The 72089-nt window shown below is 41.8% G+C and overlaps 1 protein-coding gene across 4 annotated transcripts; it reads left to right on the top strand.

Moving 5' to 3' along the window:
- Nucleotides 1-22857: 22857 nt before the first annotated feature.
- On the top strand, nucleotides 22858-39514 carry IGSF1 (immunoglobulin superfamily member 1). 4 transcript variants are annotated; one of them, XM_045471706.1, is made up of 21 exons: nucleotides 22858-23059; nucleotides 23498-23559; nucleotides 25939-26075; nucleotides 26225-26251; nucleotides 26683-26964; nucleotides 27321-27608; nucleotides 29524-29808; nucleotides 30035-30328; nucleotides 30791-31069; nucleotides 31402-31528; nucleotides 33395-33465; nucleotides 33560-33592; nucleotides 33979-34269; nucleotides 34559-34837; nucleotides 35405-35692; nucleotides 36802-37089; nucleotides 37271-37558; nucleotides 37754-38041; nucleotides 38154-38432; nucleotides 38831-38954; nucleotides 39097-39514. In XM_045471706.1, the coding sequence occupies exons 3-21, from the start codon at nucleotides 26006-26008 to the stop codon at nucleotides 39230-39232; spliced, it is 4017 nt and encodes a 1338-aa protein (XP_045327662.1). In that variant the 5' UTR covers nucleotides 22858-23059; nucleotides 23498-23559; nucleotides 25939-26005; the 3' UTR covers nucleotides 39233-39514. The 4 variants fall into 4 exon arrangements, with proteins under 4 accessions (XP_045327662.1, XP_045327663.1, XP_045327661.1 ...); XM_045471707.1 differs by lacking the exon at nucleotides 22858-23059 and adding an exon at nucleotides 23167-23351; XM_045471705.1 differs by lacking the exon at nucleotides 22858-23059 and adding an exon at nucleotides 23167-23369.
- Nucleotides 39515-72089: the final 32575 nt, after the last annotated feature.

The raw sequence follows: 72089 nt of genomic DNA, 5'->3' as shown, positions 1-72089 counted from the left end.
CCATACAACACCTGCCTCTTTTAACTAACAGCCACAATCTCTACTATGCTACACTGTGATGTACCTATGGGACTTTAGAATACCAACCAGATTAATTTACCATGGTGTTATTATTCTGATCTGTACTATTGTCTTCCCAATTATGAACTCAATCATTTTCATATTGACAAACAAGGGTGTGGAAAAAGTTTGTGAGAAAGGTCTTTTGAGTATAATTTAGGATTCTAAACTGGCTTCAATATGACCAATAAGAGGTCACATATTACTGAGAAATAGTTAAGATGAAACAACTACAAGTAAAACAATTTTAACTTTCTGTGCTGTTTCTAGACAATGTCCATTTTTTGTTCAAATAACCAGACTTCCATTAAGCTCTGATAATGTGCCAAGCACTATGCTAGGCTGAGGCTCTATGTTAGTCTGCTTAGGATGCTGAAACAAATTACTACATACTGACTGGCTTAAACAGCAGAAATTTATTTTCTTACAGTTCTGGAGGCTGGAAGTTCAAGATCAAGGTGCCAGCATGGTTGGTTTCTGATGAGAGCTCTCTTTCTGGATTCTAGATGGCTGCCTTTTCTGTGTCCTCACATAGAGAACAGAGAAAGAATAAGCTCTCTGATGTCTCTCTTATAAAGACAATAATCCTATTGTATTAGGGCCCCACCCTTACGACCTCATTTAACCTTAATTACCTCCATAAATGCCCTATCTCTAAAAAGAGTCATATTGGGAGTTTAGTCTTCAACACTTGAATTTTGTTGAGACACAAACATTCAGTCGATAGGAGGCTGCAAAGTGAATCTTTTTTTTAACATTGTGTATAAACTATACTTTAATTTTTAAAAATCTGTAGGAATTTACAATATAATCAATATGGCATTTCATAGTCATTAGTTAAAGAAAGGAAAAGCTAGTCATTAGATAATTTTTGGAGACCAGGCAATCCATTTGGAAAAAATAAATTAGATCTCCAACTGTACCATTCACAAAAATAAATCCCATATCCATTAAAGATGCAAATATGAAAAACCCCATCTAAAACCATAAGCAGAAAATATAAGAGAATATATTTTTACATAGTCATAGACAAGATTTTCCTAAACAATACACAAAATTAATTATAAGGAAAAGAATACATTTGACTAAATAAAAATGAAAATTTTCATATATCAAAAATTATCATAGGCAAAGTCAAAAGGCCAGAGGAAGATTGGGAGAACATTTCCAGAATGAATAAAGAACTCCTAAAACTCAACGACAAAAAAACCAAACAACTCAATTTAAAAATGGGCAAAAGACTTGAATAAACATTCCACTCCTGCCCCCTGTCCAATAAGTAGATACCACTTAAGATACGAGTCTACTTCATGGGGAAAAAATACGAAGAGCTTGTATTGTCATCTTAATCACCTTACTAGCAGTGTGTGGCTTCAAGAATTTTAGAGATTTTCAGCCTTAGTCTGCAAATTGTTATTTCAGATTTACCAAGATAAAAATCCACCTGTGTCTGCTGAATATGTATGTGCTCAATGTGGCTTTTCTCCCAGTTTTTCTCTTGCCTTTTGAATTTGCCCGTAATGAATTTTTTTCTTTTTTTTATTGTGGTGAAAAAAACCCCCACATAACATAAAATTTACCATCTTAACCCCTTCTATGTCTGTGGTTCAGTGGTATTAAATATATTCAGTTTATTGAGCAACTATCACCACCATCAATCCCCACAGCTCTTTTCATCTTGTAAAACTGAAACTATATGCCTATTTAACAATAACTCTCATTTTCTCCTCCCCACAGCTTTCTGTCTTTATGATTTTGACTACTCTGGGTACCTCATATAGATGGAAATCACACAGTATTTGACTTACTTTTTGTGATTGGCTTATTTTGCTTGGCGTAATGTCTTCAAGGTTCATCCATATTGTAACATGTGTCAGAATTTTATTCATTTTGGAGGCTGAATAATATTCCATTGTCTGTATATGCCACATTTTGCTTATCCATTCATCCATTGGTAAGCTTTTGCATTGCTTCTATATTTTAGCTATTGTGAATAATGCTACTTTGTTTTGTTTTGAAAGAGAGAGGGTCAGAGAGCACTCACGTGCAGGGGAGGGGCAGAGGGAGGCAGAAAGAGAAAATCCCAAGCAGGCTCCACACCCAGCATGGAGCCCAACATGGGGCTTGATCTCACTACCATGAGATCATGACCTGAGCTGAAATCATGAGTGGGACACTTAACTGACTGAGCCACCCAGGCGCTTTGAATAATACTACTTTGAATATGGGTGTGCAAGTATCTCTTTGAGATCCCACTTTCAATATACCCAGAAGTGAAGTTACTGGATCATATATAGTTCTATTTCTAATTTTTTGAGGAACCACCATACTGTTCTCTTTCTTTTTTTAAATTTAATTTAATTTATTTATTTTGAGAGAGACAGAGACAGTGCAAGTGGGGGAGTGGCAGAAAGAGAGGAAGAGAGAGAGAATCCCAAGCAGGCTTACACTGTGAGCACAGAGCCCAATGCGGGGCTCAAAACCACGAACCACGAGATCATGACCTGAGATGAAACCGGGAGTCGGAGGCTTAACCAACTGAGCCACCCAGGTACCCCACCATACTGTTTTCCATAGAGCTGTGCCATTTTACATTTCCACCAGCAGTGCACAAGATAAGATTCTAATTTCTCCACATACTCATCAACCTTATTGTTTTTCTGGTTTTTTTAGATAGTAACCATCCTAATGGATGTGACGTGGTATCTCACTATGGTTTTGGTTTGCATTTCTCTGATGATTGGTGATGTTGAATATTTTTTAATGTGTTTATTTGCCATTCACTTGTCTTTTTTTGTAGAAATGTTAGGCCACTCTGACCCAGGCTGGCTGCTCATTGAATTCACAAGGCTTCCCCCGTCCTGCAAGGTGAATCTGACACAAGGATCACCACTATATACAATCTGTATGTACCTAACAGAAATAAACAAATGAGCTTCAATGAAGGGAGATGTAATATACTAATTTTAACTTTAAAATTTGATAAAATAAATGGGAAAAGAGGGAACTTGAATTGCACATTGAAGTTTTCACTTGGTACTCACAGATCATAGCTTAGCAGCAGTGCATGTAAAAAAAATGTAGAGTAAGAACTCAACATTCACTCAGTACATTTCCACATTAGCCACAGATTAAAAAACTGCTATCAGTTTAGATTGTATTTATAAGAGTAAAATATCTAAAATGAGGGAGGTGATAATCTTGCTGTTATCTGTCCTTGCAAGATAACACCTGGAATATTTTATTCAGTTCTGGATGCCAGAATTCATGGAGATTGTAAATAAACCAGCATTCACCTAAATGAGTGACCAGGATGGGTAAGGAATGCAGAACTGTATCATATAAAGAGTGGTTGAAGAAACTGGTAAGAGCGGCCCAAGAATAGAAAACTAAAAGGGCTATGATCTCCACTTTTAAACATATAAGTGAATGATAGAAAAATTAAGCATGTTACTTTTTGGAAACACAATTGATTATAAGGTGGAACACTCAAATAGAACTATCTGAAGATGGAATGGATTGATTTGGGTCATAGTGAACTCCCTGTCATTAATGGATGTTAAGTGCCAACTAGAAGGCCACCAGCAGGGATGTTATGGAAGGAATTCTAGCATCAACTGGAGATTGGACTAAAACACCTTTCAGGGCTCTTCCAGCTTGAAGATTCATAAAGAGTACAACTGTTAAGATCACAGAGAATTATTTCTTTACAAAATAATCTTTCAAAGGCTTTCATTTAAATATTAAACAATTCTGATGGATATTATATGAAATTCAACTTTCTAATTGGATAAACTGAGACACAAATTAAACCACAAATACACTGCTTTCCCCCTATATTTGTTTGTTATTTGTACTGGAACTATTTTTTTTTATAACTAACCATCTTCAATAATGGATATGACACAAGCTTGCTTATATCACATTTTATTGCCCCATGATAGCACTTAATTGATTGGCAAGTATTTTTGAGAATTCATTCTTTTTTTTCTTTTTTTTTTTAAATATAATTTATTGTCAAATCGGTTTCCATACAACACCCAGTGCTCATCCCATCAAGGGCCCTCCTCCATGCCCATCACCCACTTTCCCCTCTCCCTCACCCCCCCATCAACCCTCAGTTTGTGGTCAGTCCTTAACAGTCTCTTATGGTTTGCCTCCCTCCCTCTCTGTAACTTTTTTCCCCTTCCCTTCCCCCACGGTCTTCTGTTAAGTTCCTCAAGATCCACATAAAGTGAAAACATATAGTAGCTATCTTTCTCTGCCTGACTTATTTCACTTAGCATAATACTCTCCAGTTCCATCCACGCTGCTGCAAATGGCCAGATTTCATTCTTTCTTATTGCCAAGTAGTATTCCATTGTATATATATAGCACATCTTCTTTATCCATTCGTCAGTTGATGCACATTTAGCCTCTTTCCATAATTTGACTATTGTTGAAAGTGTTGCTATATCATTCTTTTTTTTTTTATTGCAAATCAACTTTACTGATGAGGCTCACTTACACTCTTCTCAGTAACTGTTTATTACTCTTATTTGCAGTTTACTATACCACAATAATAGAAATAATATTTTTAAAGGTATACAACATTAGGTCATATACTTGTTATTAAATGCTAGTCTGAGAACCAATGCAAAAAATCACCTGGTGACTTGTTGACAATAAGGATATGTTGACCCCATACCCCAGATGCTTTGATTCAGCTAGGCAAAAGTAGAGGCATGAAGTTTGTTTTGAAAATCACCTCAGGACATTTCTTTTCTTTTCTTTCTTTTATATTTTTATAATTTTTTTTAACGGTTATTCATTTTTGAGAGACAGAGCACAAGCAGGGGAGGGGCACAGAGAGAGAAAGGGAGACACAGGATCTGAAGCAGGCTTGGCTCCGGGCTCTGACCTCTTAGAGCCCAACATGAACTCACAATCCACGAGATCATGACCTGAGCTAAAGTCGGCTGCCCAACTGACTGAGCCACCCAGGCACCCCTCATCTTAGGGGATTTAAATGTATAGCTAGCTTTGTAAGCATAAAGAACCTTAGTGATGGTTTAAGTTTCTTTGAGTAATGGCATATTGTGATTTAAAATCTATTTTCATCTGTTTGTGTCTGTTCTTTTATTAAGAATTTACTGAAATGGGGGTGGCTGGTTGTCTCAATCAGTAGAGCAGGTGACTTGATCTCAGGATCATGAATTTGAGCCCCATGTTGGGTATGGAGATTACTTTAAAAAAATTAAAATTAAAAAAAGGAATTTATTGAAACTTCAATGATTTGTCCTATTCAGAGTTTCCATCTAATCTATCAATTATAATTGAAATAATACTAACATTCCAACAATTCTAAGGAATTTGCTAAGTCTACAACACGATGCTTTATCTATTCATAAAGTAATTATCTATATGTAAAACATTTGAGAATTCATTCTATGTCTAGCACTGGATAGGGCCCGGAAAGTAATAGAAATCTTACACAGGGTCCCTGCCTCCTAGGATTTCCACTGTCCTCGGGGATTCTATAGGCATACAAAGCCGAAGGAAACAAAAGTCCAGGCTCTAGGATTTCACAGCAGGTTGATGTGGGTGAGAGTGCTCAAGGGTACAAAACATGAGCAATAATGTCCAAGAACTTTTATTTGTCACTCCCTGGGTACTTGTTTCTCTTTCTTGTGTCCCTATCTCAGGGAATGGAATCACCTTGCAGCAAGTTTTCCAAGCAAAAATTTGAGAGTCACCTTTAATGCCACCCTACCCCTCTATGTAAATCATCAAATCTATTGTTAGATAATGTCAATTTTACCTTTATCTCCTACATTTTTTTTCTGTTATACCTGTCACCACCACAATCAAGGCTTCTTGGAAAAGTGCAACTTCTACTAACTGGTTTCCCTGCCTCTCCTTACCTAACTCATTCTTCACACTTTAGATGGAATGATCTTCCCCAGCTCCAATCTGAACATGTTACTGTTCTACTCAAACCTCTTCACTGGTACCTCATTGCTCTAAAGATAAATTTCATACCCCTTGATAGGGTGCTGAAAGCCTGGCCCTAGTCTCTTTCTCCAGATCATTTCTTGCTTCTTTTATCCTCCATGTTCCCGCTATACTGAAATCATTTAAAATCTTAAATTTCCTTCCCATGCTCCTGCTTGCCTCCAGACCTTTCAGCATCCTATTTTTTCATGGAGCATTCTTTCCCTTGTGCCTGGAGAACACCAAAGTACTTTTCCCCTCCTTTTAGATGTTATTTCCTTTGAGAAATCATTCCTGACCACTCTCTTCTCAAATCTAGATTTGGTTCCTTTCCTCTGTGGTACTAACATCCTGTATTTTCCACAATCATATGGCCCATTCCATGCTACAGTGTAATGGCTTTCTCCCTTATCTCTATATTCCATTAGCCTGTGAGCTATGTGAAGGGAGAGACTTGAGCAGTCTCGTTAATGTATATCTAATTATTAACACCTGGTACATAATAAGCACTCAGTAAATAGTTGAATAAATGAAGGTGAGGCATACCAGAACATGGAGGGAGACCAGTATCAGCAAAGGCAAATAAATTGACATAAACATGGTACATGTATGCTGGGGAATAAGCATGGAAGACATGTATGAGGTGAACACAACTGCCTGATAATTGTCAACTGTGCATGTGTCTGTGTGTGTGTGTGTGTGTGTGTGTGTGTGTACAGGCGGTCAAAATTGGAGAGGCAGAGTGGGGTCAGATTATGGGAGACTTTGAGCACCCAAGTGAAGAATTTCAACTTGATGACTAGTATAAGAAATTCTGTGAACAAACATTTTTAAACCTCTCCTTCAGACCCCCAAACATCTACTTTCTATGCACTTCCCCCTCCTGAAGTATAAGGGAAAAAAATCAAGGACAGCACCACTTATTAGTAGGTTGACCTTGGACAAACTCCTTTTTTTTTTTTTTTTTTTTTATGAAATTTATTGTCAAGTTGGTTTCCATACAACAACCAGTGCTCATCCCAACAGGTGCCTTCCTCAATGCCCATCACCCACTTTCCCCTCCCTCCCACCCCCATCAGACAAACTCTTTCTTGAAACTTTTTGTTTTTATCGGTCCTTATTGAGGTATAATTTAGAACTCACCAATTGTAAGGATACAGTTCTACAAGTTGTGACAAATGCATAGAGACATATAACCACAACCATGATCAAGATAAAGAACATTTCTTTCATCCCCAAAAATTCCCTCATTCCCCTTTGCAGAAATCCTGTATTCCCAACGCGGGACACTGGCAACCACTGATCTGGTTTCCACACCTAGAGTTTGCCTTTCCTAGGATGCCATATAAATGGAATCATGCAACACAGCCTTTTAAGCCTGGCTTCTTTCACGTAGCATCATACATCTTTCAGATTCATTGATGTTTGTTATTGACCTGTATCAATAGTCTGTTATTCACTGGTTGATGGGCATTTGAAATGTTCATGGTTTGGGGCTATGATGAATAAAGTTGCAATGGACATTTAAGGAACAGTGTGCTGTGCTTGTCTTGCCCCCCTCAACTCATCGAGGGTTCCTGGCAAGAGATGAATGGGCCCTGAAAGAGATTTTGGACAAAGAACTCATGAGGACTTAACACTCCTCTTTCCCTTCACCCAGTCTACTCCATCAGCAGCACTATTATAAGGGTATTGTTACTGGTGACCACAAGTTAAAAAAAAAAAAAAAAACAGTACAGTGATTTCTCATTTCTCATTCAAAGAATATTTGCATCTCCTATCTCTCCCTTCTATTTTCTGTATTTTCCCATTTAAATTTATTTTTCCTGTATTTCTGTACCTCTTTTCTCCTCCTTTTTCCCCTTTTCTTCCTTTCCTTCTCTCCCTATGTTTTCAATCTGTCCCTTCCTTTCCTTATGACCTCCTCCTTTGTTTTTCCTTTTGTTTCCTTGTACCTTTCCTGTCATTTTCTAGTATAGATATTTATATTTGAAAAAGGTTTAAATCAAGGATGTAGCCAATTTACGTCAACTGTTACACACCATGAGCATTTTGTGCACTGCCAACTCATTTTATTTACTTCTTTTAACTGGGAGGATACTAAGCACTCAGTCCCATTTCTATTACATTAGATCACATCAGTCAATTACACTTAATTTCCTATAGTGATTCTGAGAATTTCAGCCGGATAGAGCTTTTATGTTTTGCTTTAAAACGGACAGTTGTTGATTCCTATGCTGCATACTACTGCCAACCCTTCCTGCCCCCCATTAAAACTCCTATGTTTTGACAAATTGGAGTCATTAGTATTTCAGCCCTCTGAAATAGGTTTAATCATGCAGGCGGTGATGTTCTATGTTCAAACTTTGTATTAACAAACTCCCCCTTTTCTTTTTTTGTTAAATAGAAACCTGATATTTAAGCATCCTAGATTAGTGTTACAGGTGCACTTTCAGCCCACCCATGAGGATCTATGCTCAGATTCTCGTGTCTAATGCCAGTGAGCATTAGGGAGACTAAAGAAGTTCATTTTTATAGCTTTATTAGAATTGCTCCTTTTGTACCTCAGCCTTTTTTCACAAGGCTTTAACTTAAGAGTCTGTGCTAGTTAACTCATCCTCTGTTTCCTTTCCCAGGATCACGAAGCCCTTCCTTAAGTGAAACATGGTGGCTTCTTACTGTGGTCCTGTCTTGCTAGTTATGAGTGGGGAAGCACAAAAATAGGAGGAAGTGAAGGCAAGTATGGTGTTGAGTGTATATAGGGAAATAGTACCAGTGTCAGAGAATCAAGCTGGAACATCACTATCTTGGGAAATGGCTTTAGGGAAGAAGGACAGGAGAAAGAAAGGGGGAGGAGAAAAGGGGGAAAGAAAAGGGGGAAAAGGCTAAGGGAGGCCAGGCCTCCAAGCAGTCCCTCACCTGCATGGTTTCCACACTATTCAGCATCCAAATCTCTCCCTTCTAAATAAAATGCATTTTAGCTTGTGACTGCTGCCCAAATGCTCCCCCCCATCCTGCTCTTTTCATTGAACACTTCAAGTACAGGTCTGCCAAGCACAGAGCTGGGCCATACTATCACTCCTCAGTTCCCCACTCTATCTTTATAGAGATAATGCAGCTGAAAACCCCTAAATCTTTTTACATGTGCTGCTCCTTAGCCATGTCTCATCCTTTGCTTGTGCGTCTGTTTTTGGACCCAAATGCAGGCTTTCGCATTTATGTTCCATAGTGTATGAACATTTACAAAATAATTTGGATGCCTGTGTTATTAAGCTTATTTTAGACATTTTTTGAGAACAACTCTCCTCAATTTTGCAGTCAAGTAAATACCCTATTTTGTGTTGAAAATTAATTTTCAGAATGAAGGCACAGATAAGCTTTCAAGGGCATTTTGATTTTCAAAATTCATCTTTAAGGTGGAAATGTTCTCAAATTTAACCTCTTATAAATAACAGATTTAAATTCTTCATTTTGCTGTCGATTTCAGCCTAAGGGGGAAAAAATGGCATATGTCTGGACAGACCCCATCCTCCTAAAATGGTGCAATACTGCAAAACAACCATATTCCCTCGTTGCTGGGCAATGGACAGACTCAGGAATCAAACTCCCTTTATTTTTGTATTTACTTATCTTTAGCTTAATGTGGATATGGGCCACAAACAAATAAGGTATTTGTTATATAAGTGAGACGGTTAATATATTTCAGGAAATTTTTAGATCTTACTTAGTGTTTATGTGAACTTTCTGTGTTTTCAACCTTGGAAGAGATACAAGTTATTTAGAGCCAAAATTAAAATTACATTAAAATAACTCAGTCTAACCTTATTACTTTGTGATAAACAGGAGTCTTAGAAAAACCTCTTTGTTGATGTTTTCCATTTGGATGATTTCCAGCAGATGTCATTAAGTTATAAGGTGATGGATTTATAAAATTACAGAATGGTCTTCTCATTTTAAGGGAAAATGCAGGTTGTTTTAGCTTTTGTTTCTCTCCCTAAACTGAGGGAACACAAATTCAAAGAAAACTTTCTCAATCTAGAATGCATAATTAGTATATTTTCAGCTCTGCTCAGTTTCTGTGCAGTCCTTTATAATGGCTAAGAATACCATTCAGGAACATCTTTGAAACGTATCATAAGTTGTTATGGCCATTATCAGTTATAACAGCGATATTATTTATATATGGCATATCAGAATTCACTTCAAAGACACCATTGCCTCTGAACAGATTGTTTTTTTTCTGCAGTTAGGTGCTGTATACTAAGCTAGCTTGGAAAATAAGCATTAGCCTCATGCATCTAGGCTCTTGCATTGTCATGATGGTAAATGAACAAAATGAATTTTTGTGCTCTTTGGGAGGAAGGAACAAGGGTGCTACACATAGATAAAGAATTATAATAAAAATAATAATAGTCATCAGATCTGACTTAATGGAAATTGGACAGCGGAACTAAAAGCAATTTTACCACCTTTCAAAACTATCTCTTTTATTTGTTCGTTTGTTTCCATGGCAATTCATATTTGTGTAAAAGGCTCACCCTTTGGATTAATTGCCCCACTAGTCCAAACTTTCTCTCCACCTCGTTCTCCAAAAGCCTCCTACCACTTGTCCACTTAACCAAATATTCAAGTAAGTTCAACCGAACAGCTAGTTAGTTCAGTAAAAATGGTCAAAATGCATTAAGACTTGACTATCTCAAGGTGATTTTGAAGACATTGAATAGATGCTACCCTTTGAGATGACATTCGTAGGTAACATGGCCAACTGTGCAAGCTAGGAATGGGTTTCTTCCACTGAAATTGACAACTATAGGAACGATCGGTTGGTAGTGCCAGAGGAAGGAAAATCAACAGAAATAAGTGCTATAAGAAGAATAGAAAATTTTATGATCTGATGATTAGTTTCTTTATCATATCTAAAATTGTAATACATATACGAATTATAGATTATATTTATGAGCTACAAATTATACACACACTATGTATGTATATGTGTACATATATATATATACACACACATTTCCTCTCAGCTTTTTTGCCTTACCTATTCAAACTAGTGTGTTTATTGTAATTTCAACATAAATTTAGAGTTAGAAAAAAGGTTGCAAGAATACTATAAAAATTCTCAGATAATACCTTTCTCCCTGATTCTCTAAATTTTGACATTTTAGTATATTTGTTTTGTCTATCTATATATTATCTTTATATTATATAAGTATATATATTTCTATTACTGTCTGTATAGTATAATTCTCTTTAGATGGATAGATAGATAGATAGATAGATTATATAATATATATTACTTATTTCCTGTACCATTTAAAAGTAAGTTGAAAATATAGTATTTACATCACCCTTAACATAGTGTGTATTTCCAAACAAGAAGGAATTCTGGTTATTTTTAAAATCTGCCCTAAAATGTTCCACAACTTTTAAAAGTTCTCTTTTTAATCATAAATTATTTGTTGTCTCAGTAGAAAATACAGAGATGCAGAAAAAAGAACAATGTTACCAATAATTCTCCACCACATACAAAATGAGCAGGATGAACATGCTGTTTTCTTTGAAAGATTTTCTATGTAAACTTTATGGGATATCACCGTATGCTTGCAAAACACATAACATGTCTCAAAAGCTTTATCAAGACAATTTTTAAAAATCCAGTACATGGCAGCTCATTTTTTCAGGGGCAAAATATTTGCATTTCTTAGCTTTGGCTTGAAAAGACAGTGGCAGCTCTGCCTCTCTCACTTTTTGCCCCCCCAAACGGTTTCTAGATTCAGTGGTTTCTTTTTATTAATGTTTATTTATTGATAGATTGAGAGAGAAAGCACACACATGCATGAGAATCTCAAGCGGACTCCACGCTCAGCACTCAGCACGGAGCCAGATGCGGGACTTGATCTACAACCCTGGGATCATGATCTGAGCCAAAATCCAGAGTCAGACACTTAACTGACTGAGCCACTCAGGCACCCCTAGATTTAGTGGTTTCTATCCTCACAATAATTCCCTTCCTTCCTCTTTCCGTTTTCATCCACTTATTTATTCAAAACTCCTAACTCTTTTCTAGGTAACAGACACTGAACTATGACAACACAGGTTTTAGAATCCGATGGCCTGGATTCGAATTTAGTTCCACTGCTCACTAACTTGTGTGACCTTGGACAATCTGTTAAATCTCTCTGGACCTCAGTTCTCGTGTGCGTAAGAAAGGAATACTAACAGTGACATGTCGCTGTGAAAGCAGAGCCTGGCTCACGGTCGGCATTCAACAAACGTTGCTGTTGCTGTTGCCATCCTTACTGTTACTGCCATGGTTGTTGCTGTTAGAAGCACCCCCACAGGAGTGTTGTGAAAGGAAATGTGGCAATTAATGGACAATGCTTAACATGGTGCCTGGAAAATAAGAAACGCATGATGAATAGTAGTTAGTATTAGCATTATTTCTGTATTCAGCACAGGAGATACACAGATGAGTAAGTCACCCTCTCTACTTTTGGAGAACTAACCATCTAGTATTTACAGCTGTCCAATGAACCTGGCCATATTTTAGAGTTCAGTTCAAATGTGACCTTATCCACAAGGCCTTCACTGATCCCCTCAGCTAAAAAGAATATTAAGAATATTGTCCTTTACTGAACTTTCGTGACCATTTTTTCTGCATTTTCCTTATCAAACTTTAGCACGTTGTACTTGTCATTTTGTTTACACGTCTTTGCTCCACTTCTAGACTTTTAGTTACTCAAAGGGCAGTGAATGTGTTGTATTTATCTTTTAGCTGCCAACATATGCACAGAGAGCATTTTGCATTCTTCAGTTCTCCTTCCTTCTGTCTTTCACCCATATTATTTCACCAAAGAGCTGAGGGTTCCTTGTTTATAGCAGGCATTTAATGAAGGTTGGTTAAATGAATAAGTGTTGAAGTTAGCCATATAAAGTTCAAGAAAGCATATGTTACTAAGTCTGTGTCATGTATTTTCAAAAAGTATAACATTTAAACTACTTCTTGAGGATGTAAGAACAAACATCCACTTCATTTTGAGCCTGTGCTGAGTTCCACTTGGTAACTTTTTGGCGCCATCTTCCAGCTATTTCAAGTGGGATTCTTTCATGGTGTACATATTTTTAAAATATTGTCATGCTGTGCCCAGGATAGCCACAGAACTTCCACAGCAAGTGCTCCTTGTTGAAGTACAGAGTTATTAATAATGACAAGTCATTTGGATACTTTAATTAGTGTCCAGCACTATTTCCATTAGTTAATATATATTTTTAACATCACAGTGCCTAACAGCAATTATAGTGTGGGTTTCGTTGGCACTGCAATTTCCCCACTGGATTATGCCATCCTAAGTTTCTGGAGGTCTTGTTAAAAATACTAAGAGAGAATCTTCTGTAGGTAAAGGTCACATAGTTAATCAAAAAGATCTTTAATGCCAAGTGGCCAAACCTTTTCCTCTACTCCTTTTTAGATAGGTAGAAGACTTTCCATAATTTTTCTCTGCATTCTTACCCTTCTTCCTCTGCTTGCTCGCTTGATTCTGAATATGGGGGTTCAAGGAAAGGAGATTTGATAGGACCATCCACCAATCTCTTCAGAGTCACCTATGCCCCAACCAATCTCAGACACTACTAAATGACATCCAATAATTCAGGTGCCATAAGTCAGTTCTGTATCTTGAGTACTGACAAAGTTATGAAGACAGCTTCTCATATTCGAGCATTAGAAAATGTATTTACCCAGATACTTAGTAAAATTATTCATTGACTGATACACAAGGCTTTTTCTGTGTTGCTCACTCATGTATCCTCAGAATTAGAAAGCAAAGTAGGTATGCAATAAATATTTTTTTAATAAATGCACAAAGAAATCCCATTTGCCTGAGATCTCATAACACGTAAGCACCCTGAGCACTAAAGATGATGTTTTAGTTGTTTTGAATGTAGAGGTACCAAACAGCTGCTCTAATTTTTATTAGGCAAATCCCATCAAGTGCTTATACTAATTTCCTATAGCAATTTTGAGTATTTCTGAGAATTCAGATGAGAATCAGGTGAAATCACCTTTGGCATTTGAATGTATTGCACCTAATTTTTATTTTCTTTTCCCTTCACACCATCTCTTCCTCCAAACTTTCCTTCTCCAAGCCCCATAAAAAGTTGTCTGATTGGACACATTGGGGTCTAACACAGACTCTGATTGGAAAATTACCAGACCTCTGAGAAGGGCTGATCTTTTCATACGTGGGTATTTAATATGTGTAACTCTAATTGTAATTGACCCCCATCTTCAGTTTTTGTTTTCGTTTGAAACAGAAACCTGAACAACTAGGAGCTTGAATTAGAGGGACAGGTGGACTGTCAGCTTGAGAAGTGGCCTCTGAACCCTGTCCCTGAGGATCTGTGCCCAGGATAGCATAACTAATGGCAGGCAGAGAAGGTCATTTTCTTCTTGGTTAGAAACCCTCACTTTAGACTTGGATCATGACCTGGCCTTTCAGTTTGGCACAAATAGGAAATTTTACTAAAAAGTGCAAGGGGGCACACATGGCCCTGAATAACCTTGCTTCTGTCCATGTCTCTAGCCTCATTTCCAGCCACTCTCCACGCATCTTGTGCTGCCATACTTTGCACTTCTTTGTCCTGTATTCCCCCCCAATAAAATGAATCACATAGTAGAACGTTGGGGAGACAGGCAGATGTTTGGAGTAGAAAGCCTCATATGTGCACTAACCAGGCCTAATGATGGGGATGCTTGAGTCTGGAGAACTTAGGCGAGGAACCTCCTAAGTACAGCCGATCTGAATGAACCATTTCCCCCTCTATGCTCCCATAATGCTTTGCCACTGCATCTTTCAAAGCTGCTCTGCATTATATTCTATTTAGCTGGGAATGGGGATATATTCGTCCCTATATCATAATCTTGAAGACATTGTTCATGTTTACTTTCTCATTGCTTTTTTATAATGCTTTGGGTAATAATCTGGCTGAATACATCTTTTTTCAATTGTCCAAAAAGAATGATCATGCCATGAGACCTGAGAGGGTATCAATTTGAGTCCTATTCAGATCTCCTCCTCCTCCTCATTGTCCTGTCTCCACTCCCTCTGCCATCACCAACCTAACCCCCAGATATCATTGTAAACAGATATTAAAAAAAAAAAAAACATGGTGAGGCTGAGGCTGAGAGTTCTATATTCAGATTTAAGTCACAGTTATTGAATACTCATTTGACGGAGGAGATAGACACTCAAATAACTTTCGACAGCTTGCCAAATGTCACACGACTGCCCAGCTAGTAAGTGGCTCTGCCAGGATTGAAATTCAAGCCCCCTGACACAAAGTCAAAGTCTCTTGCCACAAACACTGGAACATTTAAATGAACGCCTCTCACCCTCTACTTTATAATTCGAATGCACCCAGTTGCTTAATCTGAGACACACTCTGTCCACCATCAGTCAGTATGAAGCTAAATTATTCTGAATATAGGAGTTTCAGTTTATGTACATCTTTCTTGCCATGTTCATGTATTTGTGCCTTTATTTGTATTATGTTTGTCCGTGTGTTTGCATACTTATGTATTCAGGTATTGAGTGTACTTATACGCATGTGAATTTATTTCTTATTTATGCATTTATATTTTTCTTTATTTTACGTGTAGGGCTGCGCAGCTCTTACTCCCAAGGCTATTAGGAGGGAGCACTTCAGTTAATTATACCTTACTTTCTTACAGTGTTTCTGAGGATTTCAGCTTGAAATCGCTGTTGAATTTCAGCTGAAAGACCCCCAGATCTTAAGCTTCCAGGGGCGAGGACAGAGAGAGCAGTTGTGTGCAAAACACAATTGCTGAGCTCTGGAAACACCTCAAAGCCAACAGAAGCCTCAATTTTTTAAATTTTTTTTTTTTTGCAACGTTTATTTATTTTTGGGACAGAGAGAGACAGAGCATGAACGGGGGAGGGGCAGAGAGAGAGGGAGACACAGAATCGGAAACAGGCTCCAGGCTCTGAGCCATCAGCCCAGAGCCCGACGCGGGGCTCGAACTCACGGACCGCAAGATCGTGACCTGGCTGAAGTCGGACGCTTAACCGACTGCGCCACCCAGGCGCCCCAGAAGCCTCAATTTTGAGCGCAGGAAAAAAGGAAGCAGAAACTATGTAAGCTTCAAAGAGCATGAGAAAAATAATGAAAACAAACTTGGGAGAATGCAAGAAGTACTGTGATGCTGCAGAGGAAGCAGGGACCTCAGAGAGCTCAAGACGTACAGCTGGCCTGGAGGAGCAGCAGGCAGAACCCAGAGAAAAGGCCAACCTGAGGGGCCTGATGTTTTCTGCCCCGAAAGTGATACAGGACCACGTGGGCATTTGAAAAAGCGCACAGGGAAAGCTCATCAGAGACTACAGGACAGGTCATGGTGTTGAAAGAAACCCCAAGACAGGAAAATTACCAAGTAAATATCATGGAAGAGAGAATAAGTCCAAATGAGGACCAAATTGAGCTTCAGTCTCAAAAGTTTAAAAGTTTAAGCAAACAGCTCTGCACAGTACAAGAAAAGGTAATGGATCTTGAAAACACATCAGAGAGTTATAATACTCGTGTATCTGGCATCCCTGAAGCAACAGAAAATGAGAGTGACCTTAAAACCATTGTTAAGAAAATTATTGAAAAAAAACTGTCCAGAGCTAAGCATAGAGCTCAGCTTACACATAAAAACAATTTACAGGTCCCCACTCAAATATAACTCTCAAAGTAACAGTCCAAGGCGCAAAATTGTATAGCTCTTAAACTTTAAAAAAAAAAAAAAAAGAAAAGAAAACATCTCGCAAGCTGCTCAGGAAAAAAAAAGAGAGAGAGAGAGAGAGAGAGAACTGATTTTCAACAAGGTAAAGACAGGGCCTCTGCCTCCCTAGGTCTTCCTCACAATGGAAGAGACAGAAAGTGGAGCAAGATCTACTACCAGCTCAAGTTCTGGGGTCTAAAGTTCTGAGAAACCATCCAGCCAAGTCATCTTTCCTATTTGAAGGTGAGAGAAGAAGCTTGAACAATCAACATGACTTCAAGACATTTGGCCCTAGATCTCTGAAACTACTGGCTTTACTGGAAATAGCTACAGCCCAGGGACAGGACACTCTTGGAGATAAGCGGTTAGTTACATTGATTTACAAAGCCAAGTTTCTTAATAGAATGTAGATCTTAGTTTTATGATTAATTGCCTTTTTGACGGGTAATTAGTAAAAAATGAAGTAACAGATGTTATGTTGACTGAGTTGAGTGTATCGATCGATTGATCATCTATCTGTCTGTCTGTCTATCCTGCATGAGAAAAGGAGAAAAGTCAATTGGAAAAAGGAAAGGGATGAGAGCGGGATAAGTGAGACAGAGGATGTGAATACAGTAAGATAATAATTAAGGGCAGATGGGATGGGGAGACGTTGGAATATGATAGCTAAAATAGGAAAAAATAATTTTATTGTGAATATGAAACCAATAAGCTTTATTAAATTAACGGACTTATTTACAGAAAGAAAATCTCCCCACACCCTCTGTTAAAGGTACTCAGATCTTTTAGAAAATTTGACAGTATCCTAGAGCATAAAAACAAGTAGAACTGAAAGAGATGTATGTACATTGAAATGATTGCCTATAAACTGGTATTTTTAGAAACAGATTGTAAACAGTGGATGATATTGCTGTGATGTGTTCTTAAACTGCTGATTTGTGTTGCTCTTGCTGTTTACACATCTCCATTTCACTTTAATTATATCATGGGTTAATCAAACAATGAATGGGAATAAAAGAACCCAATTGTTGACTTCTATACTTTCCTTTGGACGAGTCATTAAAAGTTCCCAAGTGGCATTCCCTCCTGTCTTCCTTCTCCTCCCGACCCATGAAAATGCTACAATTTGAACACAGTGGAAGCAAGTTATGCTCTGAAGCAGAAAAAAAGCTTTCCTGGTGCTGGCACTTTAAAGCATCCCATCTATGTCTGACCTAAACTGTTCATGGGAGCCACTCTGCCTGCCCACACCAGACAGTGGGCTAAGCCTGCCTCTTCCCTTCTGGGGCCATCATCTACATCCAACACAGGAAAAAGGGACACTGAAATACTTCGCAGTCTACCCTCAGAGCCCACCTTCATTTTATACATCGAGCCCTGAACCCCTGCTCCCGTGTACTCAGATGCACACAACATATAAGACACACAGGTCTTCTTGCTGTTCCTCATATAAATAAAAGGAATATTGTGGTGCTAGGAGGATTAGTATGGAGAACAGTGGGGTAGTAGTTAACCTTTTGGTAAATGTTTCGTGGGCCTAACAGAACCTTGTGGCCCTGCTAGATTGGAGCACAACAAAACCTCATTTTCTTTACGCACCCATTAACCTTAAGTTAAATTCAACTAGGTAATCAGACTGTCGGTTTGCTCTGTGACAGGCATCCAGAGGCTGATCATGCAGGCACCTATGCCCTGTGGCTCACAATGTGTGTTCTAATTAAATGTTTCAGTTCTGGTTCATCACTTACATTTGATTTATTCTACACATCTTCCTTCAAAGTCTTGAAAATACCCTCAGTTACAGCTTCTGGAAGTGACTTAGTGCCCCAAACCGTGCCCTTAATAATTGAAATGCTTGACAAAGGATAAGTTGAAACCCAAGCTTCCACCTCCACCTCCAAAAAGAGGTACTTCTTACCTCCAGAGCTCAAACCCCAACCAGGTCTTGCTGGTGGAACTAACCTGTCTGGTTGGGTCTCCTCACTGTCCCAGAAAACCAGTTGTCCACTTGCCCCACCTCTCCTTAATTTCTTACTTATCTCTTCCACATACCCTCCCCAATTGCAGAAGGGGATGGTGACTGAGGGTTACTGGGGCGTGGGAAGGGGTGCTAAAACATATTAGGGGCCTTCTTAATGCACCAAATACTCTAGAGATCTGGCACAATCCGAGGGCGGTTGGCCACAGCAGTGATGTGGGGGCAGGGCAAGGGGACCACAGTGCTCACTGCTCTCTTGAGAGTGTAAGGAAATTGTCAGGATTCTTGGTAGTTCCTGTCTGCCAGTGAGAATCACTGTCCTGAAACATAAAACTGAAAGAAAGTGGTTTGCTAGTAAATGTTTAACAGACAGCTCTCTGGAGGAAAAACAAAACAAAACAAAAAACCTGATTTGTAGCATTCGCTTATTCAGTGGTGTAAATTCGCTGGCCATGGCTAATTTTAAGCTGCCAACCTGATATTACTGAACACTGGGTTGACATAAGATGCGCCTGTTCAGCTCTCCTGAACCAATGCCAACCAGCTCAAGCACATCATTGGGAAGAGGTCAGCTTTGCCCTGTGCTTCTCCTGCCTGGACTACTATAAGACATGTTCAGCTTTAAAAAGATTTCCTCATCCTACACTGGACTCAGTTAGGGAGAAGTCTCCCCAGACCACCCTGTGTGCAGCATATGTCCCCTGATGCCTCACCTTGAGCTCCACCTTCTTGAAGCTTTTCTAGCACTCCTTTGGTTCCCAGTACAGCTTTTATAAGAGAGTTGCTCTTTTCTTCTAAGCTGAGAGTCTTTGGAGCTTAGAAATCCTTTCTTACAAATCACATTAGTTCTACCACTACCACACAACTTACTTCAATGTATAATAGTATGTACTCAATAAAATATTGTTTTTACCAGTTGTCTCCTAATCCAGAAGAGGTGATTCTGAAGCTTTTGCAGGAGAAACTCTATTCCAGCCCCCTGCTCAAGCTGTGGGTATGACTCGGGAATATTTTCTGGTATCACCCCACCCCAGAACTGTGAAGCTGGGAGCTCCCATACCAGCCCTCTCCTGTCCATTTGGCAAGTTTAAGGGGATGGAGAGGCGGGGGGGGGGGGGCCTGGCAATTAGGAAGAAGACTAGTCAGGGAGCCTGGTGGCTCAGTTGGGTAAGCGTCAGACTTCAGTTTCAGTCATGATCTCGCGGTTTGTGAGTTCGAGCCCTGTGTCAGAGTCTGTGCTGACAGTTTGGAGCCTGGGGCCTCCTTGGGATTCTGTGACTTCCTCTCTACCTCTCTCTCTACCCTTCCCCTACTCATTCTCTCTCTTTCTCTCTCTCTCTCTCTCTCTCTCAAAAATAAACATTGAAGGGGCGCCTGGGTGGCGCAGTCGGTTAAGCGTCCGACTTCAGCCAGGTCACGATCTCGTGGTCTGTGAGTTCGAGCCCCGCGTCGGGCTCTGGGCTGATGGCTCAGAGCCTGGAGCCTGTTTCCGATTCTGTGTCTCCCTCTCTCTCTGCCCCTCCCCCGTTCATGCTCTGTCTCTCTATGTCCCAAAAATAAATAAACGTTGAAAAAACAATTAAAAAAAATAAATAAATAAACATTGAGATATTAAAAACATAAAATAAGGTAAAAAAAGAAGGAATAAGACTGATCATTCTTAAACATTCCCTGAAGGAGGAGTTGTTTAATACCAGCCGATTCTAGAGTAATCAACCAGGAAAGAATCCCAGATTTCCTGGTGTGTGTGGGTGGGTGGGTGGGTGTGCGCTTGCACGCGCACGCACGCGCATGAAAGATTCAGGATCACAAGCCACAGGCCCACTGGATTCATGATGGGGGAAGGCCAGCAAAGCCAAGGTCCAGAACTCCATCCTAGCTAAGTCTCAGCCCTAGACTACGTTGGCCTCTATCACCAGCTTTATATTTATTATTGGCCTACTCAAGTTTTCTTTAGAAAGGTTGGCCAGTGTTTCTCCTTTTGCAGGCAGGCTGCAAGTTTCAAGACCCACAGAGGTAGCCTAGAGATGAAACTTCTCGTGTCTCAATTGCCAGCTGTAGTTTGAATGAGTTGGCTTGTAGGAGGCCTGAATCTCATAGTGTCCCAGAGCAAGTGTGAGAGTGAGTTGTATTCTTATCTATGCAACCCCAGGACCTTCTGCAGTCTTCCAGTCAGTTAGTGGGGAACCTGGGCTCTAGATTCAGGCTGCTGGTCCAAAGCACAAGCTTCAGCCAAGGACTTGTAAAGAGCAGGGGGACACTATCATTGCCTTTTTCTACATTCTTAACAATGCATTTGATTGTTGCTTTTTTATTTTACTAAGTAAAATCTGTTTTTTAATTTTAATTAATGATTTTTTTAGTTTTATCATTCCAAGCATCCAATGCAGAGGCAGCATTGGGTAGTGGTTAAGAACATGGGATTACATTTCACAATACATACAAACATTGAATCATTATGTTGTACCCCTGAAACTGATATAATGTTGTATATCAATTATACTTTATTGAAAAGAAAGATTGAAAGAGCTAAGAAGTTGTTCAGTTACTTTGCATAAAAAGTTTTAGAAAACCTTTCTATATAAAACCCAATTGTAGATATATTAAAATCAAGGCAAATAAAAAAAAAAAAGAAGGAACATGGGACTGTATATACAGACTGTCTGGATATAAATCCTGGCTCTGCCATTTGCTGGCTGTGTCGCCTTCCGGCAATTTGCTCAATTGGCTCTCTGTTTAAGGTTCTTCATCTGTAAAATGGGGCCAACGATGATAGTTATCCCATAGTGTTGTTATGGGGAGAAAATGAGTTGATATTTGTAAAGCACTTAGTCCCTGGTACTATCATAGTAATTTCTCTACAAATGTTTTGAAAATTGGCATGGATATTTCCATCCTGACAGATAGTAACTATCACTACCGTATTCCAAACAATCGTCACATTGAGCCAATTTGATCTTTTACATGTTTCAGGAACCTTTGCTCTCCCCTCCTTCACTGGTTCCACCGCCCTCATCTGGGCCCACAGTAACAGCAAATCGCTTGCACTTTCATGTCTTACTTGCTGGTCTTTCCTAGTGCAATTCTCTGACTCTAATGGTGCCCCTTCCTCTGGCATGTTTTCCATTACTATTTGTCCTTAGACCACAAACTCCTTAGAAGCAGAAACTCAAACATAATAATAGCAAATAAAGGAGCAGAAACTTCCATTCTTTCTAAATCATCAGCATGGAAGACAACGCCTGGCACAAAGAAAATACTTGACAACCATTCATTGAATTAATGGAGGCTTGCTGTGACCCAGGCACCATGTAGTGGTTTACCTGGGGATTTTCATTCAATCCTAGCCAAAACTCTGTGTGATGGTAAGTACAATTATTATCCCCATTTTACAAGTAAGAAAACTGAGTCTTGAAAAGGTTAAATAACCTGCCCCCCAAAACATATGTTTATATTCATATGACTATGCTTTTCCTTGAGGGATAACCTGTAGTTTATAATGGTGTGTGGGAACAGAGGATGCCAGGAAGCTACAACTGCTATTACCTGATGCATAAAGAGATGATATTCACTTTGCCTGTTAAAAAGAGCTGTTATTTGGTTTTTACATGGTTTGTTCTTAAATTGCAGTATTTTTTCTCTAGATAATTTGTAATCTTTTATGTTTAATTGGGCTATTTCTTCCCGACAATGCATTGATCTGTGAGTTTCTTGGACGCTGCATTTTAATCCCATCATACACTAGATGTCAGGAGCTTTGGTTAGCATCTTACCCATACATTTCTCATTTCAAAAAGTCTTTTATGACCAACGATATCTGTGGAAGGTTGTCTACATCATTGAAAGCATGTTACTCTAGGGCATTTGGAGAAAGCTTTACAGATTAATAGTAGTAGTGGCGGCAGCAGCTACCATTGATTGAGCACCTACCATGTTCTAGCATCCTGTGCTGGAAGTTTGACTTGCGCTATCCAAAGCCCTGCGCCACCTTAGCTTCTACTGTTTTCTTTTACAGATGGGAAAACTGGGACTCAGACAGTGTAACTCACTTCAGGTCACTCAGCTACTGAACCTGGACTGAAATCCAAACTGCTGTGTCTCCAAAGCCTGGGCTTTTATCCCAAACTGGACTTTGGAGGCTGTCCCACTCACTTAACTCTCTCTGAGCTTAGTTTCCTCATCTGTAAAACGGAGTGAAGTAACACATCTTGTAGGGTTGCTATGAAGATTCGAACCAATAGCTGCCCAGAGCCCCGAGGCGCACAGTAAGCATTTAAACCGTGGTGGCGACGTGCATGCATAAGTGGGGCATTAAATGGGCAGAAGAAGATCCGAGATCCCTTTAAAGGCATTGGGAGCTGGAGAGGAGAGATCTACAGCTTTGGCAGTCCTGAGAGCTGGCCCTCTCCCCTCCAGAATACCGTGACCCAATGAAACTCAGAGCGGCAGGAGAGGGGGCAGGGGCCTGAATTTGGCTCGGGCAACCTCTGCAGCGAGTCTGGAGAGAGGCGGAGAGCTGGGAGGGGCGGAGAAATCCCGGCCATCAGAGGACTGCAGGTGTCAGGCAGAGTTGGTGTAAGTGGGCTCCCAGAGCCAGGCTGAAGGAGGGGAGGAGGTTGGAGCAGCCGGGCCGGCGAGCAGGCGGGGGAAGAGAGGGAGGCGGGGCTCGGAGCCCGAGGGGCTGTCCTTCTCACGCCGGGCAGTTTGCTGCATCTGGTGGAGCTCACTGGAGAATCTCCAACAACGGAGCGGGGCTTCAACTACCGTAAGTACCTGCAAATGAGCGCATAGCCCAGTGGCTGAAGATTAAATACTGGCCATCAGATCCTAAACAAAAGCCCCCGAAATAGTCTCCCTGCTGTAACTAATTGCCGCAAATCAAACTGCTCCCCAGTCTCTACCCGCTATCCCCTTCATCCCTCCCTTTCTCCGTCCCTCCACGGATCCCAGCCTTGCCTCCCTGAGAATCTCTGGGCACTGTAAATATCTTCCCTTTTCCTTCTCAGTCTTCCCTCCAAACCCTTAGCGAAGCATGTACCCGGCACCCCGCCGAGCCCAACCCCTTTGATTCCTGGAGCCCTCAAAGCTATGCAGGGGGCGAGCCATTAGACATTTCGGGTATGTCACCCTCAAAAGCACTGCGGCGCTGCCTAAGGGTGGGGAAAGTGCTTGGGGTGGAATAGAAGGAGAGGGTAAAAGGGCTAGTCCTTGGAAGTTGGGGGTGGGGGTGGGGGTGTGAAAGCCCCAAAATGGGCGTGGCCAATTAACCTAAAGCTGGCGGCTGTTTCCCAAATTCCCTGGGCACAAGAGTCCTCATTTGGGCTGGATCCTTAGTGATTGGGGAGGGGTCAGCCATGCTGAGAAGCCCAGGTTCCTTCATTCTGCTCAAGTCCCCAGGAGGCAAAACCCTGGTTTAGGGGTCCAAGTGGCCACTGTGGAATCTCAGATGGCATTTCTGGGCAGAATCCCAGGTTGAACCTTTCCCTTGGCAGTAGAACCTGGCTTCCCCAATAAATCTTGGCCCAGAGCCCTGGGGGAACAAAGCAACAGGGTGGCACTCAAGCCTGGGCCTGGGCCTGGCCCTGAGAAGAGCAGGGAAAAGGGGCTCTAGGAACTGAGATGGGATGAGCATCGTTAGGGTGCCACACGAGGTTAATACCCCCTTGGGGAAGAAGAAAAATAGCTACCTTTTAATGAAATGCTTACTGTGTGCCTTGTACATATATTATCTCTGATCCAACACAACAAAAATGCTAGGTAGGTGTTTCTCCCCAACTTCACAGATAAAAGAAAAAAAAAAGTCCAGAGAGGGTAATTTGAGCATCCTTCTTCAATGTAAAGTGAAAAAGGCAAAAGGAAACTGTCTCCTTGGATCTCTGACTTTCCACCTGTTTCCTACAGCCCAGATGTTTGAAAATGAATCTTCTTGTTTTCCTGCTCCTCCAACCTGCCCGGTGTTAGCCCTGGAGCAGATTAGAGGCTGCATTACTAGGGTCTGTTGGGGTGAAGCAAAAACACCCCTTTTCTGTTCTGGGAGCTGCCTTTACCTCGCTCTACTGAGCTGGGATTACAAGACCAGTGCTCTAACCCCTGATCTATGGAGACTGAGCTAGGATTAAACAGCCAGTACCTCAGAGTCTGAATAGAGAGAGTTGGTGGAGGAGAGTTAGCTTGAGTTTGTGTGTGGTGGGGATACACCTTCCCTTGGCAAATGGATACTTTGGGTGTGGTGGGGGAGAAGAGGCAAGAAAGTATAAAGGGTCTATCTTATGCACATGTGGTCAGTAGTGGGGTTTTTGGAAAATGAAAAGGCCTCGCTGAATTTAAATATTTTTACCATATTCTCTGAAATTCAAACAATTCTCTATATCCTTAGGAGCAATGAACAAAATTGCTTATAAATTATGAGCAGCCAATACATCATTTACGCCTTATATTAATTAGCTCAAGCACCTTGATTCTCCAACACCTACTTAAGATGGGGAGTTTTAAGCTTTGGGGGCAAGAGATAAGAATGAGCGTAATACTGCATCTGAGGCAATCTACAGAAGGGAGGGCCTGGATGGTGTGAAATGGGAACGGTGAGTAAATGTAAGAAAGGGGGAATTTAAATACTGGTTTTAGAGTATTGGCATCGGAGCTAAACATGAATTTTGGCCTTAGTATTTAATCTTTTGACTTTGGGCAAATTAAATATATCTTCTCTAAGCTTCAGTTTCCTTGCCAGAAAAATGGAGATGGCAGGAAAGCCTCCTTTCCTAGGTTGTTGGAGAATTCAGACTATCTATCTATCTATCAATCTATCTATCTATCTATCTATCTACCTAATCTAATCTAAAAAAATTACTCCCTACCCCTCCCATCTCTATCGTCCCATGGGCTCCCTCTGGGCTGGATTAACTTGCCCTCTGGGCCTCTGAGATTCCAGGGATGTACAGACATTTCAACCAATCTGACATCTTAGATGCCAGCAGAGACCTTGGGTGGGAAGAGAAGGGGGTGGGGCAAAGGGGCAGGTGACCTTGTAGTACCTTTCATGCCTCTGAGGGAGTGGAAGGTAGGGCTGTCAAGTGCAGTTTAGTGATTCAAACTCAACTTTGAGGGGCAGGACAAGTCCTCTGAGTAAAAATACTTCTGCTTTTAGATCTTACCACCTGCTGAGGGGCAGAGCCGTGCCAAACTTGGAGTGCACATTGAGCACCAGAGGCCCCATGACCCTGGACCGGCCAGGGCAGCGACCCACCATGTTGCGGACATTTACTGTCTTGCTCTTTTGCATTCGTGAGTACAAGGAAGGGGTGAGGGGCAAGTGATCCTGTCACAGGTACCCCTATGAGTAGACACCTTGGGGAGGGAGGAGAGACTTTTGGGGAATGAGAGTTGGTGGGGTCAGTGTGTGGGCCCTCCTTTACCATTCTCTCTCTTTTCAGGGCTGAGTCTGGGTATGACATCGATAGGTAAGTCAGTCCTACCACCTCAGGTGGCACCACCTCAGGAACCTCCCACTTCCTGGAGGTTCCGAGACATCAGCTGCCACCATGGCCCCTGGACATAACTGCCTTGAGACCACAAAGATAATTCCCAGATTGAGCTGGTTGGGAATCAGAGCCCCTCACTTCGTGACTTGGTTTCCCACAGAATAATAAAAAGCTTTACCTCAGATGGAAAGGAAGCCAGACTTGTGCTGTGTTCCCCAACTCACTTGAATCCCTTGAACAAATATCCTGGGGTCCCTATCCCATCTCCCACAGGAGCAGACACTCTTGTCCCCGGGGGAAGACAAAAAAAGGAATCGGGGTCACAGCTGATTTTAAGGGACGTTGTGGGGCATGCTGTGGGAGGGAGAGTGTTGGACCACTCACATCTTTGTGATCTTTGGAAATGACAGTGATGCAGTCACAACCAGAGCTGTGGATAGAGACCAACTACCCTCAGGCCCCTTGGGAGAACATAACACTTTGGTGCAAAAGCCCCTCTCGGATTTCAAGCAAGTTCCTGCTGCTGAAGGACAAGACACAGATGACCTGGATCCGCCCTTCCTCCAAGACCTTCCAAGTTTCATTCCCTTTGGGTGCCCTTACTAAGTACAATGCAGGTCTTTACAGGTGCTGCTACTGGAAGGAGACAGGCTGGTCAGAGCCCAGTAAAGTTTTAGAGTTGGAGGCACCAGGTAAGCAGACAGCGACAGATAGTCAAGAATAAACTCCAGCTCCTGGAATTCAAACTTGTCTTCGCAGAGCATGATTTGCTTAATTAATTCATTCACTTACCTCAAATGCATGAATGCATACACGCAGGCATTCCACAGTAAGTGCCTACTCTTTATAGGCAATGCAGAATGAGGTTGCAGTCTCTGGAACATTTCTAGAGAGCAAGCTCTCAACATAGGGGAGACCCTAGATGGGAGAGGGAAGGGTGGCAAATAAAGATGGTAAAGGGAAGTCTTTAAGTAGCACTCTCCTCTGCTGCTCACTGAGCAGCACTATCCTTGCTCTACCTGAATTCTAGTTCATTCTCTCCTTCTAGGTCAGCTGCCCAAGCCCATCTTCTGGATCCAGACTGAGACCTCCCCTCTTCCTGGATGTAATGTTAACATACTCTGCCATGGCTGGCTGCAGGATTTGGTATTCATGCTGTTCAAGGAGGGATATGCAGAGCCCGTGGATTACCAAATCCCAACTGGGACAGTGGCCATATTCTCCATTGCCAACATGACACCTGAGAGCGAAGGGGTTTACATCTGCCGCACTCATATCCAGATGCTCCCCACTCTGTGGTCAGAGCCCAGCAACCCCCTGAAGCTGATTGTGGCAGGTGGGTGTGGCTATGGCTGCTGGGGTCTGATGATTGTTGTCCCAGGGATCATGGCTGGATGAACCAGGCTTTCTGAATTTACTTTTCTTAGCCAGGTCCTAGGCCCTGCAAGGCCTCTGAGCTACAGTCATGTGACATTTTACTGAGATGCAAATTAGAATCCCACATTCTACAAGGCAGATGTGTGGGAGCCAATCACTTTGCTAGCGAGTGAGCCCAACCAAGTGTGCGGCAGCTTCAACTCATCACAGCTTTGTTGTTCTCTATTTATTGAACATGATGCATTCATTCATTTGACTAATATTTATTGAGCACTTAATATGTGCCAGGCACTGCCACTGCAGTCTTATAAGCTGGTTTTTAAATTTTAAATGCATTTTTATTGTATTTGTGATTATTATTTTTAAGTGTGGAAAACAGAATGGATTGTGCAAGTGCTGGTGATAAAAATAAACAAAAATGATAAAAGGTGATAGTTCGTATTTTAGAAATGGCTTCATAAATGACTTTAGTCCTGTATATGTAAATCTGATAAGACAGTCAACCTCTAAACACAGCAGAAGTCTCCCGAAAATGTTCAAATGCCAGACGCACACCCGAGCCCCAATTTGCCCACCCCATGGCCTAGATGCTTTCAGACAGAATTGGCCACATTTGCATCAGTTATTCCATCAATCCCCATCAATAGGCTTGGGGAAAGCCGTGGCGCAACAGAAGGTACCCCGGACTTAGAAGCAGTAATCTTGGTTTCTAGTTCAACCTCTGACACCACCTCCCTGTGTGATCTTGAGCAAGTCACTTCACCTCTCTGTGCTTCGGTTTCCCCCACTCTAAAATGGGATGACGGTATCTATACAACCTACTGTATGATGCCCCTCTGTGCCTCGGTTTCCTGATTTGAAAAATTGGTATAAGAATAATGCCTACCTCACAGGGTTGTTGTGAGGATTTGCCTAAATATAATATATGTACAGTGCCTGGCATATAAGTTCTCAATAAATGGTAGATGTTAATTTCATTAGTATAGCTTCTTATTGAGGATCAAATAACAAAGACTGTCTGTTTGAACTGTGTGTATGGATGTTTGTTGCACGAATGTCCTTCCAGAGTAGATTCCACTAACATACACTTTGGCAGTTACCTACTCGCTGGTATCCCTCACTAGGCCATCAACTCTTTGCTGACAGGGACTGTGTCTACTTGTAAACCCTTATACCTACATGATGCCTGAATGCTACATCCTAAATGCTCAATGAGCACGTGACAGAGCTGATCTTTCTAATAATGGATGGGTGGGTCTACCTGGGATGGCAGCGTGTAAGAAGGAATGGTATGGGAGTAAGGCCCGCCCCTTATTTTGTAGTATCACCCCCTTAGGGGAACAGTACATGGAAAAGAGGGTGTGGCCCCATTAATAGATTTCTTTGGGTTGAAGACTTATTGGCCAATCCCTCCTTATTGGTTTCTTCCTATCTTGTGCTGGAGGTAGGGTCTTATTTGGCTTAATGTGTTCGAAAGCCATTTTTATTCCTGCAGTAGTATTCATGCTCTACAAAGATAGCATCAAAAGTACACTTTAAGAAGTTTGGTTTCTTGGGTGGTTGGAAGAAGTACATTTGGCATTCCAGGAACCTAAAGATACAGGCAATTACAGATGTAGCTATTCCACGGAGACACAGCCCTATACATAGATAGAGCTCGGTGGATCTGATTAAGTCTGGTGAGCGGGGAGGTGCCTAAGTGGACATGCCCTTGATTATCTCCTAGAAGAGGCTGAGATTCAAGGAAGGGAGAGAGAGTAGAGGCTAAACTTCAGCTACCACTCCCTGTCTTTAGAAAAAACTAGGAAAATAAAACTAGAAGATAATAGGGAAGATTCAACCTATTGCTAATTCAGGGTCTCTCCCTTTTCTAGGACTCTATCCCAAACCAACTCTGACAGCATATCCTGGGCCCATGATGGCACCTGGAGAAAGCCTGAGCCTCAGGTGTCAGGGGCCAATCTATGGAATGACATTTGCCCTAATAAGGCTTGAAGACTTGGAGAAATCCTTTTACCGCAAGAGGCCAATAAAAAATGAGGCATATTTCTTCTTTCGGGCTTTGAAAATCCATGATGCCGGACATTACCTCTGTTTTTACTATGATGGGTCATACAGGGGTTCACTCCTTAGTGATATCCTGAAAATCTGGGTAACCGGTAAGAGAGGGAAATGCCATTCATCTATGTTAGGGGCTAAGGATATACAACTCCCTCTGGGCCTCCTGGAGAACCTGGTCATGCAGCCAGGGCTAACAGTGGGGAAGAGAACAGAATTTGTACAACTGGGCTTAGGATTTGCCAAGGGTGGACTGGAGGAAGAGAACCCTTAGTGGTGGGAAGCGAGGCAGACTACTAGCCCTTTCTATTTTGGGTCTTGTCCTAGACACTTTCCCCAAGACCTGGCTACTTGCTCAGCCCAGTCCTGTGGTCCAAGTGGGTCAGAACGTGAGCCTGTGGTGTCGAGGGCCAGTGGATGGAGTGGGGCTTGCACTCTATAAGAAAGGAGAAGACAAACCACTTCAGCTCTTGGATACTGCCAGCACTGATGACGATGAGTCACTCTTCCTCAACAATGTGACCTACAGTGATGCTGGCATCTATAGCTGCCTCTATCTCCTCTCCTGGAAGACCTCCATCAGGATGACATCACACAACACCATGGAGCTCGTGGTTGTAGGCAAGTGCTAACAAATGTGTGTTTTTTATCACCATTATTGTATTCTAAGAAGGAGCTAGCAGCCCTATACCCTCTTGGATTTATGAGCCAAGGAAAAATACACTAGGAAGGTGGTGTGGAATTTTCTCCAAAAACTTTAGGTATTTTCTCTCCCAGGATTGCTACCCAAGTCCTACCTCTCAGCATGGCCTAGCCCCATTGTGTCCCCTGGAAAAGTTATTTTCCTTCTGGCCAGGGGAAACTCACAGGTGTCAGGTCTTCCTGAGAGAAGGTAGAAACCAAGAGTCTTTAGAGCACTGAGGAGTGGGCCAAAAGGTTCTGATGCACAAAGTTTGAGACCTCTGATCTAGTGGAAGTGGAAAAGCAGAAAAGATCAAATAGGAAGCTGGGAAACATTTGTTGGGGGAAGGGGTATTGAGTTCAAGGTCACTTATTCTAACTCTGGTTTCTGGATTGGTGCAGATAAGCCCCCCAAACCCTCCCTGTCAGCTTGGCCCAGCACTGTGTTCACGCTAGGAAAGGCAATTACCCTCCAGTGCCGAGTACCTCATCCAGTACTCGAATTTTCTCTGGAATGGGAGGAAAGAGCAACATTCCAAAAATTCTCGGTGGTTGGAGACTTCATCATCAGTAATGCTGAAGGGAAAGGCACAGGGGCCTACAGTTGTAGTTATCGCATAGAGGCACACCCCAACATCTGGTCACATCGCAGTGAGCCCCTGAGGCTGATGGGGCCAGCAGGTGAGAGGACAGCTCTTCATGTGTATGCACCTCCGTGGCTTTGGTCATGATAGCCCTGGGATCCCAGAGCAGTGCCCAGAAAGCTATGGAAAGGGGAGTCAGGGGCTTATAAGTTAAGGTCCTTGTGTTTGTGCACTCCTCCCCTGGGGTGGCCTCATAATCATTCAAAGGCAGTGAGCAGGATACCTTCAAAGCTCCCATTCTTTATGAAAAAGAAGGCCACTTCTATTCACCTTCCCTTCACCGTCAGGAACCAGCCCCTGCCACCCCTCCCCTGAATGTTTTCGCCTCCCCCTTTCTCTATCAAGGCCCCTTCTTCTGGTCTTCTCTAGCCACAGGCTTTCTCACCTGGAATTACGTTCTGAATGAAGCTATCAGGCTGTCCCTATTCATGCAGCTTGTTGCCTTGCTGTTGGTAGTGCTGTGGATAAGGTGGAAGTGTCGGAGACTCAGAATCAGGTAACTGTCTTGTCCCAGCCTCCTGTTCTTCAATGTCGCTCAGTCCAGGCTCCCCAGAAACTCAGACACAGGGCATGCTCTATTTGATACAAGTCACAAGGTCACACCCTTTGTATGCTCCACCTTCTGGGTGTCAAAGACAAGACTTTCTCATCCCAGCTGTTTCTCTTTCACCTTGCAGAGAGGTCAGCACCCAACCCAGAGGGTGGAGAAACATATACTTCTCAGAGATGAGAAGTAATCAGAACCTCATCCATTGATTTCCCCCCCAACAGGAGACTACCCAAATCTCAGCCCCTCAGAGATGATTGATGTCTTCCACATTAACTTAGTCTGAACTTCTTCTCTTGTAAGAAGCCAAGCTGTCCTGTGTCTCCAGGTGTTACCCAATTCCCATCCCAACTTTTCATCATTACTCCTAGCTTTCAAGGGCTAGAGAGCCTTGCGTTCCATCCTCGTTGCCCTGGAAACCAGTATTTCCACTGCTCTGGCCTCCAACCATCTGTGCAGGGCATCCTGAGAGTATAATCTTAACCTAGATGGGCATCTGATGAGGCAGTGGATTGGGCCTGGGCATCAAACTGCTTCCTCTGAAACAAACAGGTTGTCCTGCCATTTCCTATGATCCTTTGGAGCCCTCTGGGCCATCCCCCTCTCTCTCTGATCCCCATGGCCTGTGCTTAAGCTATTCTGCTTAAAAACAAGGAGACAAATGACAGCTCCCAGCTTCGCGGGGGCTTCAGCCCCTGAATACCTTATCTAGTCCCCCCCACAACCTCCTAGTTCCTGGCTATAGCCCCCTCACCATTATCACAGGCCTTTGTGTATCCAGTACACAAAGGCTGATGACTATGATTTGTGTCTGTGTTTTCAACTAGGATCTGAAGGACAGAGTGCTTGGGTAATTAGAAGGGAGCCCCCTAAATCTTCTGCAAAAACCACCACCCTTTGAGTTTTCAAAAGGTCTCAGTGGGGGTCCAGTCTTAGTTGTCCTTAGAATCTATCCTGAGTCTTGCATCTGGGGGTAACCTCAAAGCCAGGAGTTAGAAAAAATGTGGCTTCAAGTGCCCTACTTCAACTCAGGACCACCGCATCAAAGAATGGGTTCAGAAAACAGATTTGAGAAAAAGCAGCTTGAAAAGCATGTTTTCGTGATCGGGGTGGGGGGGGGCGGTCAGTGTTTTCTAAGTACAAATTGCCAAGTGGATTTTGGCTTAATATCATCTAATTCTACAGGACCCATAACCCAAAGCTGCTGCACATTGCTAGTCATAATCTGGGTGGGGGTAGAGAGATCCCACTCTCTGACAAGCTTAGCTCAGCACTGACAATCTTCCGGTAATTCACCACGGCTGCCTAGGCAACCCTTCCATAACAAAGGCAGGTGAGGCAGGTCGGTCTGAGGACCAATACTGCCATAATAAAAACTGCTTCCAAACTTAAACTTGATGACTGAGAAACACCCAAGATTTTTCCCTCCACCCCCACACCCACCACCCAGAGCTGCCGATCACTCTGAGCTCCAGGGGTTCTGAGGGCTGGGGTTACAAAACCATTTTCACATCTGACAACTCAGTTCCAGCAACAGCCTAATCAGGGGCCAAGGGGAGCTGACACCTGATACAGGCTGGGGAGGGGGGAGGGGGCGGGGGGGCACGTGGGTCATGAAAGACCAAGAGGTTTGTAGGTGGTGAGGTCCTCAAAAAGAAAAGTCATCGATGTCAGAAAAGATTATATCCCATTATCCTGCCCAAATCCAATCCCTATTGGGTGGTGAGAAAGCCAATGACATAAATTGCCGCCCCCTTCTCTCCGCCCTCCCCCTAACCCCAGCAGTTCCTCTCGTCTCTTTTCTGGTCTCACTAGAGAAGCCTGGTTGCTGGGGACTGCTCAAGGGGTCACCATGCTCTTCATAGTCACTGTCCTCTTCTGCTGTGGTGAGTACAAGGGGGTGGGGAAGGGGCCTGGGCAGAAGGCCGGGGGAATCCCGTGCAGGAGGGGGCAGAGCCCTGGCAGCAATTTCTTTTGCAGGACTGTGCAATGGGGTATTGACAGAAGAGACTGGTGAGTTTTTCCTGCTCCAGACTGGGACATTCCTTCCTGGAGATCCGAAATAACTACAGAGTGTCAGTGTCAGTGGCCAGGGAGTGACTGGTTGGGAGGGAAAGACAGCCAGGAAGGGGCACTTGCTAAAGCTGCTGGCAAAATTCGGCCTCCAACTCTGCTTTTCTGCCTGCAAAATGCCCCCCTCCCAAGCTTCTGCGCTTTTCTGAGGCTCAGCTGAGACATAAGCTTCCTCTTTCCCCTAGCATCTGCAGAAGGAAGGAAAGAGTTTGGGTTTGGGTTGAAAGGGGAGGTGGGCAATGTGATCTGGGTAGGGGGTTCAAGGGCAAAGAAGGGGGGAGGGAAGGGAGGAGGGAAGATGGCTTCATTTACTCTGCTGTTTCTAGAAATAATCATGCCAACCCCTAAGCCTGAGCTGTGGGCAGAGACCAACTTCCCTCTTGCCCCGTGGAAGAACTTAACCCTCTGGTGCAGAAGCCCTTCTGGCTCAACTAAGGAGTTTGTGTTGCTGAAGGATGGGACCGGGTGGATTGCAACTCGCCCAGCCTCAGAGCAGGTCCGGGCTGCCTTCCCCCTTGGCGCCCTGACCCAGAGCCACACCGGGAGTTACCATTGCCATTCCTGGGAGGAGATGGCTGTGTCAGAGCCCAGTGAGGCTCTGGAGCTGGTGGGCACAGGTAAGAAAAGGCAGAGGCTCCTCCCAGGGTGATCCTCAGTGCCCTGCGGCTCCAACACTGTTCCTGAGGGTGGGGGAATAATGCACACTGACCTGGAGCCCAAGGGGCTTGTGCTGCAAGTAGGAGAGGACGGGCCCTGAAATGGGGGAGGGGATTGGGAACAGACTTATAGGAAGAGTCAAAGGCCAGTGCGGGATGGATTTCTTTTTTGCTGACAAAGTGACTCCAAGTGTCCCATCTGGCCACCTCCAAACTTTGGCCTCCTTTTCCACCCCATTTTGTTTCTCAGACATGCTCCCCAAACCTGTCATTTCTGCTTCCCCCCCAATCCGGGGCCAGAAACTGCAAATCCGGTGCAAAGGATGGCTGGCAGGCATGGAGTTTGTTCTGTACAAGGAGGGAGTGCAGGAACCTGTCCAGCAACTTGGTGCGGTTGGGAGAGAAGCCTTCTTTACAATCCAAAGAATGGAGGCTAAAGACCAAGGCAATTATAGCTGCCGTACTCACACTGAAAAGCGCCCCTTCAAGTGGTCTGAGCCCAGTGAGCCCCTGGAGCTTGTCATAAAAGGTAGAGCTGAAAAGGGTGTGTGAGAGAGGAGTGGGGGGAGGCAAAGCTCTGGGTCAGACACTCCTCTCCCCACAGAAACTTTGCTGCTGGTCCTAGGAGCCTGTGTCCAATCTTAGAGCCAGGCAGGCGTGGCGCTGGGAGTGCTGGGGCCTCTGGCTGCGCGATATTAATAGCCGTAATCGTTATTAATAGCTGGGGTTTGTGGAGGGTGATTTAAGTTTTCTAATTATTTTCAGATCAATTATCTTATTTAGATATAGAGCAAATATTCAAGGGAGGTGGAACAGGTACCATTCACCCTTCTTGCCCAAATGGGCAAACTGAGCCTCAGGGGACCAGCAGAGCTCTAGTGAAAGTTCACTCTTTTAGCTATCTATCCAAGGAGGTGAGGGGTGGGGGTCAGGAGTCCCCTGTGAGAAGTCCGTCTGCAAAGTGGACTTGCTTTGATTTTTAAATGCACCTACTGGTGAATGAAATGCTATAGAAATCAATGTTTGCTATATTAGCTATCTTTCTTTTTGGTTTCTTAATTTGGTTTTGTGTTGTGTGTTGTCTTTTGCCTTCTAGAAATGTACCCCAAGCCCTTCTTCAAGACATGGGCCAGCCCTGTGGTCACTCCTGGTGCCCGAGTGACTTTCAACTGCTCCACTCCCCACCAGCACATGAGCTTTATTCTTTACAAAGATGGAAGTGAAATAGCATCCAGTGACAGGTCTTGGGCAAGTCCAGGGGCCAGTGCAGCTCACTTTCTGATCATTTCAGTGGGCGCTGGTGATGGAGGGAATTACAGCTGCCGCTATTATGACTTTGCTATCTGGTCTGAGCCCAGCGACCCTGTGGAGCTCGTGGTGACAGGTCAGGAGGGGGGGCATGCATATGGAGACAGTATTGACCCTGGGACAGTGGGTGGAAGGGCTGTCAGCAGGAGAGGAAAAGTGCTCTTTCTTAAAGTCACCAAGATGAAGCATGCGACTCTTGATCTTAGGGTCATGAGTTCAAGCCCCACGTTGGGCGTGGAGCCTATTCAAGTACATAAATAAATAAAATAAAAGTCACCAAGAACGTGCTTAAGAAAGTGCCTGGCACATGGTAAGCAGTCCATGGAAGGCAGCTGACTATATTATTATTGATACAGAGAGAAGAGTCAAAGGAGAGGGGAGAAGGGAGAGGCAAGTAATTCACTTCTAGGGAAAGAAGGAAGGCAGTTGCGGGTGTCCAATCCCCAAGGCCAAGCTCATGTTGCTTTATTTCTGAAATCTTTTTGTGGCTTGGCCTAGAGCTTTAGGCTCAATGTTCACTTTTTCTTTAGATGGTCTGTCAGAGATTGGTGGGCTGGATGGCCCTCAGAGAAAAGGCAAAGACCTTGAAATGACAGCTGCATATTATGCAGCCATTACAAATGATAGTTTTCAAAGGCTGATTAACGTCATAGGAAACTGTTTACTATATAAAGTTAAGTGAAAAATGTTAACTTACACAACTGTGCATACAGTAGGATCCCAATATGCAAATCGTTACAGCTACAATGATATGGGTACACATAGGAAAAAATGAAAACGAAATACAGAGAAATGTATAAAGAATGGTTATATTCGAGTGGTAGAATTGTATTTCCTTAGGTTTTCTCTGTATTTTCTTTTTTGTTAAATTTATTTATTTTGAGAGAGAGTGCAGGCACATGAGCAGAGTAGGGGCAGAGAGAGAGGGAGAGAGAGAATCCCAAACAGGCTCCTCATGGTCAGCACAGAGCCCAATGTGGGACTCAAACCCATGAACTGTGAGATCATGACCTGAGCTGAAATCAAGAGTCAATCGCTTAATGGACTAAGCCACCCAGGCACCCCTTCAGTATTTTCTAATTTGCTACGATGAACACATACTGTTTCTTACAGTAACACTAGAAAAGCAATTTGCAGAATGTGGGGGGATAGGCTTCTCTCATGTTGTGGTCTCTTGAATTTCAGAATACTACCCGCAACCCACTCTCCTGGCGCACCCAGGTCCTGTGGTGCTTCCTGGAAAGAATGTGACCCTGCGCTGCCAAGGGGCTTTCCCAGGCATGAGGTTTGCCCTCTTGCAGGAAGGAAACCAGGTTCCCTTACAGTTCCAGAGCACCTCAGGGAACTCAGCTGACTTCCTCCTCCATACCGTTGGAGCAGAGGACTCTGGGAACTACAGTTGTGTCTACTACGAGACAACCATGTCAAATAGGGGATCGCATCTCAGCAAGCCCATTATGATCTGGGTGACTGGTAAGAACAGACAAGATAGGAGACTGGGACAGAGACAACTGGAGTAGGGATTAGGGATGGTAGAAGGCTAGGCCAGACCCTAGAGGGGAACCGTTGCATCCAGAAGGAGAAAGGTAAAGGGTAAATGCAGCTAGTGATAAGTTTCCATACTCACTACTTTCCATCTTCCATCTCCTCCTAGACACGTTTCCCAAGCCATGGTTGTTTGCTGAGCCCAGTTCTGTGGTTCCTGTGGGGAAGAATGTTACTCTCTGGTGTCAGGGGCCAGTCCGTGGAGTAGGGTACATTCTGCACAAAGAAAGAGAAGCCACTTCAGTGCAGCTCTGGGGATCTACCAGTAATGATGGGGCATTCCCCATCACCAATATATCTGGTGCTAGCATAGGGCGTTACAGCTGCTGCTACCACCCTGACTGGACCAGCCCTATCAAGATACAGCCTAGCAACACTCTGGAACTCATAGTCACAGGTAAGGGGAAGGTGCTCTGGAATGGGCATGGGAGCATAGAGAGGAGAGAATGGACTACAAGACACTTCATGGAAATAGTTTTTGAAGAGCTCAAGGAGAGGCAAGCAATAGTCTTCCCTCTTTATTGAATAGACTCCAGGGGTGGCACACTGGAAAGTGGCTTCCTCTCTCTGACCAGTAGTTAATTTTTTCTAGGTTTGCTCCCCAAACCCAGCCTCTTAGCCCAGCCAGGTCCCATTGTAGCCCCTGGAGAAAATATGACTTTTCAATGCCAAGGGGAACTTCCAGACTCAACATTTGTCCTGCTGAAGGAGGGCACTCAAGAGCCTTTGGAGCAACAGAAGCCAAGCGGGTACAGGGCTGACTTCTGGATGCCAGCAGTGAGAGGTGAAGATTCTGGGATCTATAGCTGTGTTTATTATTTGGATTCTGCTCCCTTTGCGGCTTCCAATCACAGTGACTTCCTGGAGATCTGGGTGACTGGTAAGGTCCTAGAGACCTCAGTAATAGTCTAGATTTTATAGTCTAAAGTAGTTAGCCCTAAGCAGGTTCAGAGTCACTTCTAACACTGGTTGGTTGTCCTGTTTGGTTGCAGATAAGCCCCCTAAGCCCTCGCTGTCAGCCTGGCCCAGCACTATGTTCAAGCTAGGGAAGGACATCACCCTTCAGTGCCGAGGACCCCTGCCAGGTGTTGAATTTGTCCTGGAGCATGACGGAGAAGAGGCTCCTCAGCAGTTCTCAGAGGATGGAGACTTCGTCATCAACAACGTAGAAGGAAAAGGCATTGGCAACTATAGCTGCAGCTACCGCCTCCAGGCCTATCCTGATATCTGGTCGGAGCCAAGTGATGTCCTGGAGTTGGTGGGGGCAGCAGGTGAGAGGATAATCCCTCCATCATCTTAGCATGACCCACCTGGGATCCCAGAGACACCAATGGAGACCTGATGGAGACCACCCAAATGTGGAGGTGGGAGGGTTTATAGTCTGAGACCTCAAGTGTGGCCATCTTTCTCCCAGGGATGGTAGGGAGGTGGGACCTCAGATTCACTCACAGATAGTGAGCAGGATACTTTCAAGGCATCTTCTACCCCCCAAAAGGAGAGCTGCTTCTGCCTCAGCATAAGCACTGACTCTGACCAACCCCTTCACATTCTCAACACGTGGCTTCCAAGTGAATCCTGGAGGAGGCCAGATGACTGGGCAAAAAGAGGTCAGGAGAACAGACATGTGATAACCTCCATGACTTTGGTTTCTGTTCTTTTATCATCACAGGGCCTGCTGCTCAGGAGTGCACTGTGGGGAACATTGTCCGGAGTAGTCTGATTGTGGTGGTAGTTGTAGCCTTGGGGGTGGTGCTAGCCATAGAGTGGAAGAAGTGGCCTCGACTCCGAACCAGGTAAATGTCTCATGTCAACCTCCTTCTATAAACCCAGGGCTGCTGGAGAAATGCTCCTTGAATATCTAAGCCCCATAACACAACCTGTTTTCAGGTTAACAGTTTTGGGTCCTCCCTTAGTCATGTCTTTTTCTCTACACAGGGACTCAGAGACAGATGGAAGAGACCAGACCATAGCCCTTGAAGAGTGTAACCAAGAGGGAGAACCAGGCGCCAACACCAGCTCTCCCTCATCAGTCTCTCAGGAAACCTCAGTGGAACTGCCAGTCCCAATATAATAATCTCCTCATTTACAAGAGCTTTCTTCTCCTCTCTTTTATCCTCAGAGACCTGCAGATTCAACTGATTATACTGGGAGTCAACCCCATCTACTGTTCTTGGCCACTAATCACCTGAGCTGGGTCAAGGGGATTCTGGGAGTTGAGAGCTCTTACAGGGTGAGATGTTTCCTGAAGAGAGATTCCCTACCCCTGTAACTCCTCACTGTACTGATTTACTGGTGCATGAAATTCTATTAAAACATATCTTCTGAATAAATATTCACTGTTTAACTGAAAAAACTATGGCAGTGGTTTTTCCATGGATCGGTTGTCTACTTACAGCATAGAAATGGTGTATTGGAACTGACCTCTATGGAAGAGTAAGAGAGCATGGGGTTGCTAGCACAAAAGAAGGAGCTTAAGGATGGGGTGGGGAAGGAGGGAAGGCTCCAAAAGAATACTTCCCAATTTGGTTTGAGACGTCACTGAGTAGAATGTCCTTTTGTCTTTCCATCTCATTATTGGATGGATGAATGGATGAATGGCGATGTTCCTTCCAAGTTCAGCCCAAGGAGGGCAAACATTGAATATCCTTTTTACCCTGTTACTTGTAGGTCCGTAGTATGCCTGCCTTCAAACATCAGAATTAGCCCTCTGCAGAACTTTGAAATTGACAAAGTTGCTTTGTGGCCCTTACCTAACAATCATGGAGTGTACACTAATTCACTCTTAAGTCTAAATGATTGATAAAAGCTGAATAGTTTGATGATCCCTAAAGAGAGCTTTGTTTTCCCAAAGAAATCGGTATCTGGTGTTGGGATCTCAGAGAGTGAGTAAGCAGGTGCGGTGGTTGATTTGAAGAAGGGAGCCTTCCAGTGTCTCCTCCCAGGACTCCAAGTGACTGCTGGCTTGCATTTTGAGCCCTTGATGTTCCTCCCTGGATCAGCATGACATTTGCTCCATGGGTGGGAATTCAGTACACATTAGGGGGATTGGATTGGGAAAGGGGGCTTACCTAGTTTCTTGAACCTGTTCAAGACCTCAGAAGAATTGCCCTACAGGTCCTAGAGGAGGTCATGATTCCTTTAAACCTGACCGTAGAGTTCCTTACCTCCCAACACTGTTTAATTCTAAGCCAACACTGTTCAGCAGAATGATGCACAAAGGTGCTGTACATGGTGAGTTATTTATCCCAGGTTACAACAAAATTTAGAAAGCAACTCCTATATTCTTACATTAGGGAGCTTATTTACCCAGCAACTTAATGAAAAAAAAAAAATGCATCCCATTTCCCTTAATCCTTATAGAATGAAACACTGAATACTATAGACTAATTTGTATTAAGCTCTTTGGAATGTAGAAGTACAAAATCTCACTCTGATTTCCATTTGACGAGATTCTATTGGTCGCTTATACTAATTTCTTATAGTGTTTCTAAAAATTGCATTTCAAAAGTGCTTTTACATTTGAATCTAGCAAAACCTAAATGTTGCTTTCTGCTGAGCACTACTCTCTGCCTTTAAACTCATAATCCCTAACCCTCAATCAAGCTGTACATTTTGAACACTAACGGGAGGCTTCTTCTTGGTCCTTGGTTTTAGGATAGAAGTCTTTGCTCAGGTCTGGTTTCGTTTTCCAATCATCAGGTGTTCCAAAGTGTATTATCAAGGCTAGTGGCAGGGCTGTGCAAGTTAGCAAGTGAACACTTGATTACTTTAGCTGTTAAACAAGGGAAAGACAAATGGGAAGAAAAGAGCAGAGAGCCAAGGACTGAAATCTAGAGAAGGCTCTGAGTTAGGAAAGCAGGAAGAAGATGAGGCAAAATGCAGAGAAAGACTCTTGTGAAATCCAGATATTGAACCTGGGGTCTCCTGTGTCAAAAAGATTTAAACGCAGGCACTCAGGGAATCAGATAAAATTTTGATAAGCCTTTCAATGAGAAACAAATAGTGAGAAATATTGTGACACTGGACTGTTAGTTGGTTTTCTAAAAACACTCACATATACCATTCTTCCACTTAGAGAACCAAGTTCTACATGTTTTAGAAGGGAAAAAATAGTTGTCAATTAACTGCGAAATACTTAAAGACAAAGAGTGGCTTTGGGATTTAACTTTCCTACTCGCTGTCAGAGCTATTTCAATGAATTAAATATCTATTTATAATGCAGAAGTCGTCACAAACTATCTCAATGAATTAAATATCTATTTATAATGCAACCTTAGCTTGTTGCTGACAATGCTCCACATGGCACTTTTTTTCAACCTGGTTGCCATGGGAATCAGTCCCTTCACCCCCGGCTGGCCTCTAATCGTCAGCCCAGCATCAGGTAATTTCTGGGAAATGGAATCTCAGTTAGGGTGGAATGGACCTTTGAGAGCAGAATTTGTCTCTGGGACTCCAGGAACACAGACCAAAGATCCTCTTCCCATCTTTAAAAAACAAATGTAAATTACCGCTGATCCTTGAGCTCACACATCCTTGTCCCCAGCATCTCAGAGCTACAAAGGTTGTCAAAGTGGTGTGGTCCAATCCCCAACCCAGTACAGAATCTCCTTCATAGCAGAACTTACAGGTAGGTAGACAGCCTCTTTCTGTCTACCTCCAGGGATGGGGAGCCCACCACTTGATGACACAACCTGAGAATTTCAAATTGTTTGATTGATTCCATATCTGCCTGTGTAACTTCCTTTTGTATTCACCAGCTCTAGTTCCACCTCAAGTTGCAACCCAGACAAAATCTACTTCTTACACATATACAACATCCAGAAAATGTGAGTTGTCCTTCCCGAGTCCAGAACATCTCACTAATGGTACTTCCAGGGTTTTGCCCACATTCGTTTGCAAATGCATCTCTATGTAGTTAACTCTCAGTTACCCAGGCTTCGGAGGGCAGAATTCATGCCTATCCAACTCCTTCCAGATTCAACCGGAGCAGCTCTTCTACATATCTTATATATCTATTATTGTATAGAACAATATGCGATAGAATACTTACATAGAACAGTAAACAATGATAAATTATGTAATGAAAAATAAAGCAGAGATAGGAAATACAGAAGTGTCTAGTGGGGAAATTGTTGCAAGTTAAAAAGGGTAGCTGAGACAACCTCACGGAGAAGATGGAATTTGACCTACGGTTTGAAGGGTATGTGGAGCAAGCCACGCAGATATCTAGGCAAAGTGAGTTCTTGTCAGCAAACACAGCAAGTGCAGCAGCCCTGACACAGGTGAATGTCTGGCAGGTTGGATGAACTGTAACTAGACCATAGTGGCCAGAGCCCAGTACGCAAGGGGGACAGCAGGAGATAAGGTCAAAGAGGTGGTGGGAGCCAAGCAAGACCTTTGCAGGTCTCTGTAAGGACTTTGACTTATACCATGAATAAAACAGGAAGTCACCCGAGTGACACGAGAAGACTTAGATTTACAAAGGACTGTCTAGTCTTCTGCGTGGAGAGTAGACTAAGGGACAAGAGCAGAAGCAGAAAGATCTGTTGGGAGGCTCTTGCAGTAATCAGACAAGAGAGGGTGGGTTAGGTCAACACAGTAACAGACAGGTGATGCGAAATGGTTGGATTATTGATACAATCTGAGAAAAGAGTCAACAGAATTTGCTGACAGATTTGATGTGGGGTGTGTTCTGTAAACATTTTCATTAAAAGAAAGAACTGTTTCAAATATTGCCTTAGTGTCTCCTTCCCTGAGTTATTTAAAGAAATTTTTTTAACATTATTTATTTTTGAGAGACACAGACAGAACATGAGTCGGGGAGAGGAAGAGAGAGAGAGGGACACAGTATCTGGAGCAGGCTCCAGGCCCTGAGCTGTCAGCACAGAGCCTGATGTGGGGCTTGAACCCATGAACCGTGAGATCATGACCTGAGCTGAGGTCGGACACTTAACCAACTGAGCCACCCAGGCGCCCCCCTTCCTGGGTTATTTCAATCTCATCCTCAGGAAAGTGTTCTTCAATGCCTCCCAAGCCAGGTCACCACTTCCAGACGGTTTGTCAATGCGTTTGTCATTGTCCATGCGGAAACACTGTGAGCAAAATGCAAACCTGTATATCTGACGTGACCTCACTAGCACAGAGCACACAGGACAATGAAACGATCATCTTCCAGGATCTCAAGTCGCCATTTCTATTAATGCCGTCTAAAATTACATTAGTCCTTGGGCAGCCAGATCACTCTGTTGGCTCATAGGAAACTTGTGGTCAACTAAAACCCACAGCTCTCTTTCACACAAGCTCTTGCCAGTTCGATCATTTCTTGTTCTTCACTGGTGCAAGGGATGTGTTATTTTGAAATTGAGTTTTTAACTCAGATATAAGACTTGACATTTATTCCTGTTACATTTCATCATATAGGCTCTAGCTTACAGATGTTACATATTATCACTTAGTGAGCCCCCTTTGATATGCCACATATATAGGCACTCCCTCATTTACTCCTAACAGCAATTCTGTGTCTCCCCGTGCTATTAATATCCCCATTGTACACATGAGAAAACAGAGACTCAAACAGGTAAGGTAACATGTCCAAGGCCACCCAGCTCATAGCCAAGTGCAGAGCTGGAATTAGAATCCAACTTTGATTCCAAAGCCAGATTCTCCAATGTTAAGTCTTAGATAGCCCAGTGTCTAGATCATAGTAGGTGTACAACAAATATTTACTAAATTGGCCACCTTCACACCCTAGTTTTTATTTATGTTATTGAACTGACACTCATATTCACTTGGTATTTGTTGGGCTCTGTTCTAGAGCTTTATATTTATTAAGCATCTTAATCTTCACAATAAATCTATGAGACAGGTACTATCATTATTCACATGTTTTTCAAGGAAGAAAACAGAGCCACACAGAGATCCCTGCCTAGGTGATACAACCAACAACTGTTAGAGACAGAATTTGGACCCAGGCAGTCTGGCTCCAGAGCTTGTGTTTATAACCACTATGCTATGCTGTCTCAGGCTATTCTGAGATCCTGAAAGTCTAGCTCACTGTCCACTGCCCAATGCTAAGCCTGTGGCCCTCCTGTTGAAGTCCAGTTCAGCCTCCTCCTTTTCTCTGTTTCCCTTTATTATCAATGAAAGCTAGTGTCTAGGATTACTAAGAACGAAAACTTGCCCACGTCCCCAAACTTAGTCTTGATTTCTCCCCTTCCCTCCCAGAACTCCATGACACTGCTCTCATGTAGACAAAATTTTTCAACTTCCCTTCTTAAGGAGGGGGCCAATGTGATTAAATGGTCCCCATTCTTGGTAAATACCTTAAAAAACACTTGGCTGGTGGTGGCAGGTCAATAGAGGCTTAGAGAAGAAAGATGTTCCCCCTGGCCCCCTCACCACCCCCAACAATGGCCCATAGACCACTCCGTTATATCAGACTATGGTAAATTAAGTCTACAGGATCCTGGCTAGAGTCATGTTTTAAACTGGGCGTGGTAAGGGCATGTAGAGAAATTCAAGCCATTCACACAAGTTATTGGTTTATCAAGGATGCCTTTGGTGAGGAAATCCCTTGTTGTTTCAGAAGGCCATCTTTGGCACCATATGTCAAAGGCCCAAGGATGGTACACATAACATCATAGGCTAGCATTTGTATACATATACATTTGTATATAAGGGGCTAGAATTAATTTTGAGCTTGAGACAAATCCTGTAAAGTGTGGCATGTCATAAGAAACTTTTCAAAATTAGCCAAAGTTACCTTATTTTGCAGGATCATTGCTCAAGCTGTTGTTCCATTTTAACCCAGGAGTCAATCCTGGGGAGCCCATCAATTGCTGTCCCAAAGTTAGACTCAATCATATGAATCTGGACATAGTGCAGGAGTCCTAGACTTGATGAAGATTAGAAGTGAAAAGGCCATCAGAGATGATACAATGCCCAAAGTTTTTACAACGTACCAAACAAGTGTCTGACTGACCTCTGATTGAAGCTTTCTGGAGGAGGAGTGCGGGTGGTGTGGCAGTGGGTGGGGGACACTTACTACCTGCAAGGAGTGATTATCCCTTCAATTATCAGGTAACTGTAATGGTGAGAAAATTCTTTTGATGTTCTGAAACCTGCCTTCTTTCAGCTTTCATACCCGTTGGCCCACAGAAAATGTTTAACACAAAATCCTTCCTTAAGTGTTTGCTTTTCCAAGTAAAACATCCTTGTTTTCTTCAAATGCTGCAGCCAGAGGAAAACAATACCTTAGAGATGCTCTGGCCAACTCTGAATACAAAGAAATCACCTCCAATGTGATGGATGCTATACTTCCATTAATATATCCCTGATATCTCAATTGCATAGATAGTAGCCACATAACACTATGGTCTTATATGAAGTTTGAAGCTAACTGAAACTCCCATGCCTTTTATGGAAGCACTTCTAAGCCTTGACTTCACTCTTAGTTTATGTAATTAATTTTAGAGTTGACACATACAATTTCCTATTTGTCCCAACTACATTATAGCAAGAGGGTTTTTTTTCTTTGGATGTTTGGCTTCACAGCTATTACTGAATCTGCCAACCTCAGTTTTTATACCTGTAAAGTGAAGATAATCACTATTCTAATTCTGCAGGGTTGTGATGAGGATGGCATGAACCAATATATGTGAAAGTGCTCTGTAATTAGAAAAGTGTCACATCACTCTAAGGCCTGATGATGACAACAATGAGGATTCTTATTTTCCATCGTACAATGTACATAGATATCAAGTTTAGTCTTAATCCCAAATTTGGTCAATGTCTCATCTTTATCCTCATTAAAATTGAAATCACATGTCTTTATGGGTTTGCTGTAATTTATTAAATGCACACATTTTGTATATGATCATTTAATAAGTTAAACATTCAACTGTCCATACTATCAGCCTACCCCATTTTTTCCACCCTGTCTGAAAGAACATCGGAGAAGTGTTTGTCAAGATCATTGCTGAATCCCAGGTAAATGATTTTTGCAGCTTCCTCTTGTAAGCCCATCCAAAAGGAAATGAGCTTAGTCTGGCATGACTTGGTCTTAATGAACCCATGCTGGTTCTTCATGATTAGTAAGTCCCTTTCCAAGGGCTCAGAAATCATCTTCTTAATAATCCATTCTAGAACTTTGCTGGGGATCGACGTCAAACTCACCAGGCTAGCATCTGTAGCTTCTCCTTGCTTTGTAGGGGAAGAAAATCATTGTTTTATTTAGTCTTTTGGCACTTCTCTCTTTATCCACAAGTCTTTGGAGACTACCAATAGAGATATCCACGCTTATAAGACAGACCAAAAAGAACGCTAGCTCCTAAGCTGTCTTTCACCTTTCCTCATTTTTTCAAGTGGGAGAATTCACCTTGGTTAGACTTATGTAGACATGCCCTCTGCAATTGAGGTTATAGAGTTTAAATACCATATTTTAGAAAACCCAGAATGTCAACGGCGGATTGGTTAACAATGCAAAAGTGTCCTCTCCAGGAGATATTTTACAAGAGCTCACACTTCTAGAGCAGTGCTTCTTAAACTTTAATGGGCACATGAATCGCCAGTCGATCCTGTTAAAATGCAGATTTTGATTCAGTAGATCTGGGTCAGAGTTTGAGTTTTGGCATTTCTTATAAACTCCCAGGTGGTGTCCATGCTGTGGGTACACATACTATCCTTTGAATAGCAAGGCTCTAGATTAATCGTCTAGATCTTGGCTACACACTAGAATCACGTTAGTAGCTTTTAAAAACCTCCATGACAGGGGTGCCTGGGTGGCTCAGTTGGTTGAGTGTCCAACTTCGGCTCAGGTCATGATCTCATGGTTCGTGAGTTCGAGCCTCATGTCGGGCTCTGTGCTGACAGCTCAGAGCCTGGAGCCTGCTTCGGATGCTGTGTCTCCCTCTCTCTCTGCACCTCCCCCACTTACACACACACACACTCTCTCTCTCTGTCTCAAAAATAAAATAAACATTAAAAAAATTAAAAACCTCATGACCAAACTGCTCCCCACATTAACTCAGCCAGAGTTTCTGGGGTTGGGACCTAGGAATGGGTATTCCTGAAGCTTCTTGGGTTATTCCAATGCACATCAAGGTGGAGAACACTCTTCTAAAACTAGTTATATTTCATCTTTTGGTCAATACTCTACGGGAGGACTCAAACTTTATCCCCTAGTTCATGCAACTGCTGGACCTACTGATTATAAGCCCATGCATAAAGACACTTCTTTTTAGTAAAATGTTGTTAACCAAGAATATTGGAAGCATTGTAAGAGACTGTATTTCATTGTTGGTAATTTTAGGGTTAGTTTTGCTTTCCTATTGCTGCTTACTACCATAATTGAGGGGTCAGTGGGGTGACATGTGGGAGGAAGGTTAGGTTAGAAATAGTTTTGTGGCAATAAAAAGTCACTTTCCCCCGAGTGGGTTGTTTTATATAACACCACCACTTGTATGACAATTTAGAAAGTACCATAGAAATGGCCAGGTTGTGGTTTGGCTTGGACCTCCATAGAGAACTCCACTTATAGTAAACACCTCTTTTTTGATCGGAGTACACACATGAAATAGAATTGCTTCATTGTTAAACAAACTCTGTCTTTATTGATAGTGGGCCGATGACAGTGGAGGCAGGCTAGCCTAGGCAACTAAAAGAATTTGAGACACATTATGTCAAACTTAAGATTTATTTATTTATTTATTTTATTTTTTTTAATATATGAAATTTATTGTCAAATTGGTTTCCATACAACACCCAGTGCTCATCCCAAAAGGTGCCCTCCTCAATACCCATCACCCACCCTCCCCTCCCTCCCACCCCCATCAACCCCCAGTTTGTTCTCAGTTTTTAACAGTCTCTTATGCTTTGGCTCTCTCCCACTCTAACCTCTTTTTTTTTTTTTTTTCTTTTTTCCTCCCCCTCCCCCATGGGTTCCTGTCAAGTTTCTCAGGATCCACATAAGAGTGAAACCATATGGTATCTGTCTTTCTCTGTATGGCTTATTTCACTTAGCATCACACTCTCCAGTTCCATCCACGTTGCTACAAAAGGCCATATTTCATTTTTTCTCATTGCCACGTAGTATTCCATTGTGTATATAAACCACAATTTCTTTATCCATTCATCAGTTGATGGACATTTAGGCTCTTTCCATAATTTGGCTATTGTTGAGAGTGCTGCTATGAACATTGGGGTACAAGTGCCCCTATGCATCACTACTCCTGTATCCCTTGGATAAATTCCTAGCAGTGCTATTGCTGGGTCATAGGGTAGGTCTATTTTTAATTTTCTGAGGAACCTCCACACTGTTTTCCAGAGCGGCTGCACCAATTTGCATTCCCACCAACAGTGCAAGAGGGTTCCCGTTTCTCCACATCCTCTCCAGCATCTAGAGTCTCCTGATTTGTTCATTTTGGCCACTCTGACTGGCGTGAGGTGATACCTGAGTGTGGTTTTGATTTGTATTTCCCTGATAAGGAGCGACGCTGAACATCTTTTCACGTGCCTGTTGGCCATCCGGATGTCTTCTTTAGAGAAGTGTCTATTCATGTTTTCTGCCCATTTCTTCACTGGGTTATTTGTTTTTCGGGTGTGGAGTTTGGTGAGCTCTTTATAGATTTTGGATACTAGCCCTTTGTCCGATATGTCATTTGCAAATATCTTTTCCCATTCCATTGGTTGCCTTTTAGTTTTGTTGGTTGTTTCCTTTGCTGTGCAGAAGCTTTTTATCTTCATAAGGTCCCAGTAATTCACTTTTGCTTTTAATTCCCTTGCCTTTGGTGATGTGTCGAGTAAGAGATTGCTACGGCTGAGGTCAGAGAGGTCTTTTCCTGCTTTCTCCTCTAAGGTTTTGATGGTTTCCTGTCTCACATTCAGGTCCTTAATCCATTTTGAGTTTATTTTTGTGAATGGTGTGAGAAAGTGGTCTAGTTTCAACCTTCTGCATGTTGCTGTCCAGTTCTCCCAGCACCATTTGTTAAAGAGGCTGTCTTTTTTCCATTGGATGTTCTTTCCTGCTTTGTCAAAGATGAGTTGGCCATACGTTTGTGGGTCTAGTTCTGGGGTTTCTATTCTATTCCATTGGTCTATGTGTCTGTTTTTGTGCCAATACCATGCTGTCTTGATGATGACAGATTTGTAGTAGAGGCTAAAGTCTGGGATTGTGATGCCTCCTGCTTTGGTCTTCTTCTTCAAAATTCCTTTGGCTATTCGGGGCCTTTTGTGGTTCCATATGAATTTTAGGATTGCTTGTTCTAGTTTCGAGAAGAATGCTGGTGCAATTTTGATTGGGATTGCATTGAATGTGTAGATAGCTTTGGGTAGTATTGACATTTTGACAATATTTATTTTTCCAATCCATGAGCAGGGAATGTCTTTCCATTTCTTTAAATCTTCTTCAATTTCCTTCATAAGCTTTCTATAGTTTTCAGCATACAGATCCTTTACATCTTTGGTTAGATTTATTCCTAGGTATTTTATGCTTCTTGGTGCAATTGTGAATGGGATCAGTTTCTTTATTTGTCTTTCTGTTGCTTCATTGTTAGTGTATAAGAATGCAACTGATTTCTGTACATTGATTTTGTATCCTGCAACTTTGCTGAATTCATGTATCAATTCTAGCAGACTTTTGGTGGAGTCTATCGGATTTTCCATGTATAATATCATGTCATCTGCAAAGAGCGAAAGCTTGACTTCATCTTTGCCAATTTTGATGCCTTTGATTTCCTTTTGTTGTCTGATTGCTGATGCTAGAACTTCCAGCACTATGTTAAACAACAGCGGTGAGAGTGGGCATCCCTGTCGTGTTCCTGATCGCAGGGAAAAAGCTCTCAGTTTTTCCCCGTTGAGGATGATGTTAGCTGTGGGCTTTTCATAAATGGCTTTTATGATCTTTAAGTATGTTCCTTCTATCCCCACTTTCTCAAGGGTTTTTATTAAGAAAGGGTGCTGGATTTTGTCAAAGGCCTTTTCTGCATCGATTGACAGGATCATATGGTTCTTCTCTTTTTTTTTGTTAATGTGATGTATCACGTTGATTGATTTGCGAATGTTGAACCAGCCCTGCATCCCAGGAATGAATCCCACTTGATCATGGTGAATAATTCTTTTTATATGCCGTTGAATTCGATTTGCTAGTATCTTATTGAGAATTTTTGCATCCATATTCATCAGGGATATTGGCCGGTAGTTCTCTTTTTTTACTGGGTCTCTGTCTGGTTTAGGAATCAAAGTAATACTGGCTTCATAGAATGAGTCTGGAAGTTTTCCTTCCCTTTCCAAACCTAAGATTTAAAGGCAAGTCATTCAAAGGTACAGTCTCTTCCCTGAAGATTCCTCAACATAAAGGTTAAGGATCAACATTATGAAAGAAGAAAAATATAAAAAAGAGGAGGCTTTGGAATTGTACAGATCTGGGCATTTCTTGGTGGAGCAATGCTGATATAAATCCTCTCCCTGGCAGCCAAGCGCAGGAAGAAAGCATATCGGTCTGCGGGTGGGGTGTGTGAAGGGCAACGGCTTGTCTGGCACTCCAGCTAGGGGCATACCAGAGGGAGAACAGCCAAATGAGGCCAGGCTTAAAGGGGAACAAAGAGCAGACCGGATGGTGGCAGGTCTCAAAAAAGTTCTAGGCAAAAGAATCCTCCCTCGGCAGCAATTCTTCTTGGCGCCAGACCTGACAATCCTTTGGGAGGACATGGAAAAAGGCCATTCTGAAGCCTGTTAATAGGATCACCATTATTACACTATTGACCATTTTACAACAGTCAGAGAGTCAACTTTTGGCAAATTCCTTCTCTTTATGCCCTGGGCATACATTAGAGAATCTGAAAAGGAAAGGCCTGGTCAGGGAGAATCTGTGGCTCCTGCAAGGAAGGAAGGGCCCTGTCAGAAGTTTTTCCAGTGATTTAACCTTCTCCCGCAGAACCTCCTGAGGACAAAGGAGAGATGGGAGTGCATTTACCGTCCCCTCCTTCAGAACTGAGCTTGTCCCTACTTCTCATTCCCCTCAAACATCCCCTTCTTCCATTTCATTCCAAACCTACCATCAGCTTAAGTCTAAGAGAAAAGAAAATCTCTTCCTTGTAGCACATCTTAGTTCCAGATGCCACTCAGTGTGGTGGCATCAGTGGTTCAAGGATCACCGTTCTGAAAGAGACAACTGTAGTCTGAGAGGTTTGTTGATACAAACTCCTGGGGATACTTCAGAGCCTGCCAACAGCTCACCACTCACCTTTTTTCTTCCACGGGCCCTAGGCATTGTTCTGCGCTCTCTATTAGACTGCGCCCACTCATCCTCCCAAGGCTAGTGCACAATGATACTTTTATTTCTCCTTGTCTGGCCAAAAGCAAGCCACAAACCCTTCTGAGGTGGCACAATATACAAACAGTTCATTTTATTATGTGGTGAAGGATATGAGCTTTGGAGCGAGGGAGCAAGCCCAGGGTTTAATCCCCCGTTACCACTTACCAGCTGCACCCCATTGTACGCCCACTAGAATTCTCAGAACCTCAGTCTGTCCTTATGTCAAATGAAAATGAATACTAATAGTATTCAGTTCTAAGGGCTGTTATGAGGATTAGCTATGATGTACATCAACTGCCTAGCATGCAGTAGGGAAACGGTCAATAAATAGTAGCTTTAATTATTTTTTCTACAGACTTTTCTCTTGGCAACTATAAAGAAAACAACTAGTGAGGTTTAAAAGATACTAATTGCAAACAAAAGTTGAGGGCTACAAAGGCACAACAATTTAAAAGGAAAATACAAGAGAAAAACCATAAAAATCACTACCTCAGTAATCACTGAAACATGAATAGAAATAACCTTGAGCTGTCTCTGCCCCAGGCTTGCTCAAGTTCAAGGTTTTTTTCTTTTTCTTTAAACTGCAGTCTGGGGTAGAAATGAAAACCCCTGGTCTAGGAGCCAAACAAGCCTGGGATCCCACGCCAGCACTGTCCCTTACCAGATCTGTCACCTTAACCGAGTCCCTTAATTTCACTCAGCCTCAGTTCCCTCATGTGCAGGATGAGAATAGTTGGAGTGCCCGATTTCTATGGCTGCATTGAGGATGTGATGGACTTGTTACAGTATAAGAGCTCAGGAAAAGGAAGTTGCTCTCATTAGCTTGGGCTCCTACCTCCTGGGTCTGTGAATTTCTAGGGCCGTGTTCATGGATCCCGTCCACATCTGAGGAATTCTTTCACATTCTCTTTCCTCCTAGGTCCTCTTTTGCTTTCTGGGAAAACCTGAGCTGGTGTGTGTCTACCCCCTGGTTGAGCTTACTTATTTCAATCACTCCAGGGAGGAAAGGAGCAGAGGACACACACCCCAAAACCGTAGTAGGAGACCCTGCACCCTTGCCAGGCAGGAAAGGGAGGGATGGGATGGAAGGCAGAGAGAGGAAATCCTTCCAAGTCTGCCTCCTTGGCCCCTCCTCTACACCTGCTCAAAGCCAGCTGGGCAGCTCTGGAAAAGAGCGCCAAGCGTGGTGTGTCAGCTCTGCTGCCCCCTCCAGTGGTGGGGCCTGGAGAAGTCATGAGGTGGAGCCCGGGAGGCATGTATTCCTAAGATCATGGAGAAGAGCAAGTAATAACCTCAGGGACAACTGTAATGCCAATGACCACAGTAGCCATAATCCACCAGGGGCTCACAGACAAGAAGGAACAATAATAATAAAAACCACAATAGTAATATTTGGTGGAGTCATGGAGGAAGAGGACTAAACTTCTGGGACGATCCACGGGTAAGAATGGATAATGAGAATTATAATTAATGCAACAAAGATCATGGTAATCCTTGTGGGCTCATGGAGAAGAGGAAATGATCATGATTATAAAAGCTAACACAGCAATTCCTCCCTACACATCAGTGCTAAGTGCTTTGTATGTATTATTTTACACGACACTTCAAGGGACTTGCACCTCAGAAAAAATTACGTACCTTGCCCATGGCCACAGGGCTAATGAGCGGCCAAGCTGGTATGAAAATCCAGGTATGTCTGACTCCAAAACCTGTGCCCTTCCCCCCCCCCTCCATGCATGTAGTGACAATGGAAGGAAACCAGCTGACCTAGCCAGTTAGGACACCGATTTGCCTTCCTGTTCTCAGCCACAGAAGTCTGCAGGATTCTGAGCACGACTGACTGGTTACCATGGGAGCCACCCTCTCCTCCCTAGCCTCTTATTACCAGTCCTGGACAAGGGGGCTTCAGGAAAATAGTCTCCTCTCCCACCTCCAGGAGGGGGGCAATCTCCCTGCTAAGTAGAACAGTCTGCTACCCAGACAACCAGGTGTGTCATCTTCTCATAAATGTGTGAACTGAGGGACATGAGGGAGATTCCTCCTCCCTAATTACTAAACACTTGAAATTGGACCTTTGGAACATTCTGTACTTTATTAAAATGCAAATACCTGTTTTGATTCATTTACAACACAGTGTGAATCTTTTAGTTCATCATTTCCGAGAAGACTAGTCTCTGAGACTTTAGTCTAATGTAGTCAGCAACACAGACAAATACAATATCTCCATCTCCAGCCTCAGTCCCCCACCTCCACCCTAATACCTCCTACCGCACTCCCGCTCAAAGCAGCAACTTCGAATATGTTAATGTTCCCTCTACCTGGAATAACCCCTACAGCTCTTTTACCCAATTCTTGTCAGTCACAATTCAGTACGGATGCCAACCTCCTTGCAGTAAGCCTCTCTCCCGCACCACACACCGCCACACACACAGTTGTACCGTCTAGCTTAGGGGACTATCCCTTGTGCCATTACAGCAGCCTCTGTTTTTAGCTGACTTTCTACCCATGTATATAATTATACGTGTATATGTAGTAGTTGTTATGGCATGTATTGTTATCTATAAGTTCCATACAAGTTAGTATGTCTTTAACCAGAACAATAGTGGTAACGATAAGAAGTGCACGTGGCTAAAATGCACAAACAGTGCAGAATATTATGAAGTGAAAAACAAAATATTTCCAAATTCCTCCCACCACAGTATCTCCAGAGGTAGTCTCTGTTAACAGTTTTTCGTGTATTTTTCCAGAAATGTTGGATGTATATATAAGAATATCTGTATATGCTTTGTTTTCACACAGGAAGGAGCACAGTGCTCTGCACCTTTCTTTGCTCACTCTGTATATCTTGGGGGAACTGCCCATATCGGAATATATACTTGTTCTAATCAGTTATAAAATATTCAAAGGATAGATGTATCATGATTCCATACCTATCCAAGAGTCTGTCCCTTTTTGTCGTTGTTTTGGTTTGTTGCTGTTACTCTTGCTTGGGTTTTGTGTGCTGTTAGAAACAGTGTTGTTGTAACGAACATCTTCTTGCAAATGCATATTTGCCTGTTTACCTGCATATGCCCTCAGGATAAATTCTTGGAAGCAGAACTGCTGGGTTGAAGGGTATGGCCTTTTACAGTCTTGATAAATATGTCCAATTGTCCTCCAAAAGTGTATCTCCAAGTTATACTCTGACTGATTGCAAATGAGAGTTACTGTATCCCCACATCCTCAAAAGCATTTGGTTTTTATCATATTTCAAGTGCGGTAGAGGAAATTATATCTCATCATTTTGATTTATCTTTAATCATCAGCACATGAGTCAAATTTTTATTTTCATTGGACACTTATATTTCTTTAGTTGTTAAAAATTTTTATCCACTTTTGTATGGGGTCATTTCCCTTCATCACTTTAAAAGCTTTTGGTACATATAATTTTAATTATCGTTTTTAAATTTTAAAAGGGACTTGAAAAAAATTTTTGTTATATGTGCTACCCATTTTCTTCTTAGTTTGCCATTTGCCTTTTGACTTGCTTACTTATTTGCTATTGCCGTATATAATGCCATATATGATAATATTTTATGTGGTTAAATGTATTCATCTTTTCCTTTATAGTATCTGGTTTTTGTAGTATGCCTAGTTAGAAATGTCTCCTTCACTGCAAGATTATAAAAACAATCATCCATGCGTTCACCCAGTACCTTATGGCTTTTCCGTTTTTAAATATTCAAGTCGAGTGATCTAGAATTTATTTTGGTGTAAAGGGTCTGGTACGGATTCCGATATTTTATTTGAATGGCTAACCAGTTGTGCAATCACTTTGTATTTTTAAATATTTACTTGTCTCTTCCACTAGAATCTGAGCTCTTCCAAGAAAAGAGCCCTACTTTACTAATTGTTGTAACTCAACATCTAACACTGTGCCTGGAACATAATAGCATTTACTCAACACATGTTGAATGAATGCCAGAGATGGTTTCAGTTTCCTCTGTCAGTGAACAAAGCTTGCTGAGAGACAATTAGTAGCCTGTGTGTGCCACATTTTGTTAACTTTACCACTAACTCAGTGGGAGCCTCTTCTCTATCTGCTACTGCTTGGTACCTATAACCTCTTACCCAAGCTAGGTGATTTAAAAGGCCAGCTAGATGTGACCAAAGCCTAATTAAATATTGCAGGTGCATGGTAAGAAGAAACATAATAAAGCTCCATCTGGCCAAGAAGCCCCCTACTTCGTAATTACTACTGCCTGAAATTCTATCTTTAAGACTTGATGTCCTTTACTAAAATGCAAATATCTTGAGCTGGGTTTCTTTATTCATTCACACCACAGTGTGATTTTTGTTGCCTAATTCAATGCAAAAAAAAAAAAAAAGTCTATGACGACAAGTTTTTAGGGGAAGGCTGGAAAGAAGTAAAGGGCAAGAGAGGGATCACTGAAGAATGCAGGAGCAAGGGAGTGCACGGAAGAAAGCACTTAATTCTAGCATTCTACCATGGCACTTTAATGTACCAAGCTGCTTAATCACAGAATACATCCTCCTATATACCCTTCCCTGAACTTCAGCAATCTAGACTCTCTAGACTCATTGGACATATTTGTAGGGAATTATTTAGATTAGAAAAGATAACATCAATCTGCTAAAGGCTAATTTCTTTGGAGTTTTTTTTGAGAATTTTATCTTGAAAGAACATATGAATATTATATTTTCATTTAAAAATCTAATAGCTGATTCCAGTACCCAAAGTGCCTTCTCATCCTCTGTTGACTCCAAACCTAACATCTACCTCATTAAAAGATTGGGGGAAGAAATGGCAAAAGCAGAAGGTCAAGATGTACCTCCGCATTCCTCTGATTTGGGGTTTTTAAATGCATATTGTCAAACTCTCTCTTTCCCATTTTGTCTGGCTGAAAACAAACCCCAATTTTAACGATCTTAAATTGGCATGACTTGCAAGCCTGCTCAGCACCTGGGCCTGTGCTTTTGGGGTTGACGTCAATGAGCAATGGGGGTTAAGAAAGTCATTTTCCTGGTTTATTAGAATCTTTCTTCTTGGACCCAGGTCATTCCTCACATGCCCTGATCATGTTGGTTTAAGCTACTTCCATCACAAGCTGTTTTTCATTTCCTAGTTTGTATGAAAAATTGACCATAAAAGTCTGTACATGAGCCACTTGTTTATTGCTAATCCATCCCTGGAGTTTGAAGGGAATGAAATAACTAATGGACTCTGAAATTAAGCCCTTATTAAAAGTGTAAATTCAGTAGAAAGTGCAGCATTTGAGTTAATACTCATTCATAATCTTAGCATGAATTAGTGTTGGAGTCTTCCCTACAGAAACTCTGAGGACACAGTTTATGAAAGGGCAAAGAATAGGAAGGGAAACAGGGCATTAGATCCTTGGGGAGAGAGTACCACCAGACCTAAAAAGACCTTGAAACAAGAAATAGAATAACACCAGAAAGAATCTTCTGTTTTCCCCTGATTCACCTGAAATCTGGTCCCAGGACTGAATTCTCTGGAACTTTCCGCTACTTTATTAACGCTAGGCTATAATAATAATAATAATAATAATAATAAATGTTAAGTAATATTCATAATGATGAACCAGAATACTCCAGAAATTGAATTAAATTTAAATAGCATTTATAGACAAAAATATAAATATTTTAGAGGTCTTGTAAAATAAATACATGCACATATATATTAAAAAATGATCACTATGGTGGAGATGCTGATGTTATTAATAACAAATTATATTTACTGAGCATTTACTTTGTGCCAAACACTGTATGCATAATAACTCATTTAAGCCTAATAATAATTTTTAGGAAGGCACTGTTATACCCTCAGTTTTACAAAAGAGGAAATTGAAGCTCAATGATATTAGTAATTTGCCCAATATCATACAACTAATAAGCAGAATCCTCCTCCACTGGCTGAGAACCAAGGCTGAGCCAAGAAGCCCTTTTCTGAACAATCACACTACATAACAGCAGGCTGGTGCTGCTGCTGCTTCTTACCCCAGGCCCCGGGGACACAGCAATTCCTTCTCCAGATAGAATTCTGAGTCACAGTTGGCCTTTCTGTATTTTCCTTTCTCTGGTTGTGGCCCACTCCTCTACATTATTTTGAAGGCCATTTTCATACCCTACCTTGGCACCTCCCTCCTAAGTTGATCCAATGAAGCCAGGACGCAGCCCTTGCATGTCAGGCATGTTCCTAGGTGCTTTCACACTTGGTCTTCTTATTTAATATATCAACCTTTGAGGTAGAGATTACCATCCCCATTTGACAAATGGGCAAACTGTGACTAAAATAATATACCTAAGACAAGTGACAGTTTCAATATGTGTCTGCCTGATTCCAGAGTTTGTAAGGTGTAAATAATTTATACCTCTCCAGAGTTCTTGCATGCTAAAAGGAGATGTCTTAAAAGACTGAATGACTAATTAATGTTGGAATGTCTGGTGAAAGGGACAGGCAGATGAGGCATATATTTTGGGATGGCAGACTTCTGTCCTAAGGTCTTCTTTACATCATCCGAAGCAGGAACTTGCTCCTTAACTCCCCTCTCCCTCCACATACATAGCACAGGTAAGGCTGGCCTTGCCCCCGGCCTGTCCTTTCCCTTGCTAGGTTTACCCTGCAAACCATGACAGAAATACAAAGGTCACACTCTAGTCTAGCCCCCTTTTTTCCTGGATCAGTATGATTCTTACATAAAGGCGGAGAGTTCAACATACATTAGAGAAGTTAGATGGGAGTAGTGGAAGCTTTGCCTAGCCTTCTCAGACTGGGGCAAAACTATCTGGAAAAAAACCAGTGGGTTCTGGAATAGTCTTGTTAGCTCACAGCCATTAGGAGCTCAAACCGTCCCTCTTAATCCAGTCATGAAAACTACAATAAAATGATGCCCCCTCCTCTGTCTCCCCAACATTGATGAGTTGTTAAATAAGTTTTTTATTTCTAATTTAAATAAATTAGAATAAGGATTCAGACTTTCTAGCATAAACAATTATATTAACCCAGTCGCTTAATGAAAAATGCATCATTGAAGCCTTGCAGTACTTAAGCACATGGAACACTATAGATTAATTTTATTAAGTTGTTGTGCCTTTAGGATACCAAGCACTCACCTTCAGTTTTATTAGATGAGAGCCCATCAAGCGTGTATGTTAATTTTATAGTGAATCTAAAATTTTCACCTGCAAATCACCTCTCCTTTTTCTTTAGTGAAGCTGCTTTGACACTGCAAACTACTCTATCCAACTCCACCAGACTGCCTGACCAGTACCACTTGCAATATGATCTGACTCCATTAAAAGTTCTTACCTCAACATACTTCACACACTGGATTCATGTCTTATCTTCAATTGAAGACATCAAATCTATGGAAAGAGTTGAATTTTGAAGACTTGGATGTTTATACATGCGAATTTTAAAACTTCCCTTTGTATTCATTTTAAATAGAAGCTCTAAATGGCAAGTCTCTCAAGTCAATGTTCTATGAGTACAATCAGCAGACAAACTTGTCTATGAATTTGGCATTTTCTGCAATGTATCTGGACTCAGCAAATTTTAAAAGTGAGTTCAGGTCATTTTCTTTAGTCTATTAGAATTACTCCCTTTGAGCCCAGGACTTTCCTCACAAACCGTCATCTTATGGGTTATTCAACTTTGCTCACTATGACTAAAGGTGGCCTGGAATCACATGTCAAGTTTTCCCTCAAGCCCTAAATCCTCATAAATGGCAGAAAACATGTATTTATATATATTTGAAGTTAATATCTCCCCAACAGAAATTTAAAATAAGAAGTATAATTTGCCTAACATAAATTATGAGGAATCCTTTTCAGTCCTAAGGTGGACAGAATAAGATTAATGGAGAAAGGTACAGCCTTAAAAAAAGGTACATTGTACAGGATGGCGGAATAAGATGGGTATGACTCCAGATGATTTCCAAGCCAAGAGAAACAGGTAATATATGGAAGCCATGGGAAAATCATTATTTGTTAGAGTATCCCATATTGAGCAGCTAAGTCGTTTAATCCCTGAATTCTTCTCTGTCCAGCCGTGTCAAGTAATGGATGGCATAGGTGTTTGTCCCAGGCTAGAATAATTATTATGGATACTTGGTCTGGAGAAGCAAGACAGGGACCCAAGTGGTTGGCCACACACAAGAAAAACAGGAAGAGTCCATGACCAGAAGATGAGTTACTTACACATTCCACTCAGAAGTATGCCCTGTTCTCTCTTAAACTCTTGTTAAGTGTGCATGCTGTGAGAAAAACAAATATCATATGGAGGCTAACAGGGGTTCTCAAAATGTAAGGTGAGCACAAACCAAAAATCCACAAACATTTGGGGGAAAAGCATGACAAAAAGTCACCAAACTCAACAATCAGGACCAATGCCCAAGGAAACAGAGTAGATAGGAGTTAAATAGTAACAAAGAAAACTGAAGGGAAAATTGATTTAACAAACCAGAAAAGTGTAAAATTTCTGAGAGTTGAGGAAAGACAAAAAAATCTTCAAATGAATTGTGCACACCAATTACAGGGAAAGCTAACTTAAATAGAAAGATATCCAAACCTAAGACACATCATGGTGACATTTCAGAACTCCAAGGAGAGAGAAAACAAAATCTGTGAATGTTTCCAAAGCAGTAAATAGGCAACCTACACGGAAATGAGAATCAAGCTAACATCAGATTGCTCATCAGCAATATTCAATGTTAAATCATAGTAATGGATTAGCCTCAAATTAATGAGAAAAAATGATTTGGAATTAAAAAAATGTTATACTCAGAAAAACAAGCATTTAAGCTGAAGAGTTGGGGTCTGGGCAAAATGAAGATATTTTTCATTGAGTATGCAAAGATTTGGATATTTCAACATCTGCAATTTATCTCTGAATGAATTACCAAGGACGTACTCTAGCAAAATAAAAAATGAACCCAAGGAAATGACGTGCAGTAATAGAAACAATGGGTTCAAAAAGTCAGTAAAATTGATAATGAGGTCTAAGTAGCCATTGACTAAAAAAAAAAAAAAAAAAGGAACTAAATATCAGATGATCTCTGTATGGAAAATTCTGGGGTTTAGGAGAAAAAAGAAAAGGGAGGTAAAATATTGCTATGGTTGTTGTCTTTTTCAAGATCAGGATATAGATAATTATACATTCTAGAAATGTATGGAAAATAAATGTTTAAATTTAAGAAATTAAAGGTAACAACTAGAATACGAGATATAAAACTTCCCCCAAATTACTAGACAACAAAAAATAAAATACAGAAAATGCTATCTTCCAAAACGTTGCTGGAAAGGAAAAACCAAAACAAGAAATCATGATAATTAGAAAAGGTAAAAGAAGACAACAAGGATCATCTTAAATATCAGTAATCATATTAACCTCCTTAGTTAAATTTTTTTAAAGATAGATAATCTCAGGTTGGACAAATAAGCAAAATCTAGCCAATCCACTTTAAAAGAGGCACATTTTGAACAAAATGACACATGAAACTTGAAAGTAAATTGAGAAAGATACGTGAAAAAAATGCTAACAAAACTAAAGTCAGTGTGACAATAGTAATATCAAGCAAAATAAAACAAAGACAAAAATTAAAAGGGACAAAAGGAATATTTCATATTGGTATAATCTATCAAGAGGATATACCAATTATTAGACTATTGTACCAATTATTAGATTGGCTATACCAATGATTAGATTAGTTATAAAAACATAACTTTGAAATAAATGAAATAAATATGGATAAGAAAACAAGAAGAAACTGGAAATCCACAACGTTAATGGGAAACTTTTACACAACCTCTCTCTCTGAAACCCCGCAACAGATCAAGTAGAAACACGAGTACAAAGAGAATTTGTAGAACCCATGAGTTCTACAACAGAAACTTACACACATGTATCCAACCAGCAGAGAATTGGCATTCTTTAAACATATATGGGACATGCACAAAATTTGACTGTGTAAGATTACAAAATCTCAACAAATTAGGAAAAGCAGAGAACATTAAGGCTATATACTCTGAAAACATATCAGTACAATTGGAAATTAGTAATACTGGTGAACAAAAAGAAGTTTTGAGATTTGTCCATAAAATCTTTTAAAGTTTCTTCTTCAATGACTCCAGGTTAAAGAAAAATATAAAAATCAAAATTGCAAACTATTTAGAAATAAACAAGAGTAAAAGCACTATAAAGCAAAACCTATGGAACATGGCTAAAATGGCACTGAAAAGAAATATCTTGGTCTAAATAAATGTAGTAGAAAATTCAAGATGTTAGAGGAAGAACAGCAGGGTTAACTCAGGGAAAACAAAAGCAAATATAAATATAGAAGCATAGTTTAAAGAAATTTTGATAAGAACAAAAACAAGCAAAGAGTAATGTGGATCCATAACACCTAAAACAATTTACTTGAAAAGGCTACTAAAATATACAAACCTTTGGGGAAGTGTGAGCAAGAAAAACAGATGGGAGGTATAAATGAACAATGTTTGAAACAATACCTATAATAAATACATATATGGAGGATATTTAATGTTGTAGTAAAAGCAGTTATGTATCATTTTATGACAGTAAAATTTTGAAAATCAATACTTAGTGAAATATTTTGTAGGAAAACATGTATTGCTAAAATTGACACAAGAAAATGTAGAAAACCTGAATAGATCAATAATCTGGAAGACAATCCTAGATCTACCCTGTCAAAAAGGAATGGGACCCGAAAGTTTAAAGAGACAAGTTCTATTAACTCCTCAAGGGACAAGTCACTGTCATGCACTATAAAATGTTCTGGAGCATAGAGAAAAAAGGAGATATTCTCCATTCATTTGGCAAGTCTAGCATAACTTCAATGCCAAAAATTGGGCAAAGATAGCAGAAGACAGAAAACAATGGGGCCAATCTTGCTTGTGAGCCTAGATGCAGAATACTGAACACATTATGAGCATTTCAAATCCAGGAATGTGTTCAAAGAAAAGTACAGCATGAGTCATGACCAGTAAAACTTTTCCCTTGAAATGCATATAGTTTAATATTAGGTTATTTACTAATGCAATTTACTACATTAACAGAGTGGAATATCAAAATTATATGATCATCTCACTAGATGCCCCAAATTATTTCATAAAACTAGCTATTGCCAACATGACACACAGCATTGTAGCCGATCATATTTTAGTACTCATAAAACATTACTGTTTGTATTCGGTGCACTGAGATTACAGTTATAACACATATTTCTAAGTTCTGCTCTTCCATGTTGATTACACCTCACTGACTATTTGAATGTGGTCCTTTGGGTTAATTCATCTTAAGACTCCACTCTTTTCACTTCTGTTTCTCCATTGTCCTGCCTTTGTTGATTTGAAGTTTACTTTCTATCTTATAATTTATTTGATCTTTCTTCTAAAATTTTATTAGCATTTCTTCCATGGTTCCTCAGAGTTCTTATATATAATTCAACCATGTTTACACTCTTTAAATTTTTAAAAATTTTGATCACCACCTAAATGCATAAGACAATGCATAAGTAGATTCATGCTGAAAAAAAAATCACTTTTTAAGAACAGTCCTTATCAGTGGCAATAGAATCACTGACTGATTAGAATAAATGAAATTAAAACGTGTTGATAAAGTTGCAATGAAACTGCTAGCATGCGTATAAATTGGTTTCGAGAGCAATTTGACCGTGTTTAATAAAACTAAAAGATTCAGACCCAGCAATTCCACATCAGAGAAATATACCCTAAGGGAACACTTGCACATGTGTAAAAAGAGACATCTAAGGCTGTTCACTGCAGAATTGTAACTGTGGTAATTTGTAAATAACCTATGTATTTATTGGAGGAAAAAATAGCTAAGCCAATGACAGTATATGCATACTATGCAGTAGTTATTAAAAATGAGACATATTTATAGGTACTGACATGAAAATATCCCCAAGGTATGCTGTTGAGTGAAGAAGTCAATTTGTAGAACAACACATACAGTTTGAGACCATCTATTTTAAAACTAACCCCCCACAAAGTGATATATATCTATATGTCTACAGATATATAACAACTGTCTGGAAGAGTGCACTACAAATATAATTTATATATTGGAAGAGATATGAAGTAGAGGGCTGAAGGGGGACTTTGATATTGTTTAACATTTTTACAACCAGAAAAGACCCACATATTACTTGTGAAATTTTAAAAATACATTTTAAAAAAGTGGCAAGGAGCGAAGTCAGGGAGCTTTACTGCAACTCCCACATTTTATAAGTGAGAAAACTGAGCTCCAAAGAAATGGAGTTACTGTCTCAAGGTCACATAGTTCATTAGTAGCAAAAAGGGGAATCCACACCCCTAGTCTCCCAGGCCAGGGAGCATCAAATAAGTAGCCATTTCAACTATTACTTAAAATCCTACTTGTTCCACCAACAATATAACTCATTTTGTGATGTTAGCAGGATTGTCATTTTGGGATTATTAGACCAGTACCTTCTTTGTAAATGCTATATAGGCCAAGCAGAACCTTTTGGCTCCTGTAGAGCCAAACACAACAAAACATCATTTTCTCCTACCACCTATTAACCTTAAGACAAATTACCTTGGTAATCTCAATACTGGATATTTTTTCTGTGATGTGCAAAGGAAAAGTAATTCACAATAGACCTCATCTAATGCCTCACGGTGCTGAATGATTACTTTTATTAAATATGTTTCTGTTCAGGCTTTCATGTTTGATCTATCTGTAAAGTCCTCTGTAAAATTCTGAAAATATTTTCATTTATACTTTCTGAAAACTTCTTTAGTCCCTGATTTTTAATAATTGAAGCACAAAAGATACATTCTTTGGATAAATATTCTGAACTCTCCACAACATAGCTCCAGACAAACCATTACAGGAATTCTTCCCTCTACTACCCTATAAGAATTCCTGCCTCTAGTCACACTGGACTGGGATACATACTGTCTGTGGGGCACTCTTTGGCCATTCTTACTCCTAGAACATTGCTCAAACTTGTATCTCCATTCAGTTTGGAATGGTCAATCTCATCCATCTACCCACTCCCATGGAAAGGCAGTGCAGTACAGTGGTCAAAAGCATATGCTCTGGATCAAGATTGAAGTTCATATCTTAAGAAATTTATTTAATGTATCTGAATTTCAGTTTCTTCATTTTTAAAAATGGCAATAATAGGAGTGCCTGGCTGCCTCAGTCAGTAGAGCATGTAACTCTTGATGTTGGGGTTGTACATTTGAGCCCCACACTGGGCAAAGAGATTATTTAATAAATGGCAATAATGATAACCTACCTCATATGCATGCTCCCTTAGCACAGTTATATGGATGTATAACTCCCTTAGTACAGTGTCTGTAGCACAGTAAGCCATTATTATCATTATCCATCTTTCAGCAATACCCTAAAACCCTTTTATCTTCAAATATGTGCAAGAACATATGTGGTCACATGCATATGTGAACTGACATATGAGCTTACCTGCCACAGAACTCATGCGTGAGAAGAGGCTGATTCTCATCCTGACAACCAATCAGAATCAGGTCAATTGCCCAAGAATATGGTAGTATCTTCCCCATCTTCATACCTCAAATAAGACGGAGGCACACCTTCGGTTCTCCACTCCACTCTGCATGGACTAGAAGTATTCCATGGCTGACTGCAAAAAACATTAGAGATCAGCTGAGCCAAAAGTACTTTGGAAAGGGGGAGAAATTACAGATGTGACCCCAAGCAACTGTGCCAAAGTCTACCCCAAAATATTTCTCCATGAGTCAAATTTGCCGGTGCCTTAAATTTTTCTGTTAGAATTTAAATTCTAGGGGTGCCTGGATGGCTCTGTCAGTTAAACGCCGACTTTGGTTCAGGTCATGATCTTGTGGTTCGTGAGTTCGAGCCTGGAGTCGGGCTCTGTGCTGACATCTCAGAGCCTGGAGGCAGCCTGCTTCAGATTCTGTGTCTCCCTCTCTCTCTGTTCCTTCCCTGCTCGTGCTCTGTGTCTCTCTGTCTCTCAAAAATAAATAAACATTAATACATTTTTAAAAAAGAATTTAAATTCTAAAAGACCTGGGATTTGGAGACTTGTGGATGAGTTTCTAAAAAATAAATTGACTGTGGGCATTCAAAACTTTAAAAGAAAGACTGTCTTCAAATTAAGTGCCTGGTCTTTATTAAAAGGTAAAATCTAGGTACAGCATTAAGTTGTTTTCATCCATTCACACCACAGTGTAAATTTCTCTATCAGGTCTGTTCCAGAAAAACAACCAGAGAAAACAAGCTTTCAAAGACGATTAGAGGGCAAAAAAGTCACTGCTGTGCACACGGGCACCCACCCCTAGGGAGAAGGACAGGAAAAGAGTTGTATAGAAAAAAGTACTTAAAGATCATGTTCTAAGGCAGGGACATTTATTTATAAAGCAGGTAGATCAAAAAATGCATCCCACTTACTTATGAACCTAGGCAATCCAAGTTCTCTACACTAATTGGGTATGTTTGTATGGGATGATTTCTCTTTGAGGGGATTGCATCATCAGTTGTGGGCTAATTTCCTGGTATATTTCCCGGAACTTCAATGGGAAAGAGCATTTGGGCATTCTATTTTTCTATTTTCTTTGAACACACTGATTGATGATTCATATGATGAATGTACCCTCTCCACCCCACAAAAAATAACCGTATTTTAAAAATAAAGTATCAACTTTGAATATTTGCTACTCGTAGGAACCTGAAGGAAGGGGAGGGGGTAGCTGGGAGCCAGGAAAGGCTGTTCCTTACAAAGATAAATCCTCACAGCTGGACTCATCTCCTCACTCTGGTCAAAGTCTCCATTCTACAAATCAGTCCACAGTTTTATCACTGTTCTTACCTTATCACATTGCCATTATCTACTGAAGTCTCTAATCCTCCAGAAAACCACAAGCTACAGAAAAGCAAGAGACTATGGATTCATCATTAATGGATCCTCCACTCTGCAAAATGGCTGGCACCTAAGAGATACTCAAAGGAGTTGAATGCATGAATGTACAAATGAAAGAACGGATGACTGAATGGAAATCAAGAAGTCAAGTGGTGAGAACTCCTGACTCAGGTCATCTAAAGCCTATGGTGGGAACAGGATATTCTCCTGTGGGAGGATGACAATGTATTACTTGCCATCAACCTGAGTGAAAACAGATTAGAGGCTTCAAGATCAGGCACCACTGCAAGGCCCCTGGAGTTGTAACAGTCAAATAGAATGAGTCTACGAAAATCCCGCTTCCATGGTCTGGCAGTCATCAGGTGCCAACATTAACATGTCCTGGGAACATGTGGCCCTCGAAGCCCCACACTCTTCTAAGGGAGTGGGAGAAAAACCAGATTTGGAGCTAGAAGACTGGGATGTAAATCCTGATTCTGTACTTACAAACTCTAATCCCTTAAAGAAGTCACTTGAATCTTGAGAGTCTCAGTTAATCATCTGCAGAATGGGAATGATTCATAAAGTCTACTCTGCTGGGCTATTCTGAAGATATAGTGAGTCAGCATATGTGAAGGCACATAGTGAAAATTTAGAAATTGTCACACTCTGTCACCTATCCTTGTTTCCAGCGAAGCTGGTGGCCTAGATTGGGAACCCCTTAAAGCCCCTGAGATTCCAGGGGCAGACATACAGACATTTTATCAAATCTGATGTCACAGATGTCAGCAAAGTCCTTGGAAACATGTGCGGGAGGAAGAGAGGAAGGGGTAGGAGCAGGGGTGGAACCGCGGAGAAGTGAAAATAGCTGGGGAGAGAAAAGAAGACTTTGTAATACCTCTTATGAAAGAAGGGAGGATACAGGGAGGAGAGACACGTTGATAGGGCAGAAGTTGTAGTTTAGGAGTGATCACAGGAAGCTGGAAACGCCTCCAGAGTAAGAAGAGCAGTGTCCCTTCGGTTTATACCCCTCTCCCCTGGTGGCTACCATGAAATAGGACATTGATCTACTAAAAAGGATCCAGCAGGGAGCTTTAAGCCACACTCGCAAAAAAGAGATGTTCTGGCCTGCCACACACCCCTCAGCACAAGCACTGCCACCCCAAAGAGTCTCCCAATCCCTTTTTAGGCTGGAATGGTTGGTTATGAGTTCAAGGAGGAGAGAGAAGATCTGTGGGGAGAAAGGAAGGGGCTGAGCATGATGGATTCACCAGACACCCACACGCACCGTGGCCCTGAGGACCTGCAGTGTGGTTCCAAGACACCAGCTCCCCTCAGAGGAGGTTGGAGTGACAGCAATAACCATACGAAGGGGTGATTCTCAGGCATCAAGAGACTAGAACAGTAAAATCTTTCTTCAGTGCTCACGGAACAACTCTGGAGTTACCTCCATATCACCTTAATTCCTGAAGCACTCCAGCATGATCCTAAAAGACAAAAATCTACTCTCCCTTCTCTTTGAAAATCTGTATTCCTTCGCAAAGCTTCCCCTTCAGAGACCTCCTTTGGGTATGAGATAGCCAAATGGTTGCCATGGGAATCTGCCCCTCATTTGCCTCTAATCACCTGTTCTGGAGGGATAAGGCTTCAACTCCCATTTTTATTAGATGAGATCACATCAATCAGTCATACTAATTTCCTATAGTGTTTCTGAGAATTTCAACCAGAAATAACTCTTCTGGCTTGTTAAAAGAAGCCAGTTGTGGATCGGCATATTGCATACTGTCGTCACCTCTGCCCATTACTGTGAAAATCTCTGTTTTTAATACATTTGAGTCCAGTCAGTGATTCTAAAATTTCAGCCCTCTAGAGTGGGTTTAATCCATCAGGTGTCAAAGTTGAAACTTTATATTGTCCAACCTCCAGTGGCTTTTTAAGATAGAAGCTAGAGAAATAAACATCTTGAATTGGTGTTGCAGGTGAACTGTCAGCACGCAAAGTTGCCAGAGTCCCGCTCACGTGGAACCGGCCTCAGGTCCCTGTGTGTAACATGACACAGCACTGTACCTGAGGAAAAGTACATTCTCCAGATTCTTGGAGTTGGTCTGGAAGAAAGATGGGACACCCACAGCCTTTCTCCTTCGCCACCTTCTTCTGTGCTCTTCTTCCATGCCTAAGAGCTCAAGTTCTTATGACAGTAGAATTGCAAATAGTTTTGTGCCTAGAGAAGGAGTAAGATGGAAATTGCAACTTCCTCTCCCGGAGATGGTTTTCAAGTTTCCAGTTCAACTGCCTCCAGTTTCATGAAGGAGCCCACAGTACCTCTCCCTGCTTCTGTCCACATCCAATCCCTCTGCTCTCTTCACCCCAATCATAGGCTTGAATAGTGCAAAGCACTCCAGCTGCTGACCCACAGAGGTTCGGAGGCCACTCTGCACCCCCCCCCCATCTTCCCTTACTGCCCCATACAGAGCATTGTGCCTATCACAAAGCCTTTTGTAGAAGCTTAATACAAACAGACAATAAAGCAGGCACATTTGCATTTTCAATTCGGGGAGAAATTGGGTTAAGGGGAACTTCAAAGCCTGAATCTTGGATAGGGGGTGGGAATAGAGTAAAGGCCAGGGTCTTCAGGTAGATGCCAGAATCAGTGTTCCAAGCAGGCTTGACTCTGGAGACTGGGAGAAGCTAACAGGGAAGCCAGGGACAGGAGAGGAAGACTGTAAAGATGTGGTGCACTTTGCATTAAGCTGCCTCTTAAGGTGACTTATTTGTGATTCAGATGAAGTCCAATTCCCCTCCCGCTGCACTGAAAGAGCTAAGCCCCCTCCCCATCTTCTAAGGACATAAGAAAGATGAAAACGGGAGGCAGACCCACAAGGGCTATGGAATACTTTGTAGGAAAGGAACTCAGAGCTACCCGCAGTGCGGTGAATTTTATTAGTGAGCATTATCGCTCTTGCTTTCAGAAAATAACAAATGGCCTTAATAGCTTAAGGCATCGTTACCAACAAAATATATACTGCAACTTCCTTATAACATTTTTCACGGTAGAACAAAACAAGGCAGGTCCATCATGGACCTCATTAAAGGAGCTTTAGTTACTGAAGTATCAAAAACATCTTGCCATTAGGTGTTCCCAAGGCAAGAAACCTGAGGAAAGTGTTATTGTGATGCCATCGGTAATAAAAGCATCTAACAAAATGAGGTGTTTCCTTTCCTTTGCAGCAATGCCTGTACCCATTGCTAACAGGACGTACACTGGCCCAGACCCCTTCATGGCCAATAGCAACGGATCTGCAGAACAAAGGTGAGCATAGATTGAGTCGAGGTCAATATCCCTACCACATTAAATGCAAGTAAGGGCATATGAGGAATTTGGTGAGCCCACAAAGAACATGTCATGTATCTATATGCTTACTTATTCTGTCTCCTTTAAAAAAGAAACTTGAAAAAACAATTGGTCAGCTCATGGTACAATTAGGCAAAAATCTGTTAACCAAGAATAAAAGCAGTGCGAAAAGAAGAAGATGGAGACAAACAAAATATACTAACCGCCCTTATATTTCCAGAATGCTAAAACAGTCGGACATGCAATCTAGAATTGAGCTTCCTGGCAACCAAGGTGAAGATCAGGCACCTCCTGTTTGTTGGCGTGTGACGTGAAAACAAAGTGAAGCCCAGGGTAATAAATAGAGAACAGAGAAAGGGAGGCTTCCATAGGAAAAACCCTTATGTTGGCCTACCCCAGGACAGAGAAGCTTTCTCCATCAAGCAGTCTGAGGGAGGTGAGGAATTGGGGATGGCTGTCAGGCAGAAGAACCGGGAGTTACAGGGTCATCCCTTGATAACAATTAACTTCTTTTCCTTGGCACTGAATATTGCTATCTAGGATGTGGAGACCTTCAAAAACCCCTTTCTACAAGGTTCTCTGCCCAATGCTTGTCATGAGGAAGAGCTTTAATCACATCTGACAGATCTGTGCTAAAGGCCAGTGAAGAGATTGGATAGTAGGAATTTGGGGCACTCAGATTCTGAAGACAAGAACAGACTGAGTGCCAGGAGAATATAGGGGTGTGCCTGGCTATAGATTACATTTTCATGGTCTTGGAGTGTCAACAACAGCATCATAAGCTCACTGAAGTTTTCATTTATAAGCACCAGATGCAGAGTTATAAAATTATGCTTTTTGCAGCTGACTCCCCATATTTCGTTCCTATTCCGGGACATCACACATTACATTCCTCAATGCTCTCTCTCTCTCTCTCTCTCTCGCTCCAGAGACAAAGGGGGACAGCTAGAACCCCTCTCTAGTTGAGCTCTACTTCCCCTCCCTCTCTCCATATTCAATCTCCTCTTCCCTATCTGGAGCCAGAGCCTCACCCTTTCCTCTGCCTTAGTCTGCTAAAAAAGCACCCAGGCAGACAGGAGAACAGTAAGGCAACCATTTTGGAAAAGAGAATGGGAGATGCCTTCACCTTCTACCTCTCTCTGCAGGGGTAGTGTGCAAGTAAAGAAACCTCTCCTCAGAAAGCAGGAGTCACCTGCTCTGTACTTGGCCTTGAATCAAAACAAGTCAAGTTTATATAACTCTCATAACTTCATCCATGCTTATGCCTTCTACTCTGTCTCTAATTCCTGAGGTACAGGTTCATCTACTCGAGATGAAGGACAACCAGCTCCTGCTATAATGGTACGATTTCTTGTCATGGATGCTGTGATTGGTTGGTTCTCCATGATATTTAGCTCCTAATACCTGTAAACTCCAAATATTACCTTATAGCAAAGTAAATTTTGCAAGTGTGATTAGGTTAACAGTCTTGAGATGGAGAGATTACCTCGGGTTATTTGAGTGGGCCATAAATGTGATCGCAATCCTTGAAAGGGAGAAGCAGAGGGAAATTTGACTACAGAAGAGACAAGATATGACACAAGCAAAGAGGTATTTGAAGATGCTAGGTGGCTGGGTTTGAAAATGGAAGAAGTGGGCATGAGCCAAGGAATACAAAGAATGCATTTCTTGATGCTGGAAAAGACATGGAAACAGATTCTCCTCGGGAGCCTCTGGAAAGAGTGCAGCCCTACTGACACCTTGATTTTAGCCCAATGAAACTGATTTCAGATTTATGGCCTCCAGAACCATAAGACAATACATTTGTATTGCTTTAAGCCACCAAATTTTGTGGTAATTTGTTATAGCAATAGGAAACTAACACAAGTGTCCTCTGTTCTGCTTGTGTCAGGAAAATCAGCCCAAACCAATCTCCTTTCCATGCCATAGAAGAGGCCACATAGGATAGAAAAGTCAGGCAACTTCCTGAGAATGTGAGAAAAGTGGCCTCAGGAAGGTAGAAAGAGGTTAATGAAGAGGGGAAAAGGAACTTTGAAGGAGAAGGTGATGTCTGAAGAGGGGCCTCCTTTGAAGGAGGGGCCTATTCCCAGGGAAAGGCTAGGATAGATTTACAAGCGCATGGATTTTGGAAAGACTTCTTTGCAGCTCTTACTTTCCTGCCAAAAAATGAAGAACCATAAATCAGTGTCATCCAATGAGATTGTGTTTTAGAAACTCAGCTAAAGTTGAAGTTGAAACCACAGTTGTGCACTGTTAGTCAAGTCACTTTGCCTCTCCGAGTTTCCATCTCCCTCGTCCGTACAGTGTATCAGGATAGTGATTCTTATTTCATAGAATC

The sequence above is a fragment of the Leopardus geoffroyi genome, chromosome X (assembly GCF_018350155.1).
Source record: "Leopardus geoffroyi isolate Oge1 chromosome X, O.geoffroyi_Oge1_pat1.0, whole genome shotgun sequence".
Lineage (NCBI taxonomy): Eukaryota > Metazoa > Chordata > Mammalia > Carnivora > Felidae > Leopardus > Leopardus geoffroyi.
Note: the sequence above shows the minus strand (reverse complement) of the source record. Positions and strands in the feature narration are given on the sequence as shown.

Bases quoted from the DNA above. Each gene is read 5' to 3' on its own strand.
- IGSF1 (XM_045471706.1), top strand. From the start codon at position 26,006: ATGACCCTGGACCGGCCAGGGCAGCGACCCACCATGTTGCGGACATTT. The intron at 37,559-37,753 runs GTAAGGGGAAGG...AATTTTTTCTAG, and splicing joins TCTGGAACTCATAGTCACAG to GTTTGCTCCCCAAACCCAGC. The intron at 38,955-39,096 runs GTAAATGTCTCA...TTCTCTACACAG, and splicing joins TGGCCTCGACTCCGAACCAG to GGACTCAGAGACAGATGGAA.